This window comes from Ostrea edulis, chromosome 3 (assembly GCF_947568905.1).
Source record: "Ostrea edulis chromosome 3, xbOstEdul1.1, whole genome shotgun sequence".
In the NCBI taxonomy this organism is placed as follows: domain Eukaryota; kingdom Metazoa; phylum Mollusca; class Bivalvia; order Ostreida; family Ostreidae; genus Ostrea; species Ostrea edulis.
This window is the reverse complement of record NC_079166.1, coordinates 62,430,843-62,502,931: the sequence shown is the minus strand read 5'-3', so window position 1 is coordinate 62,502,931 and position 72,089 is coordinate 62,430,843. Positions and strand designations below refer to the sequence as shown.

General features: G+C 36.0%; 5 protein-coding genes and 1 long non-coding RNA gene across 10 annotated transcripts in view; all 6 read right to left on the bottom strand.

The window, feature by feature from the left end:
* LOC125677421 (proline-rich protein 5-like) overlaps positions 1-13,271 on the bottom strand; it is a 13,460-nt gene extending 189 nt beyond the window's left edge. The window contains exons 1-12 of one of the 5 annotated variants that reach the window (XM_048915476.2): positions 13,214-13,271; positions 10,954-12,416; positions 10,301-10,409; positions 6,710-6,844; positions 5,875-5,955; positions 4,092-4,140; positions 3,410-3,467; positions 2,749-2,840; positions 2,502-2,577; positions 2,329-2,396; positions 660-822; positions 1-554 (exon numbers count right to left, since the gene is read on the bottom strand). The exon at positions 1-554 is cut by the window's left edge and continues 189 nt beyond it. In XM_048915476.2, coding sequence (XP_048771433.1) covers positions 355-554; positions 660-822; positions 2,329-2,396; positions 2,502-2,577; positions 2,749-2,840; positions 3,410-3,467; positions 4,092-4,140; positions 5,875-5,955; positions 6,710-6,844; positions 10,301-10,409; positions 10,954-11,017 — 1,095 coding nt within the window. In that variant the 5' untranslated portion in view covers positions 11,018-12,416; positions 13,214-13,271 and the 3' untranslated portion in view covers positions 1-354. Of the gene's footprint in view, positions 555-659; positions 823-2,328; positions 2,397-2,501; positions 2,578-2,748; positions 2,841-3,409; positions 3,468-4,091; positions 4,141-5,874; positions 5,956-6,709; positions 6,845-7,074; positions 7,230-10,300; positions 10,435-10,495; positions 10,644-10,953; positions 12,423-13,213 lie in introns of those variants that run through there. The other 4 variants (XM_048915478.2, XM_048915479.2, XM_048915477.2 and 1 more) reach the window with 4 other exon arrangements.
* Positions 13,272-16,697: 3,426 nt separating this feature from the next.
* LOC125676341 (neuropeptide FF receptor 2-like) lies at positions 16,698-18,568 on the bottom strand. Its single transcript, XM_048914223.2, has one exon. It carries the CDS (start codon positions 18,019-18,021, stop codon positions 16,801-16,803), a length of 1,221 nt encoding a protein of 406 aa, XP_048770180.1. The 5' UTR covers positions 18,022-18,568; the 3' UTR covers positions 16,698-16,800.
* Positions 18,569-28,058: 9,490 nt separating this feature from the next.
* On the bottom strand, positions 28,059-41,033 carry LOC125677422 (uncharacterized). The gene is made up of 4 exons (XM_048915481.2): positions 40,757-41,033; positions 38,039-38,185; positions 30,766-30,870; positions 28,059-28,246 (listed from the first exon to the last, which is right to left on the bottom strand). The coding sequence occupies exons 1-4, from the start codon at positions 40,799-40,801 to the stop codon at positions 28,124-28,126; spliced, it is 420 nt and encodes a 139-aa protein (XP_048771438.2). The 5' UTR covers positions 40,802-41,033; the 3' UTR covers positions 28,059-28,123.
* On the bottom strand, positions 32,031-35,521 carry LOC125674658 (uncharacterized). The gene is made up of 2 exons (XR_008801085.1): positions 35,136-35,521; positions 32,031-33,528 (listed from the first exon to the last, which is right to left on the bottom strand). It is a non-coding gene; the product is annotated as an uncharacterized LOC125674658 (long non-coding RNA).
* Positions 41,034-50,396: 9,363 nt separating the features above from the next.
* Positions 50,397-51,861, bottom strand: LOC125676342 (acetylcholine receptor subunit alpha-like). Its single transcript, XM_048914224.2, has one exon. It carries the CDS (start codon positions 51,859-51,861, stop codon positions 50,671-50,673), a length of 1,191 nt encoding a protein of 396 aa, XP_048770181.2. The 3' UTR covers positions 50,397-50,670.
* Positions 51,862-64,258: 12,397 nt separating this feature from the next.
* Positions 64,259-65,425, bottom strand: LOC125676343 (acetylcholine receptor subunit alpha-type acr-16-like; the record flags this gene model as incomplete). The annotated part of the gene is made up of 1 exon (XM_048914225.2): positions 64,259-65,425. A coding segment is annotated over exon 1 (1,167 nt), but the record flags the coding sequence as incomplete, so codon positions are not given.
* Positions 65,426-72,089: the final 6,664 nt, after the last annotated feature.

Below are 72,089 nucleotides of genomic sequence, written 5' to 3'. Positions count from 1 at the left end.
TTATAACATCATTAGTAACAAACATGCATGGATACATGTACATCAAAATACAATATCAATCTGTTCTCAGGAGAATCAATACGGGGTCACGTGTCCATGGCAATACGAACAACCATCATTATCCAGGTCGTCTATCCTTCTTTGTAGAAATGTCTTTTCGTTGTTTTCTATTTCCGTATTTATAATGAACACGTTTCAGCGATATCTGTCAGTTTTTCCTGTATGGTATAAACACTAGACACTCAGTCTTCATATCTCTGGACTGAATTACATCCTTCACAGTGTTGTGAGACATTTATTCACTGAACACTCATTCAACACGGGGTTCCATTGATACCTAAGACACATTCTGTATCAGGAATGGACACTGGACAGTCTTGGAGATGTGTCTATACTGTGTCTCCGGACAGTGTCTTGTTCTACCACTGGTTCAAGAATGTGACTGAATATATGTCCATTTCCATGACGATGATGATGCAACGATTTTATGAAAAGAGGATTTGTAGATTTGGGACGGGTTGTCTTTATATCGCCTTCATAGGCCTCTGTTTTCTCTACAAATTGACTTTAGATATCAGTATTTTTTAAATTACGTGTAGTATTACTAATAAAAGTAATTACTTTCAAATGACATTGCGTGAATAAATGTAAAACAGTACCTGAGTGTTTGATTTTTGTAGTTGGTTTAAGGGACGATTCTATCGTAGGTTTAGACGAACCTTCATAGAAACCGAAGAACCCCAAGTACGGGTTAATTACTTTCGCAGCAAGTCGTTCCAATCGAGCGTAGTTCTCACTTGGCGGGAATCCATCATGTATGCCCTGAAAATATAATGTAGCTTGATAACTAAATCATGAAATAATGATACTGGCTGTGGTTAATTATAATGTAGCTTGATAACTAAGTCCTGAAATAATGACACTGGCAGTGGTTAATTATAATGTAGCTTGATAAGTTGATAACTTAGTCCTGAAATAATGACACTGACAGTGGTTAATTATAATGTAGCTTGATAACTTAAGTCCTGAAATAATGACACTGGCAGTGGTTAATTATAATGTAGCTTGATAACTAAGTCCTGAAATAATGACACTGGCAGTGGTTCATTAGATGGTGTTATACTAGTCTGTTTCGTGTTTATTCAATTAAAAGGCGTACCGTAACTGTTTAGTGCCTCTGTTCTATTTGCCAATTTTAGTGGTTATTATCAATATACACTGTATCAGGAAGAGCAATCAAAAAGTACCCATGCAATTTCAAATGCTGTGAACATCAGCTCCTCTCATACGTATTGAATAATCTGAATAACGTAGTCTTTTTCTGTTTTATTTTTGACAGATTTCAAATTACTGATGATATCTGCATTAAAGCCGCACGCCGAGTTTTTCAAATCCGAATTATAAAAACGTACATGACTTTTCTGCAGACGATATTTGTTATGGGCATTTAACACTATGACGCAATGACACTTCATTTCCATACGACAGGCGTTAATCCTGGAGTACCCATCAAATATAAGCGATACATGGAAACAGACACGAAATCGATGGCTCGTTCATTTCTCTCATTTCCTTTCCCTAAATTAGACTATTATCAAAACTTTTCTTTCCCAAAGTAGACGAACATTCTTCAGACAAGATTGCAGATTAATCAGATAAGTACACAGTTTGGAGCAATCGGGCTTTTTTTCTCATGTCGATGCTTAGTAACAAAATCATCCTTCAACGAAACAAATCACTATAATTATATTTCTTTCAGAGCTGGAACGATTTCGACGAAGAACTGAAATACTTGGTAACCATTGGTTTCACAATACTCTTTATTGAACGCTTGTTTACGTAATGTGATATCAAACATTTAGATTTGTAGAAAAACAAGTTTTATGCCAAGTAAATGTCTTTCTCAATTCGGGACCAAAAAAAAAAGCAAAAAAAAAAAAAAAAAAAAAGCAAAGAATGAGTCTTTTCCTGCTAAACTGGTTCCCAGTAGATCCTCTGTAAAGTACATGTACTCCGCAGTACATCTAGTGTACGTTCGTCCCGTGTCCATTTGAACTCTAGCTGTTTCTCTGATTAATTGTATATTGTTTAACGTCCCACTCAAGAATTTTTCACTCATGTGGAGACATCATTACTGCAGGTGAAGGGGTGCATAATTCAGGCCTATGCTCGGCGCATACGGCCCTTGAGCATGGAGTGATTTTTTTTTTATCGTGCCACACCTGCTGTGTGACACGGGACCTCAGTTTTTATGGTCTCAAATTGATTGATAAAGAGGTATATTATGTATGAAATTTTACATATGAATAACACTACAGCTTTGATTACCTGAAGAACTAGAAACATTTGGATGATCTGCGTGGGGACATCGTCCCTAGATACCGAGTTGAGGGTGTCTGAAACCAGAAAAAACCACAAAATTCACCATACCATAGAAATTCACGTACTAGTACTTCATCTGTACTTGTGAAATCAAACATAGAAATAAAACATTGTCTAACCTTCGATCCCTACTTTTAAAACTACCACGTCCCTGAATTCCAGCATTGTGATCTTTCGTATTGAGACATCTTTATTCTACGAATTAACAAGACGCATATTTTTTTTTAATGACAAGGAATTAGTGTTGGGGAAAGCGCAGATAGAGAGCATATTGAATTTCATGTCTAGAAAACAAACTTCTTAACAAAGTCAGCAGACTGAATCAATACACTGACAATGGATGAGGCCGTTATCTTTAAGACTTACTGGCAGTGGGTACAACATTGCCTGCAGCGTAGGAAGGATTTGTGTATAAAAGTAGTTCCACTGGTCGCTCATTTTCTTCAGGAGCACCAAACCTGTACAGAGATAGAGTTAGAGAGGTTAATCCAATATTTTGATAAAAATCTAATTTTCATCCACAAAGTCATGTACAACCATTAAAAGATTTATAATGTAAGTTAATCATATATAAACCAATGCAGTACAGGTTTACCACATAAATTCCACAGAAATTTACTGCACACATTAATCATAATAAGATTAGTTCCGAGGAACATCCTAATTTACAATACAAGACAACAATACTAAGATCAGTTCCGAAATACGGAAATTTACAGTACAAGTTAATTACACATAAATCGATACCACAATAATTTACAGTACAAGTTAACCATACTTTAATTAGTTCAGAAGCAACAACGCCAAAATCATTTCAGAAATTCAAAATACAGGTTAACAACATAAATCAATACATAGAGAATACAAGTTAATACAAAACTCAGTTAAGATGAACAGAAATTTACAGTACAAGTTAACGATGTGTACTTGTGAAAGGTGACGATAATGAACAGTGATCAATCTCATAACTCCTACAAGTAATACAAAACTAGGGAGTTATCTATCTACAACGTAAAGTTAATCATACCTAGGTCATTCTTCATAAACTCACGGAGTATCACCATCCCTTTCTTCAATAATTTATCCTACAAACAAAAATCATTTACATCATATTAGGATCAAATATAAGTACTTTGCCTAAAGCTTCAAAATCCGCGTGCCGACATCGTCCGTGATCTAGTAGAGACGGTATATTTGAAAAAGACCCACACGAGACAGTTAAGATTATGATTTTTTTGGGAGTGTTCATAATTTGAATTATTCTGATGGGATTTTGCATAATTTGATACTAGAAAGCAAGTTCCTTGGGATATTCGTCCTTCATAAGCAATCATTAAAAAATATCCACCATTTACATGTACATGTAAACCATTACAAGATCGTTTTGAACTTCAGGACAGGGCGATAATCTAGAGTACAAAAAAAAAAAAAAACCCAACCGACTGCAGTCTAGAATCTGATAACAGTACACCATCCATTTCCTTAATTCACATCTTCAACTTGGCTACATTTCTTTTTGCCTACATGCACATACAGTTTGTAGTAATCAACAATCGGCTTCAAATACAAACACTGGATCAATATATCCCTCAAATGCAAGCCATATCAGGAAACAATTTCTGCAGAACACTTCAAAAACGTGAGTTTTTGGAACTTGACAAGCAAAACGTGAAATGATAATTAAAAATGCATGAGTCTGTCTGGTTTACCTTGAAGAAATCATATATAAGAGGGCCTGCCTCGGAATCCACCAAATTCCTAAAATAGATAAAGTAATGAAAACAGTCATCCATGAAAATCTCCGAGGTTGGTAGGTTATATATACATGTATACTTGCGTCCCGGTTAAGAATTTTTCACTCATAGCTTACAGCATTTGAGAGGGTGGGGGGTGGGGGTTATTATGCCACACCTGCTGTGACACGGGGCCTCAGTTTTTACGTTCTCGTCCAAATGACCGCCACATTTAGTCGCCTCTTAGGACAAGCAAGGGATACTGAGGACTTTTTCTAACCGCCGAGAAAATTATATTACAATAAAAAAATATTTGTATCGTTATACTTTTGGATGAGTGGAAAAATACGATGATTCATACATTTCATGAGTAATAGTAATTGATCATTTACTGCCAGTCAGTATCTGTGTTACTCTGGTAATGTGAGTACAATTTCTAGAGGGTCGTTTTAATGACCATTCAAAACAAGTTCCACGTTTGACGCTGATCGTGGATTTTTTTTTCTTAACTTATGTAATCTGTGTTTTAAAATATTATAAATACATGATGGTGGACTGTTAGTCCCCGAAGGTCTCTACAGCCCAGTAGCTAAGTACTTCGTTACTAGCTTGAAAATACGGGAGTATATTTAATTGCTGTGATAAAATTTAGAAATTCATTTCAAAATTAAGGATTATGTCCCTCATGCATAGCTTTAATCCTTAGACGAATTTGACTCCAGTCTTTGGCACTCTGTTTCTTTTAGTTCTTACAAGTTTATTGTTATTTCCGATTTCCAACTATTTCAGCTTGAGCATCACTGATGACACATTATTTGTCAAAATTGGTACCGTTTAAGTTTTACATGTCTAATTAGATAAATGATATTTTCATTACTGACGTTAATCCGTAGCTCATCCATAGGAAAGGTATATCGTCATACACTGACTGCAATATTGTGGACACAGATTATAAATCTCCGTTCAAAATCGCCTTATATTGCTAACATGTATGTAATATATTAAAATAAATACGCAGACGAAGTTGTTTGTTTAGTATCATTTAATAAACGACTCTGCCTGACACAGTGGTTTTTACTTAAATAAATCATTTTAAATGAGGTCAGTGAGCGGTTTTTGTGTGTGGTTTTCCATTTTAAGATACTAAAGGTATGTAAATTGTTAGATTGCACAAACTCCTTTATGAACAGATTGTACAATGACAGCGGCTGTCTATCAAATTTTATAACAAATCATTATGCACCTGATCGAATGTCTGGCAGCAGCCATTAGATGTGTTATGAATTAAATATAGCGTATATATGTTTCAAAAATCGAATGTTTAATGTTTGAAGATGAAACATAAAAGGAATTATTTACAACGATTCTATTATATTTATCGAATTGTCATACACTGGTTTTTATAAAACGAGGTTCCTGTGAAGTGGTATTTCATTCTAAAATTATTCTTTTAGTGCGATTTTGAAATATAAATCATCACCAACTTTATAATTATCGAACTTAGAGAGTTAGCTGCCTATTTGACTTTTAAATAGACATTAAGAAGTCTGCTGACACAGTTCTTAGTAACAGTATTTCTACTACACAGTATACACACACACACACACACACTATCTGGTCAGTATTTATCTGAATCAGTATTTCTAATACAAAGTACACACACATTATCCGGTCGGTACGCACACACTATTTGGTCAGTATTCATCTGAATCAGTAGTTCTACTACACAGTACATATACACTTCCTGGTCAGTGCTTACCGGACATTGTCTTGAATCTGTACTAATTCACACTCCTGCAGGGCTTTCTTCTGAAACAGCTGAATGATTGCTACCTGGATGCTGAAAATTACACCAGAAATTTCAGCACTGGATTTATATTTACAATAAGTATGCAGAGTTAATTAGTGGCATTTCATCCAGAATCAAGTTTCACTAGAGAGCAACAACGTCCAATATTGCTATATATATTATATGTAACGGGAAACAGCGGTATTCACAGTGGTTGAGAAAGTCAGAGACAGGTCATTTCACATCACAGATACAACATGTAGGCTTCTTTCATGTAACAACTCCCCTACCAAGGTCACATGTAACCATCCCGATACTTACATTGTAATGATTAACAATCTACACACTGGTCATTGTAGTTGATTTGTTGACAAGATTACTCATATCAAAACCCACTGACACATGTTTAAAGCCTGCTTACAAGAGTATATATAGTGTATGATAGGCACTATGTATGTGCTCTATATTCGTAAATATACACACACAGATAGATATATATAATCAAGAAATAATTTCATTTTGAAAATACATGAGAGCATGAATTGCTACGTTTTGCCCGTTAACGCTTCATGAAAAGTGAAGCATTGCTAGGTTTACAAGGATCACTCATGAAGGGTTCCTGTCCATACCCTCATTTATTTTCAATTTTATTTCCTAATATTTACATTCTAATATCTGTCTGAATATTCTCAGTCGATAAAATAGTTGTACTATATTTATCAAGATTCATACTCACATCGTTCACATTCATGAGGAAATGGCTATCATATATATATATATAAACACTGAAAGTAAATACATTTACCTTTCCAGAAATTCATGCCGCGCTGCGCAGTCCAGTGCGTTGCCAACCGACATCCGGCATGACGTCATCGAACCCCTTCTTGTGCCGGTCAGTGGTAGACCTTTCCAAGCATCGGCGATGTCCGCAAGACTATGTCTACAATTCAAATGAAAATGTACAACTAGCGCTGACAAATGCCTAGATTCTTAGTTCAATTTTTCTTTCGTCCTCATTATTTTCCTATTAATTACATGTACCTAAATCTGAGACTATATATATCTCATTGAATTCAACGGAATAAAAACAAATATTAAGCGAAAATTGTGATTTTATAAAAAAAAATAATGTGTGACAAACTGTTGAACGGTCAGACTACAAGTACTTACATTTTTGTCAATAGTCACACATCTACTTACTGCTATGCATTAAATGAGAGATATTGTATTGTGATTCATATCTTATATACGAGGACAAAGATCATGTTTACAAACATTGACTGGTGGGTCCGAGATAAACCCTACAGGATGTGCTACCTAAGTGCAACTCGTGTCGGGAACGGAAGTGAACGTTCGTAAGTCTTCGTAACAGGAAGTCACAGATTACATTAGAGGAGTTATATATATTCCTATCATTATATTATAATATCACAATTTTCTGAGGGTTGTTCAAAGAGGACTTGGTAAATATTATCATAAACAAATCGCTCTGTTATCTTTTGATGTCAACGTCCCACATGCACTGAGTGATTTATCGGGTTTTGTTTTAAATATATACAGTTGAACTTCCTTGATTTGAAAAACACCCACGTGGAGAAATCCTCGAATCGGCAAGTTAGAGTAGTTTGCGTCAATCTTATTTTTCTTGTGGTTTTGGATACTTGTAAGAGAATCATTGTTATTAAATATCTAAAATTTCATCTTTCAATTTCAATGTCCGTCTCGATTTTTTTTTATATCTGGTGTGAATAGTCTTCAAAGATCAACAAACTTTCAGAATAATATAGAAGTAATATGATAAGGGGATTTTTAGCTGAATCAGTAATATTTACTCACTTATACGCGCCTACTGATACAATGTACAGTAACTAAGAAGGAAACTACCCGATCACGCATGCTCAGAGATCTCGCACACCTTCTAGTTTGTAACTACCAGGCCAAGCACAATATCCAATGCATTACTGGTCATGACAAGAAAACTCACAAGTCAGAAAGGACCCCGCCATATATTTAAACATCGAAAGGGGCCTTCCCTTTCCTAATCCAAGTATCATGCGTAAAATTTATGAAAATAATCCAAAGGAAACATAAGTCAGCGCGTGTCATAGAAAGTGTTAACGGATGGACGGACAGACAGAGTGGTTACTTTAAGAAACCGTGAATTACCTAGCTATAAATATTCTACGAAAATCTTCTCGAGTAATCCGAAGTGAAAGCGTGCCATAGAAAATACTATTATGGTACTGGTATTTAAAGAAAAAAATTCTAAGTCCCATAACTCTGCAAAGACAAAGCCGATAAAGGGTACGTCTTCTTCTGTCTATGTATATATAAGAGGAAAATGTTAAATCAATCCAAAGAAACTTCAGTTATCGGGGTCATAAAATGAGCTGACGGACAGATTACTATAGGGAGGGGGCCTAAACTTTGGTGTGAAGTCCATCACACAGGCACCTGCAGTGTGGATAGTATGTATACCCCCCCCCCCCCTCTAGGCAACGAAAACAAAATAATATAGAACCAATAATTCATCCCAAAATGTGATTTTCCTCGCCAATCACCATCATAAGTCGTTTTAAATAGTTAGTTTCTACTTTCTGTAAGCTTTTGAGATGACCACTTGTGAGACACTAGTGCATATATTAGTATATCATAAGTGGTCCTCTGTATTTTTTCATTGGATAAGGGGGGGGGGGGGGGGGGGGGGCATGTGCATAAGATCTATACACGATATATACACTTCAGGTGCCTGTACCCGATCGTGCACAACATGAGACTGAAAGTGATACTTTCAACAGATTAGAATATTCACATTAGTATACAATTAACGATGGCGTGTGTAAGATGTTACATGTATGTTAATATTACACTTGGGAAATGCAAATACCGGAAGGTAATATGATAAAAAAGTCCATTTTTTCCTCCGTGTTTGAGTGTTACGCGTAAATGATTTAGTTTAGTTTGGGATCAGTAAAACAAATTATTAACATGACACGTTGTACATATAATGGAGAAAATAGGAAAGGATAAATTAATGATTTAGTTTAGGTTGGGGTCAGTAAAACAAAATATTACCATGACACGTTGTAATGGAGAAAATAGAAAAGGATAAATAAATGATTTAGTTTAGGTTGGGATCAATAAAACAAAATATTAGCATAGAGGACTATGATAATGGAGAAAATAGAAAAGGGTAAATAAATGAAGTATATATTGAAATATGTAATGAATCTAAACGCTTGTAGTGACAGAGTTTTAGGATTTTAGATAGTACTAACGAGTGCAATCATATTGTGTACTATTTATGTACTCATGGGTTCAGTATTCTGTGTAAACAGATCTCGAACTCTTTCTGCCATTTATATAAAACTGTTTATTTTTAGCAAAATACATAACGACATGTGATATGACTGTACACTGTGTGTAATGAGTGAGTAACAGGTGTTAATATCGAACGTAGCCATCAGAAAGCGTTCAATTTCTCCCTCGTCTTCTATAATTAAACACTGGACACGATATAACAGCAGACATCGACCATTGCCATATATGCTTTATTAATAATGAAATGAAATCAATATTGATAAATGTTGAATATCTATCAAATGCCTCACGCTAAGTGGTTTCATACGCGACGGAAATCGCACCTCCACATGACTGTGCGTTCGTAAAACCGTTGAAACAATGTCGAGTTTAAGTCGGCGCACAATCCATTATATGTACCTTTATAGATTTGCACTCCGTTATATCAGGTTTGCCGTGTTTTCTTACTGTTTTCAAAGTGGAATAAAGTGACTAAACCCTTAATTAAATACACGACTGTACATCCTCCGCAATCATTTTACTAGTGCTTTCACCTGTGTAAATTTTTTGTCGAATTTGCTGGATCAAAGAAATTTTTCTTAACACGAATGAACTGTCATTTACCCAAAGCCACAATTAATGTCCACACCAAACAGGTATGTGGCTTCATTGGAGCCGATTTGTGAAGTTAAAATGAGATCGGGACATGACAGCGGTTTCGTACCTTGCCCCCCGAGGGTTTTAAAACAACAAATGGGTCAAAAAGCTGCCTACCAATAAAAGAAAACACGCGTCCTGTGCGTCTGATTCTAAATGTTTGTATTATCAAGATAATACTAGAGCAGTAAAACAGAAAGTGTCTTTCTATGTTGTTAAGAGGTCGTTAAGAACTTCACTAGCTACTTGTTAGAAATACGCATGCACTGTTTTAACGGAGGTTTCAGAGTCACGCGAGGGAAATTTTAGTAAAATGCAGACGGCAAATGTTTAGCAAGCTTAATTTAAGTTACGTAATTTTTGCTATATGATATCTATTTATGGCATACTTAAATATATATATTTATAGAAGGTGAGAGTAAATAACAGCTGAACCTACCGTTTCATGGCGCCTCTCGTCCCCCCTACCCCGTTGGTCTGCAACATTGACATCTTGGTACCGTCAACAATGGTGTCCTTCATCTTCCAGTCACCCAGACAACTACATCCTAAAACAGTAGAACACGAATACATTCCATTCTCTGAAAAAAGTTAAAGCTTTGTCATTCTTCCGTTATCTGCTGACCATGATCACCTGAACTCGTCCGTGAAGTCAAATGACCGACGGAGAGGCATGGCTAGAGGTCGCTGACCCGCGTGAAGTGAAAATTACAGGTGATGTGAATGAGGTCTGAAGCGTTATGTAATGCAACACGACATTTACAGGCTAACTAAAGACTCCCCCTAACAGCTGATAGCTTCAGTAGGTGTACACATGACAGCAGGATTTATTTTTTGCTCGGTTTTTGACAATCACGCAACACATTTAAATACAGGTGCAAGGAAATTTGAATTACAGCGGATTACAGTATACCAATTAACAACTTAGAAAAATTTAATTATATTTCCATTATTTTTACAAATATTGATCAAAAATATGAAATCTAATGAGCCCGCTACCCAATTTCCAATTGAATTAACGGACAATCTTTTCTGCCTGTGAAAGTCTCCAGATGCATGTATCGGCCTGTCAAATAATAAATAAAATCTCACCAACCAAGCTCGTCAAAGAAAATTCAATATATCCGTCACGACACGCCGACAAAACTTCAGGCATCAACCCTCTCCTTCTGCTCGGAGATGATGAAGTAAATTGTTACGAAAGATTTCCATTTCACGAATAAATACTGTCGTCATGCTTGTCTTGTTTTTGTGGTTATGTCGTACAATGTAGATTTATTTTCATCTCAAAATAAAAAAAAAATCCTTGACAGTTTCATGTTTATACGCTTATTATAGTCATATTTTGTAAATTCTTATTATTGAGATTTCATGAATAAGAAAGAAAAAAACAAAAACAAAAAAAAACCGCCGAGACTAATTGATTTATTGAATGCCAATTGATTAATTAACTTTCTCCATTACACTACCTAGAGAGGTTTAAAAAAAAATGACCCGTTTGTTTTAATCACCGCGAATAAATTGACTTGTAAACATACTGAGCTCGACAAGTACGTGTTATATACACATTATGTATATATAATTACCCCCCGGGACGTCAAACATTATATTACACGTACATGTAGGTATATCATGTATATATAAAGGCTACCTCCGGGGACGAATAACTCGATACTATGTGTACATGTAGGTACATAAACCCCGTCCCCCGGGAACTACCCAGTCAGATATATATTTTGAGTTTTTACACTCATTTAAATCCGAAACATGTTTATTTCAGGTTGCCGAATGTCATACATTTATAATTTCACTTTCCCGTGACGTGTTGGACTTTCGTTATCTTGTCGTCTATTCCAAGAAAAATATTTTTTTTCAAAAACAACCCTAAAAATAGAGTATGTATGAATTGGTGATGCACGTGCGGTGAGTAGAAGTTTATTAGCAATTTATGATAAACAAATCTTATAAAAATATACCGAAACGGATTTCAATTTTGAAACTCAAGGTGGAAAAGAAAGTTGCTCATGGAATCTACATATGAAATGTACACATATTTCTACAACGCATTTATACAGGAATTCGCCAACATAAATTCTGAATGAAATATACATCCATGTATACATGGATCCATGTTACCGGTATGTTGACAATACTGACAAATAAATGTTTCCTAAAGTAATTTTATATACGTTTTATCAAATTCGGGACAGCATATAAAATTTACTGTGATCTTCTGAGAACAAAGAGCACAGTTTTATATCGGGCCTGCAGTCAACATTGAACGGTAAACTACTGCATCAGAACTGTGCTTGATTGATCATACAATGTATCTAAAACGCCATGAGATACGATTATGATACATAACTATAAAAAATAAAGTAACATGCAAGCAACAACAACAAAATTCACACAAACTTACTTTTTCATACGCCATGTAATTTGTCGCATGTGCATGCACGGCCTTATGCAGACTACAATTTTAGATCCCTCTTGTGACAATTTTTCCTTCCTTCTTCCTCGAAAAATTTCCCCAATCAAACTCCGTCACTAACAGACTACAAATTAGATGAGAATACACGCCGAATGCATGAATATTTAAGTAGTCATGAATCAATATATACTAAGTCTAATATCGCGCAATATCATTGATATTTAACGCTTGGTTTACAACTTTGCAGTGCAGGGGATAAAAAAGTTCGTTCTCATCGTTAAGAATGGGATTTGCTTGGTGTCTATAGTAATGTGCCTAATACCAGACATCGCCACATCCATCTAAAACGAGGATGCGATGGTACAATAATATTGTTGTACGTGTTCATAATTGTCAACAATAACAAGCAGATGTATAGCGGGCGTGAAATCCATTTATCAAATGTTATAAGCCAACAACAGTGGATTCTGTGATGGAATATAGCTGTACTCCATTGTCTGCATCCTGGTCATTATATAAAACCAAGGATCATGAGAATAGAAATGTCACGTGATCATCGACATATACGTTTGTCACTTATCGTCCATTCATTTACATCTTTTTTAAATAATAACATTTTGTAATAACAGAGATTTAGAATTTGAACTACATTGTATTTTTCCAAATATATTGATTAATAATAATTCATTTAAAAAAATATTTTGCTTCATTAGGGGGAAGAACACCGATTACAGACTCCCGTTACTGTAACCCAATATCCCGTAGTTCCTGTTCACATGAAAAACTGTCTTATATTTTCTTTCAGACTTTTGTATTAAAACACACTTCAAACTAATGTAGTATTTCAACGCATTTGAAATGATGATTTTCCCCCTGCTATTTCTAAAAGCATTCATGAAATTTGATACTTCTTATAATTACCTGAAATCGACGTTTACTTGTGTAAACAAAGGTGTTGCCACTTGTAAGTTTCCTCTTTAATATGAAATACAGTTGTTTTCTCTCTTTGGCAAGCTTGCTACAAGTTAAACATGTTATCGGAGCCGGAGACGACCTATGCCTCTTTGTGGTACAAATTCCACGGTTGTTTGAAATCATCACTTAACATTTCTTCTAATATGAAAAGGTCATCTTATCGGCTCTCATTGATTTCTGTAATTAATCCGTGCATACCGTATATTGAAAAAGTTCGACTTAAACATGCTTACCTGAGTTTTGTTGATAAGAACTCTAAATATCAGCGAGAGGTGAATATATTTTTGTCAACCGCTCAAAGTGTTCATTTCATGTTGCGAGCTGAACATTTCACGTCACAAGAACTGCCAAATTCACTCCAAACTAATTAATTAAGAGTAATTGCATACTGTTCAAACAGCGTCACTTCCACGTGATAGAAAACTTCACCAAACATCTTTTTATTAATTTTAAAATTTTGAGTCACTTAATCAAAACATCTTCTACTCTATACAAATTAATGGAAAATTCAATTTCAATGCAATATCAACATATCTCGAGATGTCAATCTATGCACGCATTTTTTTTTTATCCCATCTATTTCATCTGATCATGATTTGCTGCCGTATTTTGTCTAAATCTAATTTACATGGGCATATCACATAAACTGATCAGATGTGGAGCAAAATTCAGAATTCTCATTATAATCATATGAAAAGAAATGCACATACATAATACGTACCTATACGTGTATACAAGTGCGCAGGAATTGGAAGAAACAAAAAAGACAAGAAAATAAGTGTGATAGCTTAAATGATTTAAATGTAAAAATAAAGATATGATATGCAGGTTTTAATCGGATAGGTCTAAGTCCTGATTTACACATGTGTCCTAATATTTAAAAATAACCAATGTTTTCACAATTATCCAGTTTGAAAAAAAAATGTCTTAAAAATAAACATGGTTCAAAAACAGAAATAAACCGTCAACAGAAAAACAAGGACAGAAAAATACAAAGGAATCTAAATCTGGTATATCATACTCCAATGGCCCCGATTATCCTTAAATTTGTTTACATATTTTGCTTACACTACAATTCCTTTCACTAGAATTTCAGAATTTCAGAAGACAACATGATCGAGATTTGAAAAGAAACATTCAAATGTATATTTTGTGTAAAGTTAAGTTAGCTTTCATAAATGCTGAAAATTAGCCAAGGGTTTTCGGTCCACTCCGCTCCCCATAAACCCTTGCCCGATCGAGCTATTTAAAAGCTGCCCACATTTAGTGAAACACGGCTCGATCGGCCAAGGGTTTATGGGGAGCGGAGTGGACCGAAAACACTTGGTTAGCGAAGATGAAAATTCACCAGCTATTAGAGTTTCCATAGGGTCTTCGTCCTGGACCCATTGGGGACCTCAAGACAGCCCCAAACCCCTGCCTTGATTTGCGTGCACATCAAATATATATTTATAAACTAGCATCGCCTCTATCATATTGTGAAAACAAATGAGCTATTCTAAAGTGACAAATATGTTTGGTTTATAAACAACATGAATTTGTCAACGTTGACCACGAAAAACGGTGCATTTACGATAATAATTAATATTAAACTGTCATTCAAATTAATGGATTCTGATTGGATGAGGAACATTTGAAGAAAAGTACAATTCATACTACCCACAGTTCTCTGCGTCTTCGCACACAAACAAGCTCTGGTGGAAGTTTGGTTGTGTGCAAACGAATTCTGGCGGAAGTTTGAAATACAATTATCATCTGAATGTTAAAACCCAATCTCTACCCAGAGTTGTCGTTCCTTGCTCTCACTTATAAGAGATTGGATACCCCCCCCCCCCCCCCCCCCACACACACACACACCACCACCACCACCACCACCACCACCACCCCCGAGTCATAGAACGGTGCAATAGTCAGCATTACTTGACAACGGGTGGTATTACTAAATAAAACTGACTGCGCGAAATTTATGCGCGTAAAAAAAAATACGACACTTCGTTTAAAGTTTGCTAAATGTAATATAATCTTCAACATTCAGTAAAATATAACGACTATTGAATGCACGCGAGGGTAACGTTGGAGATTTCATCCCTCGAAAAACTATTGTCAACCTCGGCTTCGCCACGGTCGAATATATGATTTTCTGGGGTTGACAATATCCAGTATTACCCTCACTTGCATGCAATATTTATAAAATGTTCAGTCATGATTTTGCCCTTCGTGCACTGGGAACATTCAATCCAATTGGGGTTAACTGAGCAGTTTTATCCCATTAAACACACAAACCTTACTAAAGTACAATATTAGATGGAAGAATGATCCACGCGGTGCGAGTACGAAGTAACTATACTATATCGAGGATATTTTTGAAAGTGATGATATAAGAAAGAAAATTAAAACAAATGCAAGTAAATTCGGTGAATTTATCATAAATTCACCGAATTTACATAAATTATGTCCCTCAATTAAAGTGAATTTCAATTGTGCTTTTGAAAAAGAAAACCACCTTATGAAGTCTCTTTTTGCTAAATTTTCATTGCTAAATTACAAAATTGTTAGATTTCATCAGAATACCACTTTGTTCCCTTATTTGCGTCGACGACATAGGCCTTTGACCTTTTGAACTAGAAAAAGAAAACATTATAAGGGATTATCCATTTATGGTAGAGACTTCATGTAAACTTTCATAGCTAAGTCTCAAAGATACAATTTGCCCTGTGTGATTCTATGACCTTGACCTTAGACTTAAAACCTAATAGGGTCATCAATAAGTTACAGAGATTTTTCATGTGAAGTTTTACTGCTTAAGTTCAAACAGTATTTGAGATATCATCGCTGACCTTGACCTCTCACCTAAAACATTAGGGGGTCATCGCTAACTTCAAAGATTCATTGCTAACAATCAAATAATGCACCATTTGGATTAGAATAAATCTGCGAATCGTTTCTGACAAAATGTGACCTGGCTTGGATTTCTCGAAAAAATCGCAAAACTTAAGTTTGAGTTTTCTTTTATTTGAACAGTCAAAATTTGAGTATAATGTCAGACTTAAGTCCAAGTTTCGACTTTTAAGATTGTTTCGAGAAATCCAGGCCTGGTGATCTTGACCTTGGACGTTTTGGCTTTAAAAAAAATAACCACAACAAATGAGGTCTTCTTTTAAACACAAATATTCCTCAAGTGAAGTTATTTCTATAAATCGAATGATGATCAAGAGTTCTAGGTGCTACAGACGGACAGATAGACCCAAATTATTCCCTCCCTGCAGTTTCGTTGAATGGAGTACAATATTATGATGGTATTATATCATGGACACCACACACAAAACGCACATCATTCTTCTATATTCAGTAAAACTAGTAATCTTCTAGAAGTGACATGAAGACGAAAATAAAATAATTACTAGTTTAATATTACATTACAAATTAGCCACACACAAGCATATATAACTTTGAACAACACAAATGCCACATGCATACCACTTGTGTGTATGTATGTATGTATGTATGTATGTATGTATATGCCTCTAATTCACCTAGCATCTTGTAGAATCACTAATGGGGATGTTCCTATCAAGTGCATTTCGCCTCCGACACAAGTTACGAAAAGTTTCTATCACATTTTTCCTGAATGTGAGGTCAAAGTACCCGTATATAAAAGGGTTCAACACGTGGTTAGTCACATATAGTCTGTGCAACGACAGATGGACATTGACAAGAGCGGTGTCGTGCGAGAAGAAAAACTCAATGTCATTTTCATGTAGGAGAAGGTACACCATGGACGGAACGAAGGACACCGTGTTACAGATAAAAATAGTAAAAAACATTATGTAAAAGTTCAGTCTGTATTTTCTATAGGTTCTGGGATTAGAGCGATGTCCCCCGGGATTTTGGGTAGAAGACTCTTCGGAATTTTTGCTGGGTTCAGTTTCTCTGCTGGTTTCTTTTATGGTTGTGTCTGTGAGGGTGATTACTAATTTGGGACTCGCTGGAATTGAACTCTTCCTGGTCTTCTGAAGTCTTTCGAACACGACTTTACCTATAGATACGTAAAGGATACCAGTAGCAATGATAATGAGGGAAATCATACCAAACATAATCCCGAAATAAATTCTTTCTTCTAAGCTTTGTTCTGGATTGTGGGGAGCACACGTGATACCCTCGACATGATAGTTGTCATGCTCAAATTTAAGGTGCTGCAGATCCACAAAGAAGATCATTGGTGTCAAAGTCACAGCAACTGTGATAAACATAATCGCCATGAACATACGTTTGTGGTGCACCGTCATTTGTTTTTTATGTGGACAGCAGAGCTTCCGGTGGCGATGCGCGGCGATGATGAATAAAAGAGAAACTGATATTCCACTGGTAAGACTGGTAACATACCACAGCGTCTTACAGAGCACGGCCGAAGGAAAAGTGACAGAGTAAACGTTCTCCATCAGAGCAAAACTGGGTCCTATCAAACAAGCTACTAAATCCACAATCGCCAGAAATGGAATGAAGTAGCGCTCCATGTTCACGTGAGATAATTTTGTAAAATAGACATACAATACGACGGAGTTACCAATGATGCCAAAAAACATCATTAACGCCATGATGACCGTGTTCGGCAGACGGTGCTGGAACATTTCAGCACTGAATTCTGATATATGGTCGTCATCATGTGTCTCGTTCGAATGGTGTTCCGGTATGACGGTGGTAGAATTTAAGTTATCCCCATTCTGGTTGTTGTTCAAGAAGATGATTGATTCCATTGCTACAACACGGAGACTTGCAATCTTTAAGAACAGGCGAAATAAGCGAAGTTTTGTGGTTCTCTCGTGAGTATAGCATATAAACTCGGGTATGAAATTACGAAATGTTGAGATGTTCCCTTAATAACATAGTAATGTCTCCCATGGTTATCATATTTTGTATCATTGTAGAAAACTGGTGGTTTGTTAACTCCTCACGTTTTCCCCCGTTGTACACCTTTTGACATCTTTATCATTCATCGACAAATGTATCTACAAACATAATTCAATGCACATAATTTCATCTCGTATAATTTATCGTCACAAATATCTCGCATAAAACTCACAAGTTGATGACGATAGAAGAAAATCTGACACCGAAAGATCACTATAATTTGCACAAATCAACCGTTGAACAAGCGTTATGTTTTTGAACTTGTTATCGCTGTATCCATCATATCGTCAAACTTAGATAGAGTTAGAAAACTTCATTGCTAAAGCGAAACCACCGGAGGAAGGCGATGGACGACCTGGCCGTATGTTGTTTGTTGTTGCCAGACTCCGATTGAGTGAACATAAACAGATGGACAAGCATATTACGACATGCTGTGTTCCTTAACTTGTTATTGTATATCCGTGTTCAATAAACATTTGTCCATGGATTACAACACAGAGTCATGCTACCGGTATCGTACTCGTAATACAGACATACAATCTCACTATGGCCAATACACAGTGGATTTTGAAAGAACTTTCTGTATTTCGCTGCTAGTAGCGGTGTGTTCTTGTTTGTTTTCGATGTGCTTCGCGCTCTTCGGTTTAAACTGTAAAGGCGTTTTGTTTCCTCTATGGCATTTGGTGCTAGGGAGGAATACTTTGATTTACTATACACATGTATACACCCTCGTGTGTACAGGTGGCTTTTCATACTAATATCATATAACACTCAGCTAACACACTATACACAAGGGCGGATCAAGGAATTGCGGTTACGGGGGGGGGGGGGGGGGCACTTTATGAGGCAGGGGGTATGGGGTCTGCCTTGAGGTCCCCAGTGGCTCCAGGATTTTACAAATTTTATAGGGCTTGAAATGTGTTTCTTATTCAGTCATTTGTACTATTTTCTATCATTTTTAGTAAGGTGAAATTAATAAAATGACGCAAATTTTAAGGGTTTTGGGAAAAAAAATAAGTTCTCCCAATAAAGTAATTCAAGAAATCAAAAGATTTTGTCGTAAGAAATTAATGCTTATTTTATCGTTTAGTACATTTTTCTGATTTACCTTAAATTTGAAAATTTAATGGCTGCGCCCCCCCCCCCTTAAATCCACCACTGATACAATTATTTTGTGAAATAATTAATATATTAGTTAAATATCAAATTTTATTATACAGCCAATAACTTTTAGGCTAGTATTGATATGAAATGTAGAGAATTCTAACACGTGATACCTGGCTCCGGGATTATAAAACTGTCTTAAAGTTTAAGATTGTCTTCAATCGCATTGACCACTATTGAACGCCAACTTTTCATAAAGTAATAGGATCCGCACGTTCCGGGTACATTTTAACGTCTATCTACAACAATAAACAAAGATGGCGGACCAGATATCGTATAGCTGGTTTCAATATTTTATCTATAAGGTATTGATCAATAACTTCTTGGAATAATTTGACCCTGATTTATAAGTAAGGGACAGCGTATTTGTTATTCCCAATTTCAAACAAATCCATGTATTTCTTCAAATTCTTGTGAAGATTTTATTCAAAAGTATATTCCTTTTTTTTTTCAATGATAAATTCTTAACTTTTATAAGGACCCTCTTGGATTTCAATTACGAAGCTCTGAAAAAAAAGTAGGAAATACGTTTCGGTTTGTACGTATTGTTTAGAAATGAATATGATAAATCAGTGAATGCTTTAAAAGCCTTTTCTATGAACTTTCAATATGAGATATTAGATATTACGTTTCTTCTTACACTATTAAATCTGGAATGTATTTGAATATATATAGAAAACACGGGAACAAATAGTCCAAAATAAAATCATAAAAAAGCCAGGAAAACGTAAGATATTTCGGACTAGGGAACAAAGTGACTAGATATGTCTGCATTAGTCGCTACGTCAAAATAGATATTTCATACGATATTAAATTTGGAGCAAGAGTAGTTTGATATGAATTTTTTACTGGATCGATTGTTCAGAAATATACTGTCCACTGCGGTAAAATTTGATGTTGTCTTACCTGAATTTGCGATAGAGCACATTATAGATGTAGCAATAGGTTCATTTCTTCCCAGACAGTAAGAAAGATCCCCGACGAAGAAAATATAGGTTGATCACGTCACAATTACTTATATGACGTTATTTCAAAGTACTGATTTTCGCGGATTTTTACCGTCATTGCGCGTAGAAGAGACATCTACTGTACGAGCTGTTGTTAATCACCGTTATCATAATTTGGTGATGCAAGGCAAGTATATATATATATATATATATATATATATATATATATATATATATATATATATTCTTCTTGGTAATAGTTTGAACTTTCTGCAGGAATATTTAATTTAAATAACATTTCATTCACGAATAAGTGAATGGGGTCGACAGCAGGCATAGCCGCAAATTTTAGCCCTCTCCCTGCAGCAATATAAATATTTATGGAATCCGCACTAAAAAAAAACAACTTATTAAGCATTGTACATAATTGTTAAAAAGCCCAACATTTTAGCCTTAAAATATTTTTTAACTAGCACAGCTGCGAACTCTAATGACTAGAGAACACGAAAAAGCTGTACATTCAAGTACGTGTAGATTCTTTTTCAAGTCCCTCATAAAAAATGGCGGATATCTTGCAAAGTCATATAGATCTCCTTGATCTAAGATTAAGAACTTACGACAATTATCGCAATTTCATCTTAGCCTTGTGGCCCCCTCCATCGGTGATAGACAGGACAAGACAGATACATATGTGACTTGTGACGTCAAAATACAACTGAAACAATGGTGCGTCTAAATTAGGAATTTGTTTTGAGTAACTTTGGCTGTTTGGTTGTTTTTTTGTTGGTTTTTTTTGGTGGTTTTTTTGTTGTTGTTGTTTTTTTGTTTTTTTTTTTGGTGGTTTTTTTGCATCAGAAAATAGCATCCGCGGAACGAATTTACTTTGCCGGTCCAACAAAGTAAATTCTACTCGCATCCACTCACATAAAGAAACTAATTTCAACTCCTCGGCGTGCCTGGTTATACACCCCCCCCCCCCTTGCAGTTTCTACTTTTAACTATGAAAACAAGGGTCAAAAGTATTTCTGCACAGCTAAGTTTCACTATAATATAATTCATTGAATAATACAATTTTAAATTATTGATAAAACTATTTCTACTGCAGCCATCACCATAAAATTTTCACAAATCGTGCATAACGAATCAGCTAGATTTATATCTGTTGTTAATCTTATTTCTATATGTATTAATTTTGAGCACTCACTAGGACAATCATGTTGTAAGAACTTATTTGTAATTAATCTTACACATATTCTATTAATTAGCATTTTAAAAAGTGCACCTCGTAATTCATAAATTCACACACAAAAAACATATATAGAATAACAATAAAAGTAAGATTTGTCATGAATCTTGAGTGAATTCTGCATATATTCTGAAAAATTCCCTAATGATAACATTAATTATCAAATTTTGGTGAAGTTTTTTAAATATGAAAGTTGTAATGAATATATAGCGAAAATTAGCAGTGCAAATATACTTTTGACCCTTGAGTGTAGCTTAAACATCCAAATTCTAGGCGTGCGAATCAACTTCAATGTATGATAACAACAACAACAAGGGGGTCAAACAAGCAATTTATTTAATATATGTATGTATGTATGTATGTATGTGTGTGTGTGTGTGTGTGTGTGTGTGTGTGTGTGTATGTGTGTATGTATGTATGCCGATGCTGAAATAGCTAATCAGTGTGTTAATGATTAGGATTCTGTACATTATAACATTGTTCTAAATTCTTCTTTTAGAACATGTCATTTCTACATAGGGATTATTTTATGAATATTTAGGATAATCGTCGTCTTATCGCTTTTAGATATATATCAAATATTGAATGTGGTTGAGCCCCCACCCACCCCCACCCACCCCCAACCCCCATTGTAGAAATTGAATATAAATTCCTGTTTTTTTAGCCCCTGGTGTCGATAGTTCTCAAAATAAATTGCATGGAGTGTAACACACATATACACGTTGTGCTGGATTTTAATTTATTTAATTTCAAGTAGATTTATACATGAATACACATTGTGCTGGATTTTTGATTTATCTAATTTCAAGTAGACTTATACATGAATACATATTGTGTTGGATTTTTAATTTATCTAATTTCAAACTAGACTTATACATGAATACACGTTGTGCTGAATTTTTAATTTATTTAATTTCAAATAGACTTATACATGAATACACATTGTGCTGGATTTTTAATTTATTTAATTTCAAGTAGACTTATACATGAATACACGTTGTGCTGGATTTTTGATTTATCTAATTTCAAGTAGACTTATACATGAATACACGTTGTGCTGAATTTTTAATTTATTTAATTTCAAATAGACTTATACATGAATACACATTGTGCTGGATTTTTAATTTATTTAATTTCAAGTAGACTTATACATGAATACACGTTGTGCTGGATTTTTGATTTATCTAATTTCAAGTAGACTTATACATGAATACACGTTGTGCTGGATTTTTAATTTATTTAATTTCAAGTAGACTTATACGTGAATGTATATACAATATTTCACTTTGAAAAGCATTTGAATTACCATAATACATGTATTAGAATGTGTTTTAAGCCCACAGCATTGCGTTCATAGATTTACGAAGATTTGCGATAATACTTTGAAGGACATTTCTGAGCATTCACATCACACAATTAGTGACTTTGATAGATCGAGAATAGAACTAACGATGATGTACAGCGTTTCATCCCTTCCACTTGTTCTGATCGACAGTATCGAAGGTGTCCCGGAGGACGCCGAATGTCATCAAGACCGACATCACCAGATTCGCCGACCACGTGACCGAGCAGTTTAGGTGGCAGGGGACAGTTTCTTTGGTTTTGAAACATGTGGATAGGGGGTATACACCAAAGTCAGATTTAAAATGACAGACTAATGAAAAATCATATTTCCCTTTTATGTCAATACTTGTATTTCATATTAGTGTAGTTAATAAATTATGACCCTAAATTACATGTCATCTATAAATACTGGTGCTGGTGCACAAAACATGCTCTGAACAGGTTCCCCTTTTTGCTTTGCTTTTCACTCAATTGGGCTAATCCGCACCACCCCCACACCATCACAGTACCAAACATGGAGATTTAAACACTGTGCACAATCAAGAACCCTATCTGCCCTTCTCAAAAATCTACCTCTCATATGGGGCCATCCACCTTCCCTCACAGCTACAGACCTTTTGCTGGACCCTGCATGTTTTCACGGGAATTTCTTCAGCAACTGACCACGTGTCTTAGTTTCGTATTTGCACCATCTATATATGCTAGGAATCATGGTGACACCAACATGTTGTATATCAACATTTTTATTAAGCACTCAGCTACATTTGACATGCATCCTAAAATTATTGTATACATTTTTACACATGTAATATCACTTCAAATATGGGGTATTTCCATTTTTTGAAAAAGTCGGGCCTTTAGTGCGAAACTGTCCCCTGCTACCTTTAAAATAGTGTCGCGGTCGGACGGACCGATCGCCGATGGCCTGGTTAGTATGGAGGGTAATCGTTTTCAAAAACTTGTTAATCGAAACATGCAACCGTGTTAATTTCTCAGTTACAGCTATGTATGTTTGTAACTCAGGGGGTGTAAGAAATGTACATGTATACCTCAGTGTTGTACTCTTCATTTGTGTAATCGTTTGATTTCTTATCTTACATTTCTCGTTATAAAAATGTATCATTGTTTCCTAAGTTATACGAGGTCATCCCTACAGTATTTCCGTTTGTAGACTTAGAATTTACATAGCTGTACCTTACAACATCGCATCTTACACATTACAAGTCAACAAATGTCAAGTTTACATGTTTGTCGAATTTCGATATGACCATATATGGAAAGACAACGGAAATCCACGATTACTACCGGGAACCGAAAGAATTCCCCATCTTTAGGGCTAGGCTATTGCGCATGCGCCAAAATTGACACCTTGTGCATCTCGAATTTGTATAGTTTTTATATAAAAAGACTAATCGATGTGTGTCACAGTATCAACGGCACGCATTACACACAGAAAATGATCAGATTTACACATATCACGTACAACACTCGGTAGGCTACGAAGAATGAATTTACATGTAACCTCTGTAAATAAATTATCATTAATCATTTATTTCTCATTGTTGCATAAGTGTAAATGTGTTTTTATTTCTGCACTCAAGTGTGACAGACCACGTGTGTGTGTTTATAACTGACCACTGGACTTCCCTATACTTGTTTAACCGGTTTCTAATACTCACTCACTTTCCCTCTTTTACTAACCCAGGGGCCGCACTCTCGGCGCTACCCTTGATGGGAACAGACGTTAATAGCTACTTAGCATTGAGTTTTCATATTTCTTATTGAGGAAATATATGTACCGGTGTTTGGTAATTATTCATGGTACATAACGTTAACAATATGTAATTGTGATATTCATTGTCATATTTTTAAAAACGTATTTCTAATTATTCATTTTATTTCAGGTTTTCACTTAATAGTTTTAATAAAACATATCCCTCAGACTGATGATATTTGTCTCTCTGGTTGCATACACCAACGTCTAGTAATAAGCATATAATTTCCTGATGTGCATGTGCACAGACATGTAACGTTTATGTATGGATAAAACCATTCAAAATGCTAGTACAGATATTTTGCACCGGTTAAGGTAGGTCATTACACTAAAATTTTATTTAATGGCTCGTTAAAACACCTCTTATGAAGTATGATTTCACCATCGAAAGAGTGAAACAAGCTCTCAATTATTTTATATGATTTCTTGTGATTTTTCCCTGAATGATAACAAAAAAATATTTGCTTGCAAATAAAGGATTCTAGAGCCCAAATTTCGCTGAGATTTGGTGAATGATATGAATATCTAATAAAACATGCCTAAAAGATTCATATATAAACGTTCTAATTTTTTAGAAAAAATTATTTATGAAAATTGAAAACATTATTTGTTAATATACAATTATGGATTGTTTAGCAGGGAGACATAAGAAAATATTAGGTCTTAGTAGAGTTATTACCCGAGGGCGCCTATGTGTATATGTGTATGTCATATTAAAAGTGCAGAGGTCATATGGTACTGCACTTCACAGGGTCAACCTACAAGGGCAGAAACAAGTTGTTTTACCCATAATCAATGAGGGGTATCCCATCTCTGTTAAAGTGTTCCTCTTTATAAATTTTGTGGGAGATGAAGTCTCAAACAAGTTGTTTGACTGGATAATCACATTTCATCCATTTTATACTCAGGCGCGTTAAACCAGAAAGGGGAAATTTTTAACTTTTATACGATTGATTTTCCGTTATTTTTACGTGCAAAGTTATTTTCACATATAAACTAAGGTATATTGGATGACACCCCCCCCCCCCCCCCACTACATGTACATTTTAGTAAATAATGAATTGAAGGACTAAGCCCCCCTCCCCTCCCCCTTAGTCTGTTAGTTTGGAATAGACAACATCTGTTATGGGTTGGGTTTTTTTTTTTGGGGGGGGGGGGGGTCCCCTTTTTTGTGCTAGATTGTAAAGAATTTTAGATGACTTCTCCTCCGCCCCATCCCCTCCCTTTTTTTTCCAGAAAAGCCACACTATGTGCCTGATACTCTTTGTGCAACAAAAATTAAGTTCAGTTAGATTTCTGACAACTTCCTTACACATTGTTACATTTAATGAAAAAAATTATACATATTTTGATTTATTTTAATTAGCCCTAGATATGATTGAAGAAGAAAAAATGGCCTACCAAACTAACGTGTAATTTCAAGTCCAGTTGTGCCTCGTAAAATTCGTAATGTAATTAGATATGTAAGGTATTTTAGATCTAATAGATATGACTTTATTATGATTAATTTAAATACGTTAACAATTATTCCGGAAATATATTGTTTATTGGTGACGTTTCACCTAAGTACGTACCATATTGATTTTCTTTCGGTTCTTGACATGTAGTAATCGTGGATTTCCGTTGTCTTTCCATATATGGTCATACCGAAATTCGACAAACATGTAAACTTGACATTTGTTGACTTGTAACGTGTAAGGGTTCAGCTATGTAAATACTAAGTCTACAAACGGAAATACTGTAGGGATGACCGCGTATAACTTAAAACTGTAAAATCAGAAATCAAACGATTACAGAAATGAAGAGTACAACACTGAGGTATACATTTCTGAGAAACATAACTTACACCCCCTGAGTTACAAACATACATAGCTGAAAATGGGAAATTAACACGGTTGCATGTTTCGATTAACATTTACATGCTTGGATTTTTGAACACGATTACCCTCCATAGGTTAGCTCAGACTCTGTTGGTATATCATCTGACTAAAGATTCAGTGGGCCCGGGTTTGAATCCCGGTCTGGTCCGTTGCATTTTCTCCCTTCCTGTTACAGTTGGTGCCGCAGACCAGTCCCTGGAACTGACAGGTGAAAATTCCTGTCAGGGGATTAGGATCCTCGCTTGGAATTTCGGGGGGGGGGGGGGGGGTCTCAAACTTAAGTTTGAGTTTTCTTTTATTTGAGCAGTCAAAATCTGAGTAAAATCTCAGCCAGGATCTTAATTCCCTGACAGATATTTTCACCAGTCAGTTCCAGGGACTGGTCTAAGAACAGTGATCAAGCTCATGAATAAAAGAGCGATAACTCTAACTACAGCAGAACTTCCGGAAACCTAAAATATTTTTACCAAATGGCTAAAATTAGAAGAAAGTTATTTTATGATGTCCGCCATTTTTCGGGGAGAGGAAACATTCAACCCTTGAGTGTATTTAGTGTTTCTAACTTCGCCGATTTTCCCTTCCTGTGTACTAATTGCTGATGAAATAGTTTTACTGATGTTAGTAGAAATAGTAACATTTCATGAAAATATAAATATGCTGTTCAGGGTGAATATATTGCCCTAATTCTATTTTCCTATAAAGGATTCAAAAACAACATTGTATAACCTTGACCTTCACTTTCAAGGTTAAATAAACTAAGTGCATTTATTTACTTATAATGAAACTGAACTAAACGATTATTGAACAGAATTTTAAATATGCCTATTGAAAATTATTACTTTCTTGGGTTACAACAATTGACAATTTTTTTTCATGCTACATTATTTGTTTGTATCGGCTGTTAAGCGTCATAAAATTTCTACAAACTTTAGAAAATTGTCGAATATGATAAGAAGATGCCAGTCCATTTTCAGTCTGATAAAATCAAACCTCTCACCTCGCTGCGTTGCATCGACTGTCAGTATATATATCCACATTGGGCCCAAACTCTGTGATACCATAAATGTATTATCTATATCTATGGTATCGCAGAGTTCGGGCCCAAAACGGGCTTAGCCCCTGCAAATTGAAGGTACCTTGTATGTTTGGAAAAAAGTATAGTGGAGAAATATGTTAGGAATTTTGTTTTATATCAAATTGTTGAGACGGCGATGCAGGAATACATAGTCTGATTAAAATCAAACCTCTCACTTCGCTCGACATACGCAGCGATTGTCCGTATATCTTCCGCGCCGTAAATCGTAGGTTTTCATATCAAGAGGTGGATCTGTAGCTCTCTGGTCTGTCCGAATATCCCCACCCCCACCCCCCTCTGAGAGCTACAGATCTGCAGCTAGTTATAATGCGGGGAAAATCACGCAATTCACCGAACAAAATTAGCTGAATATGTTGTACAATGGTACAGCAGAGAAATATATAACATATAATATGTCTCTGGGTACAGAAAAAAGAAACCAACAAGATAAAGTAGCATAGTATATGACGTGTTGTATATTGCTTTATTACATATAATCATATAACACGTGGTTCTGCTCAGTTGAGACTGATGAGAGTAAAGGACCGCGGGCAGAGTAGGGATAGCTTTTTACTCCTCACTTCTAGGTCATCATGTAGATAGGGTTCAGAGGCGTTCAGAGCTAATTTCATAACCTCTACCTAAATTACAGGGAAAAAATTAAATGTCAAGTATTAGTAGCGGTTTTCGTAAGACTTGAAATATTTCAATATGATGTTACATCAACCAAACGGGCGTGCATGTACAGTAAAATACGATTATATCGAATTCACGCTAATATTGTGAAGTGATATTTATTCCCATGGAGAGGAAAATAACGAAAATGTTATTAGATATAATGATTGATTGATTGTATCTCGCTCGAGAATTTTTCACTCATATGGAGACGTCACCAAGACCGGTGAAGGGCTTCAAATTTAGGCCTATGCTCAGCGCTTACGGTCATTGAGCAGTGATGATTCTTTAGCGTGCCACACCTACTGTGACACGGGGCATCCGCTTTAAGGTCATCTCCGAGGACCCGAGACATTCACACCTGATGATGAGCGTTTGACGATGGAACTGTCACTACCTGTTTTAACGACTTAAGTCTGTCGCGGCCGGGATTCGAACCCCGGCCTTCCGCATGCGGGGCTAACGCTCTAACCTCTCGGCCACCACAGTAGATATAATGAAGTTTGGTAATAACGAACTGTTTTTACTGACCCTGGAGGTTCGATATAACCATGTGTTACTGTATAATGAAGTTTGGTTATAACGAACTGTTTTTACTGGCCCTGGGGTTCGCTATGTCCGTCTTTTACTGTATAATGAAGTTCGGATAAGGAACTGCTTTTGCTGTCCCTGGAGGTTCGATATAACCATGTGTTACTGTATAATGAAGTTTGGTTATAACGAACTGCTTTTTCTGTCCCTGGAGATTCGCTATAACCTTGTGTTACTGTACATCTATATAAACCAAAGACAGTTTGAGTTGAATGCATCTATCTACATGTATATGCTTAACTGCAATAATGTATCCCTATCCGATTTTTTTATTCTGACATTTTCGGGATAGGGCTACAATTCCATAGGATCTCCATAATGGTGCAAAATAATTCTATGAATAACCGATGAAAAGCTCCGTGTATTAGTCCCAAATGTTGTTTACACCAAAAGGAGTACCGGCACCAACTTTGTGCTTGGGCATGTGTAATAAAGGTGTTTTTCATTAAACATCATGTACAGTATGCAAACTTCTTCGTCTAGCTGCTCCGCCATGCTTGTGAACTGAGAAACCTAAACATTGACAATCTGCGCGAATATGTAGTTACACGAGCCACTCCGACAAAGAAAGGAAAATCATATGGTTGCATAAAGAATTTACATTCTGCTGTTCGTTTTTTAACTTGATATTAAATCTAAACCTTTTTAATACCAACGAAATAGCTTTATCCTCCGTACTTGTCTATTGATGTAAATACTACCTTATATGGTATATGCAAATAACTTGACAATCGAAAGTTGAAACTTCAGTACATCAAACATGGCGCACAAATATGAATCGAGAAATTGGAATATATCGAAATTGTTGAAAACGGTAGAACAGAGGCTCACAAATCGGAAGATGCAGGTTATAAATTCATATATTGACTAAGAAACATAGAATATCATCACTCCAGCATTTGCACCATTACGGAGATCCCAAGGAGTTGTACCCCCCCCCCCCCCCCCCCCCCCCCCCCCCCCAATTAGAGAGGGCTACATTATTGCAGCTAGTTATGCTTTATGCTATGACTGGTTTCTGTAACTGGTTTTTATCATTTGTCGTCAAGATGATGGAAATCAGATTTAAAATTCTATCCATTTCTCTTGTTTTCGATTTGCTTTAATTATAACAGTTGAGACCCATTAAGCTTCACACGCATGAGAATCTTTGAGGCATCTTAAGGGAATTTAAAATTTGTTTGATATCTCAGCGATCTTCGGAAAACCTCGAAAATTCCGTTTCTGAATAAATGTTAAGGGATGATCGTTATGTGATGCTGTCACGTTTCATGGCGATCTGCCCACCTCGCTGAGCGATATAGGCTCTTAATTAAAGAGCGCACTCTGTAAGGTCCTTCGACAATTGGTGTACACATATAGCTTTTTGTAGCGACCTCAATGGCCTGCTGAGCAGCTGCTTTGCGATCAAGGGAGATCACTGAGAACGCTATACTGGCGATTGGTAAGATATTAGGTGCAACCAAGAGATACCACTAAGGTGTTCAGAAAAAATTATGCTTTTTGAAAGACTTTTAAAAGATTAGTGGGAGATCTTAGAGATCGTTGGGTGTGTTTTGAGAGATCGTTGGGAAATTTTCGACCGATCCTTGGGCGTTGTTTGAAAGATCGTTGGGCGATCCTTGGGCGTTGTTTGAGAGATCGTTGGGCGTTCTTTGAGAGATCTTTGGACAATCCTTAGACGTTCTTTGAGAGACAACTGACCATTGCCACAAACTTATCCTTAACATCGGCAAAACTGTTGGGATATTGATACATGTAATGAGTAAAACTTAGATTGCCGGGATGGGCAAGGGAAGGGGTGAGGGTGGTTAGTAGTCTATTGTTAATACACATCTACAAATCACTAATTCTACTCAAGCTGACATTATTTCAAAAAATGAGATCGAAATACCTCAAGAGAAAATAGTCCACTTTCTGTATGCACGAGATGTCGATCGTCGGGGTGAACCGCATAAACGTAACAGGTCGCACGTTCATCCTTGTAAACCATAATGTGCTGCAATAACAAAAATTAAATTACATCTCCGTTATTTTTCCGCCAGTTTTGCTAACATCAACAGATATTGCTCAAATTTCATATCAAGCACTCAAAGGACCAAGATCTGAAACAGATGGGAATTTAACAATGGTGTTTAATTATATTTTATGCAAAGGACTAAGACCATGTTTAGCTATATCGGCCCTGTGGTGTGTTAAAAAATAAAGCAGAATGAATTGAAATAAAATTGTTATCATTTGATAATATAATCTTTATACCATCGCGACGTGCCAAGATTTCCCCGCCAAAACGTCAGCTTGTGGAATTCTATACAAGACAAAACCGGTATCGGTCTGGTTTTCTGCAGAAATATCCACTTTTTTCAAATTTAGTCATATAATTCATATAAAACACGACCTTCGATCCAGAAACTGACTGTAGTCTATCAAAATATATCAATACAAATAAATTTTGCACGAACGATTTTTTGGATCGAAAGGTGTGCTGTTGATGAATATCAACTTTGAATTAAATCGAGAGCAATCCGGAATTATTTATTTTTGTGAGAGTTGTGGGTATTTTATTAATTATGTTGCTTTGAAAAATTAAAACAACATACTTATGTGGAGTCTACATCATTTCCATGCAGAATACACCCCTATGTGGTGTTTTTATCATAAGTTTGTGCAGGAATTCTAAAAGCTAGAGAATTTTGATGCGTAAACAAATCGGACCTTCAATGCTATAGAAAGTTTTTATTTAGACGACACCAACAGAATTACTAAGATCAAAATGAAAAGAATTTATAGAACATGCATTGATATAACTAAAACTATTGCCGATATATCGAAAGTATAACGTTAACTAGGACAAGTAAACATATGAAGGATTTTTAAGCGTGTGACGTCAGAAATGTCATAGCTTAGTGGTAGAGAGCCCGTCCTTCGATCGGGAGATCCGGGTTCAATTCCTACACGTGTCAATAATTTTTTTTTTTAAATAATACTGTTAACTACATTTTTCTTGGCGTTATTGAAAAATTAATTTCTTTCAAGATACTGAAGATGAAATTATACCTGAATACAAATAAAAATAGCAATCACAGAACACCAACAAAATATGCAAGGATTACAGATTACATTTTTTAAAATTCATTAAAAAAACCCAAACCAAAATACTTTATTTTCGGACTTGATTTTATTTCAAAGAATGAACCAGCAAAAGATAATGGAAAGGAAAGTTTTTCCAATGCATCTAATGTACAGAAGAAAAGTCAGAAAAAATGTGAATCCATTAGCTATTCCTCATTTCCTGCAGAGTAAGAACTTTCTTGTTGAAACCACCACATGCTATATTGTGTAGCAAGTGTAGACATGTGTGTCAGTAAATTCACATCCAACAAAATTGTCACCACCAATCTCGGCCACTTCCTGAGACAAAGTCTCTACAGAGAATTTCAATAACTCTCAACAGAACCAGGCCTGGGGTAATGGTAATTAAATGACAACCAGTTTCAATGTAATGGGGGTGTAATGGACCATTTTTGCATTACAAGTAATGGTAATGTAATGCATACTGTACTAAAAATTATTTTTCATTACATTTACACTACTTCAAATATTTGATGATATTTCGAAGATTTAGAATAATTCATTTTATTAGTGATTGACTGAAGCATTTGAAACATTGATGACAATCAAATGCAATGAATAACTTAATAGATATGTTTCCTAACATTGCTGAATATTTTGTGTACTTATGTTAATGTATAATTAAAAATCATAATACAGAAATAATTTTTCTGCCATTTCTTTAATATCTGACAGTATGTTATGTAAATGTGTAATGTAAATTCACTCTCAAGTAATGTAATACATTATATTTCAAAATAGGAGTAATGGTAATGTGAAATTTTCTAGGTAATGTAAGGCGTTACATTGCTATGTAATTGACCTCAAGCCTGGATAGAACACCTTCTCATGCATATATGCAAGTGCCTTGGACCCCAACTTGTCATTTCCTCTTTTGCAAGATTTTCAGCATTTCTTCATAGAGATCATAATTCCAAATGCAAGGTGTCCAAGATGATGAATTCAGACCTGACCAGTGTTTTTGACAATTTGATAACTTTTGACTCTACACTTTTCATCATTCAAAAAGTACATTATGACATTCATAATTCAACATGCAGATTTTCATTTAAATCATCAAATATGAATTCTTTCAAATAATAACCCCCCCCCCAAAAAAAACCACTTTAAAAACCTCCACAGGTATATTTCAAATGACATAGAAGTGCCATGGGTTAATAAGGGTTAAACTTCAGAGTCGACATGTTTCTTCCAAGCAATATAGTCTTGTTTGGATCCAGTTTTTCCAGTTCTGATATAACTGCCTGATACTGTACAATGTAGGTGTCAATCTGGTCCCCCTATTGTGGGAATCTGTTTCCACATAACTGCTGTATAATCTGGTACCTTGCTATTGGCAGGCACAACAAGGAAGCTATTCCTTCAGTGATGTCCAACACTTATCCGCATGTGTCACTGATGCCACTATCATTGATGAATCTGATGGCAGTGATGATAGCATTATTGAGGAGTAGGAATATGGATTCTTGTCAATCTGATTCATGTCACCCTTGCCATCAATTTTTGCTGTACATATTATATCATCCTGAAATTCAAATTACTCCAGTATTATATCATTATCAAAACTATATCATAAATGAAAGGTGAAGATAACAAACAGTGATCAATCTCATAACTCCTACAAGCAATACAAAATAGATAGTTGGGCAAACACGAACCCCTGTATTATAATATTCATATAAAAGTTGTACTTGCATGCCCTCGTGTATTTTCATTGATACAGAATTCAGAAAAATTACATTTATGTATTCGGTGGGAGATTGACATGTCTCCAACTAAACAATAGAGGACAGTTTAGCTACATGTACATTTCTGCATAAATAATTATATACACAAACATTTCATTTGAATTTGATTCCCCATCTAATAATTTTTGTTGTAGCTAATGTTGATATATTACATGTATCTTACTTCACAATTATCAGCAATTTCACAAAATATTTTTTATCTTTCATGCTCTTTCTTGTGGTAGATGTATGGAAAAATTTAATATTCAATAATATAAAGGAGATAAGCTAACAAAAAAATATATGCTTAAATCATGGTAGTACCCATGAAATTCAACATTCTCTGAGTGATTCTATATCTAATCCCAATGCAGGCATGTAAGTTGTAAGTGTAATTGTTGAAATTAAGTTTGACATGTTTACAATTTATCTTGAAATAAGGCATATTTAAATTATAAAACCAAACTGTTCTTATGATTTTCCTGGCTTAATGGTGCTTTTAAGTATTTAAAAATTATTGAATGTAAAAATCATTCCGACTTTTCTAATCCATGTTTCCGCGTAAGGCCAAAAAATATATATATGTTAATTGGTTTCCACTTTCCCGACCTACCCTAATTAAAAATTTCTGTTGACCCTAACACATTTTTTTCTATTCTCACAGATTTTGCAAATGTCATCACTACAACAAGAATATATTTATTGACTTATGAAGTTATTTATTATGCACTAATACCAGACAGATTCCAAACCACAGAAACAGTTTTTGTTTACAGTAAATTGAAGAAATGTATCGATTCATCATATAACTTTTATTTGATTACTAAATAATCACTAAGTTAAGTTTAAACATAGTAGAATACTAGAATACCAAATCATTCGAAAATTATTCAACCTATAACCCCCACAGGCCTACATGTTACCCCAGAGACATATACCATTATGGAAATATACATCTATATACAATTATATGTCTCTTTAACCTATACAAATACTTTTTAGACCATACAATGATACATGGAAAGTTCAAAGTGTGAAGTGAGTCAAACATCATGTAAGAAAATTCAAATAGACCCGAGAAGGTCATGCACTTGGAATTGAAAATGACATGATCGTGAAACAGCTGATTTTTCTGATCAGCTGATATACATACAATTTTAAATCTTAACAATATATAATTATAATAGATAAACAATAAATATATGTTGACAACAGTTAACAGATTTGTTGTGGGATTTCCAACAGCCCAATGCGTGAATATTACGTGTTTGTCAACACACCACAGGCGCACCATACTATTCGTTCCATGCGACTTGTTTATTATTTTTAAGAGCAATTGGTACACCTATTTGGTTATACAGTTTAACGAGTAGAGGTGAAGTATATTCATATTTCTAAAACTTACGTTGAAATGCGATGAGTACATCCTCTGCAACTTCCACGAACAGCACAAACAGGCTAACGGCGCGGCGTGTGAAAATGGCCGAATGAAGGATTGAAAAATATGGTGTGCCATTCGGGCTATAAGTAAAATAACCTTATTGCGTATTTTGAAAGAAAATTTCTTTTTCAAGATCTTATTATATATTAAACCGCTCATTGCATAATTATGTTTTACAATACGTTACCACTTCTAATAATATATAGCGTCGTTGTATGACGCAATCTTAAAAAGTAGAGCAAATTATAGGATTTATACTAGTAATGTAAACCTAAAAATAGTGTTCTTTCACGAACTCTACATATAAAAACCAGTACATTATAGGACAAGAACATGTTAGAGAATATTTCTAACAAAAAATTATTCACTTTGGACGTTAGGCCGAATTTTGATAAACATGGTCTTAGTCCTTTGTATTTTTCCGCTTTCATTATGGGTGTCTGTTGCTTCTATGTGTCACAGTGCTTCTCTATACACCCTTCCTGAAATATCTTAATACCAACTTATGCCAATTACATATCTTTCATCCACTGTATTCTTGAAATTAGAAGTAGCGACGATATCAGCTCTACTTGCTTTCGAATAGACGAATGTGACGAGATATATAAATAAGCAATTGATGAATGTGATGGGATGTAGAAATCATTAATTGATGAATGTGATGAGATATATAAATAATTAATTGATGAATGTGATGAGATATATAAATAATTAATTGATGAATGTAATGAGATATTTAAATAATTAATTGATGAATGTGATGAGATGTATAAATCATTAATTGATGAATGTGATGAGATGTATAAATCATTAATTGATGAATGTAATGAGATGTAGAAATCATTAATTGATGAATGTGATGAGATATATAAATCATTAATTGATGAATGTGATGAGATATATAAATCATTAATTGATGAATGTAATGAGATATATAAATCATTAATTGATGAATGTAATGAGATATATAAATCATTAATTGATGAATGTGATGGGATGTAGAAATCATTAATTGATGAATGTAATGAGATGTAGAAATCATTAATTGATGAATGTAATGAGATATATAAATAATTAATTGATGAATGTGATGAGATATATAAATCATTAATTGATGAATGTGATGAGATATATAAATAATTAATTGATGAATATGATGAGATATATAAATAATTAATTGATGAATGTGATGAGATATATAAATCATTAATTGATGAATGTAATGAGATATATAAATCATTAATTGATGAATGTGATGAGATATATAAATCATTAATTGATGAATGTAATGAGATATATAAATCATTAATTGATGAATGTAATGAGATATATAAATCATTAATTGATGAATGTAATGAGATATATAAATCATTAATTGATGAATGTGATTAGATATATAAATCATTAATTGATGAATGTGATGAGATATATAAATAATTAATTGATGAATATGATGAGATATATAAATAATTAATTGATGAATGTAATGAGATATATAAATCATTAATTGATGAATGTGATGAGATATATAAATAATTAATTGATGAATATGATGAGATATATAAGTAATTAATTGATGAATGTAATGAGATATATAAATAATTAATTGATGAATGTAATGAGATATATAAATCATTAATTGATGAATGTGATGAGATGTAGAAATCATTAATTGATGAATGTGATGAGATGTAGAAATCATTAATTGATGAATGTGATGAGATGTAGAAATTATTAATTGATGAATGTGTTGAGATGTAGAAATCATTAATTGATGAATGTGATGAGATGTAGAAATCATTAATTGATGTATAAGTTTTTGATGTTTCCGCGACATTGACATATTTACGAATTTCTCGGCGGAGAAGAAAAACATTGAACGATACTAATGGAGAGGGACTCGTCATCCACGAAATCAAGTCCCCACAAACACACCGATTCCCCGAAATCAAGTCCCCACAAACACACCGATTCCACGAAATCAAGTCCCCACGAACACACCGATTCCACAATTTTTTTTTTACCAGGATTTCATTAATTATAAGGCCTGAATATAATATCTGTTGGTCTGGGAAAAAAAAGATGAATAGCTATTTTTCTCAAGAATTTTTAAAAAATATATATACAGAACTTATCTTTGCTGAAGCCATATGGCAACTTTTTTAAAAAGTTTGCCAAAAATGTGTTTTATTTGAAAAAGAAAATTCCTTACTCATTCCACTTTTTTCAAAACATTTGTTTTCTTTTTCTACCATTCATAGGTCAAAATGGTGCGCTGTAATGGGGAGGGGGTGGACAAATGATATTTCATTTAAACATAACTGATGACACTTCGCCCGGATTCAGGCAGGGATCGCTCACGTGACTTCCAGCTGTTCGCCCCCAGTAGTCACGATCGAGTTGTTGTGATGTAAATGACTAATGTTTTTGCTAGTGGCAATGTGTGTCTGATATGGGACAGCATGGACGAATATGTAACTTAAAGTGAAAATATTGATAACATTTGGTTAAAATAAATAAATAAATATGCCAAATGTGAAACAATTATGTCCCGCCGTTTCCATTATATGACAATTATTTCCTTTCTTAGAAAACCTCCAAACAAATTTACAAAGTCGGGGTCGAACTTAAATGATCCGAGACAGATAAAGTCGTTTTGCAAATACATCCTCGAATTATAATTTCAATTTTAATGGGAAAAACGACAATTCTATGATCTGTGATGCTGCACGTTTAAAATGACCACGCACGTTCACAGATATTGACGTCAGGCGTATTCATCCTATCCTTCCAAAGTAATTTAAGTGGTTTTACTTACGCGTTGTATGAAGTTTGCCCCCTAAGTATGAACGATCTAATGTACTTACGCTATAGTGGTCATACTGGAAAACGGCCTGGGCTTTTTCAAAGGGCTCCCTTGTGGTGTGTGGGTGGCGGGTATGGTGGTGGTTGTGTCGTCGTGTCGTGGTGGTGGTGGCAGGAGAAGTAGGAGAAGTCGTAAAGATTCCTAAACACTTCATAAATAACAAATCTAAATTTAGTTACTTATTTCGCTTTTACTATTCTAGTGCAGAAATAATGTTAATGAAATAAGAGAACACCTTGTCTTGAATTCTCTTTATGGTCAACACACTTTAATGACAGGCAGAAATATGAATGATGAGAATGGAGAGATTAAAGTAAAACGAGGGTGAAAATATTTCTGAATACGGTACACCATCATTATCAAGACTTCTATACAATCATTTTACTTCGATGGTTACCTATGAGCGGCATGAACTTTTATGCTTGAAATCTGATAACAACACCAAAAAAGGCATTTCATTACAAAAAGTTAACAGCAAACCAGAGAAAGAATTACACAGTTTTTGGGGATAGTCCATCATTACACTTAGTCGACGAAGTGTCAATACCGGGTATGGCCTCCCCATGCATCAATGACGGCTTGACAACGTCGAGCCATGCTGTCAATAAGCACCCGGATGTTTCCAATGGGAAGGTTGTTCCTCTTCCACGAGGGCGTTTCCGAGCTTTGCCAAAGTCGTGGGTTGTGCTCTACGGCGTGAAAGGGCAACCTACAGCATGTTCCATACATGTTCAATCGGGTTCAAGTCCGGCGAGCGCGCTGGCCAGTCCATACGGACAATTGTCTCCTGCTGAAGGTAATGCTCCACCACCCTGGCGCGATGAGGACGGGCGTTATCATCCATCAGTATGAACTCAGGACCAACAGCACCAGCGTAGGGTCTGACGTAAACATCGAGGATCTCATCCCGGTACCGCACCCCCGTCATTGTTCCTCTCTCTAGGACATGAAGATCTGTTCTTCCATCCCTGCTGATTCCACCCCAGACCATGATGGAACCACCACCATAACGGCCATGTTCACTGATATTGGCATCATAGAAACGTTCACGTTGTCGTCGCCACACTCGGTGCCTCCTGTCTGTAAAGTCCAAACAATACCTGGACTCATCGGTGAACAGAACTTGAACCCAATCGTTCTGAGTCCAAGTGACATGATCTTCAGCCCAGTCCAATCGCTCCCGCCGGTGTCGAACAGTCAGAGGGACTCGAACACATGCCCTTCTCGAGTTGAGACCTGCATTGTGAAGCCGATTCCGTGTCGTCTGAGTGGACACATTCACCCCCGAGGCGTTCAGGAGGTTGTTACGTAGGCTGGTTGCTGTCCAGAAGGGATGGCGTCGTGCCTGAAGAGCCACAAAATGGTCTTGGCGTTGGGTTGTCGACCTCTGACGACCACCCCCATGTCGGTGTGCTGGTGTACCAAAAGTTTGCTGTCGGTTCCAGGCCCTGTTTACAACGCTCTGGCTGACGTTTAGTGCATTTGCAACGTCACGTTGTGAAGAGCCAGCGTCAAGCATTCCAATACATCTGCCCAGTTGTTCTGTCGTCAGGCGACACCTTACACGTTGAGGGGGCATTGTGTTGATAAACGTAGTGTAAACACTCAAGTGAGTTTGAAATTTTAGAAAGAATCAGACACCGATGCCTGAGTGAAAATCGTGCAATGGTAGCAAAAGCATAAATTGTGATGAGATACGCATTTCCCATGGCATGAAATGCACGTGCAAGTTTGTTGAAGACGTTTTTGATTTCACTTGGACACAATATTTCCAGTTATGCAGTTATTAATTTTTTAAACAGAAAAATATCTATGATCCTTATCTTTTGAGTAGTAGTAGTAGTAGTAGTAGTAGTAGTAGTATATATATATAGATAGATAGATAGATAGATAGATAGATAGATAGATAGATAGATAGATAGATAGATAGATAGATAGATATATATATATATATATATATATATATATATATATATATATATATATATATATATATATTGATACCATTAAGTTTCGTAATTCATGGACCAATTATTTCAAAATGATCAGTTGAGAAACAAGCACATGTACATAAATACTAGCAGTTTATATGAAGGTTTAAAGGGTTTAAATAATTTGCACATTAAAGGCATAGGGTCTAAGATATTGATGGAATTTTGCATGCTCCAAAAAGGTGGCGAAATTAAAGATCATAACTAGAAAATCACAATACGTTTTTCAGATGTTTACAAACACATTGGATACGATAGTAATTATGAAATAATTCCCTGTTCTCATTTGCTTAAACTGGTACCCTGTTGACTTCGCATCTCTTATGTTTGTGTGTAGCCACCAATCGGCGGGGTACCAATTTAATATATTGTCCTTCAGACAAACATTTTATTAAGGGCTAAAACGTCAAAATGACTTCAATTTCAAAGCGTTGCAGCTATAGATAACTCAAAATTATTTCTACAAATTTTTTTTTTTTTTTTTTTTTTTTTTTTAGTTCTTCTTGCAAAATATTGTGATGTCATTTTTGAGATAAAAATGGACCTTTAACAAATTCTCGTACATTAACGAAGTACATGTACAAGTGATATCATGAGAACTGTGCCATACGTTGTGTGGTTTAACTTGACACATTAAACAGACAACGAAACAGCCACCAAATCTAGATTCATCATTGTGTAAACCAGGAATACTGCTTCTGTGGTCAGTGTCGTGTGCAGGTACTTACCTGAAGAAGGCAAAGAAACGCGAGAGAAGACACACACCTAAACATTCTTTTCTTTGTCGCGAGTAGTCAGTCACTTGACAGGAGATAAGAAATCTCGATATGCTCTATGGCGGATTAGAACTTATCATTAGTGCTTCTGATTCAATATTCTGTGTTCGGCCGGTGTTGTCTGTTGATGGGTTTTATATTGTTTAACGTCCCTCTCGTGAATCTTTCACTCGTATGTGAAGAGCTGCAAAATTTAGGCCTGTGCTCGGCGCTTATGGCCATTGAGCAGGAAGGGATCTTTATCGTGCCACACCTAAGTACTGTGACACGGGGCCTCGGTTGTTTACGGTCTCATCCGAAGGACCGCCCCATATAGTCGCCTCTTACGACAAGCACGGAGTACCGAGGACCTATTCTAATCCGGATTCCCACGGAAGTGGTCTGTGGTGTGTTCGAATCGGAATGAAGTATATCATTCCTACAAAACACTTCGTGGAATGAAATGCACCAATTCTGGTTTCCCCTTTGTACTTGTGGAGTTGCATTCTGACAGGTTTGATTACGACATGGACCTATGACATGTCTGTAAATGTAAATCTGTTCAGTTCTCGTGAGATGACTATTGGATTTCGCAAGAGGACTGAAGTAATCTATCCATTCAGTTGAGAATATGGGATAAATTTTGATTAAATATGGTAGATTTCAAATTTGCTCATGCATTTGTCACAAATGTCGATAATTTTAACCACACTGCAGTGGTATTTGTTGAATGGTATTCTAAAACTGAACAATCTTTAGCGTGAGACAGATATTCATCTTGCGATTTTAAAGTAAAGTATTTTTCAGCATATCACAGCGCTTAGAAATATTATTGAATTTCTTTCTTCTTTTATCATTAACCATCCTAATCCTTAAAATTTTCCCAGACATGTACGTGCTACAGGATGCACTAAATATAGAAATACATATATTTCATATCCAACTGTGTGGCTGTTATAGTTATGAAAACCAATAAACAGAATATACCACGTGCACCTCATAACCTGGCAATGTGTCTAAGGCATGCTTTGGAAGTAAATTACAAAATTTCCTATTAGAATTTATGTTTTTCAGTAGATATATCTACATAAAAGATATTCACATCCAGTGTTTTATTCCAATTCATATTTCTATTACAACAAAGCAACCCACCAGTCCTAGTTTACGTGTAGATTAGTAATTTGTTGGTAAAATCGATCAACATGAGTATATAAGAACTGCATCTATAGATATCGTATAACACAGTGTCCTGCACTTAGAATGATTCAGTTCCGCTTTTTTATCAGTTCAGTTTGATAAGAGAGAAACCATCCGGACAGAAATTGGACAACAAGGAACTGCGCACGCTCAGATCATCACGTGCATAGGTCTCGGTGGCGTTTGCTGCTATGGTAACTATCTGAGTCTGTTTAAAGAAAAAAATACAGCATTAAATTCATGTAGAATTTCTAATGGTAACATATCGTAATACTTGTGTTATATCCAAATACAAAACGTGTATTTTCTTTACATAAAATATAAAATAACTCTGTTACATGCACGGGAGGGTGATTATTAGATATTTTAGAGGCACGTGAAATCAAGGGGAGGGGGTGGCTGCCCATATACAAATAAACATATATTGGGCTAAGTTTTATAGCAGTGGTGAATGAAGAATATAAATTTGAAAACTTAAGAACTGAACTCGAACCCGAACAACCCCGTCCCTGATTTTAAACAATCGAAGCTTTGGAAAGAAATTTTGTGACAGTTATAGCTGATGATGAGCCTAAATTCCCTCCTTCACCTTCCCTTTGCAGATTGGGCAAAAACTCTTTTATTTGCTATTCTACCTCTAGTTGGAAGAAACCGGTATCCGTGTGCACTAGCTGGCGCTCGTCATATGACACGGAATAAATGTAACAAGTCTGCGAGTCGTCTTTGAAGGCAATCAGGTGCTGTGTATAGGATAAATAGTATTGGACACAATTAGTACAAACAGACAGCTTCCCGGTCCAATCTTATTAATTCTACAGAACGCATTGGATAGTTATACCATTTGAGGTTTTCGTTAATATCTAAAATTTAAAAAATCCTCAAATTTAATTTGAGGACTCTCCAGCATCCTTAGTGAATGGATTATATATTAATTTCACTATCGCATACATTCGCATATCTTCTCATCATTTCTAGAATAAACACCTAACACACAGAAACATCGAGTCAAGGGTCATACCTTTCAAGCTAATTTTGGAGTTCTTTGTCTCACAAAAACACAATTTCAATCTTAACTGAATTTTGAACTCGATTGTGCGATCGTGGCGAATCATGTCTCTTTAAGGAAATACCCCAAAGCGATAAGAGCAAAATTGAAAATATCTTCATATTTTCGTATCGAACATTTTGTTTCATGAATGACATGAAGAATGGAACTAAAATCAAATATTTCCCCCGATCGATTAAAATTGTAATCAGAAAATGGCTAACGAGACAACAATTACAAAAAAGATTCATTGCACACTATAGACAAGAGAATTTTTCTGCTGATTTTAAAGATCCAATTGTACTTTCTTCAAATTTTGCCTGTAGTGTCATAAAAGTATACAATGGAATCATTCAATTTAGCGGGGGCTCAATTTTCGTGTTTTTTGTATCCCACGAATTTGATTACACAATTTACATGATGTTTCAATGTATAGAAACCATACCCACGAAATTACATGCCAAAATTGCCCTCCACGAATTTAAATCTTTCCACGGTTTTACATATGTATGTGTTGATCATGCAGGTTGTATGAGACGTGTACACGTATTAGGAAAAATTAAAACCATCGGTCAACATTGCAACGTGTCTCAAATAATCACATATTTGTTGACCGTCTGTTCACTGTCTCAAGCCTGAATGAAAAATAAAAAAAGAACAGTGATCCATTGCATGAATGCCATAAAGAATACAAAATTAAGAGCAGGACAAACCCGGATCCCTGGAGATACCAGAGGTGGGATCAGGTGCATAGAAGGAGTAAGCAACCCTTGTCAACCGGTCACACTGGCCGTAAACCCTATATCTTATTCAGGTAAACGGAGTAATCCGTAGTCACTATCAATATGTAAAGAACGATCCAACAACTGATATGACACACGTCAGACAGTATTCGACCTGATGACGGGAAGTATTTGCAAATTGAATCGTTATAACGACCATAGAGTTTGCAAAATCCTGAATCTAAACGAAATCGTTGAATCTCCTGTACAATCAACTTATTTTGACTGTATCCCCCTGCCTCGATTAAAAACTTTCATTAATGTATCTTTGATACCTCTTTTATAATGTCTAAACATGGAAGGATTTAAATCACAGTCAACAAACGGCTTTGAAAAACAAGTTGATCAGCTCAAGATACTCGTTCACTTATATTACAACAGTGTATAAGTGTATAAACAACAGTGTATAAAGCAAGATATTTTGTGAAACATTGATGTCCCCGTATGACGGAAAAGTAATTATGGTATCCAAAGAAAGATCTTGTCATAAGAATTATGCATATGTGAAGTATGAAAGCCCTATCACCAACCATTAAAATGTTATGGCCTAGGATAAAGTTTGTCAAAGTAGATCAAATTCCCAGGTCAAATATTTTAGTACTAAAAGAAAGGTTTTGTCAAAATCAAAAGGGGTACCCATCTGAATTATGGAAGCCTTATCACATACTACTCAAAAGTTAGTATGACCTACGTTAAATTTTTCCAAAAGTAGATAAAAATCCAAGGTCATCATGTCAAAAAATTATATGTGGTAACAAAAACAAGGCATGTCAAAAGGATATACATGTACATGTGAAATATGAAAGCCTTATTACTAGCCATTCAAAAGTTATGGGCAAGGGTAAAGTTTTTTTTAAAAAGTAAGTCAAGCTCCAAGGTGAAGGTCACAAGGTGAAAACTTGTGGTACCAAAAGACATGTTTTGTCACAAGAAATACACATGGGAAATATAAAAGTTCTATCACTAACCATTAAAACGTTATGGCCTAGGTTAAAATTTGTCAAAAGTAGGTCAAATTCCCAGTCATGAGGTCAATCATTTAGAAAGGTCTTGTCACAAGAAATACACATGTGAAATATGAAAGCCATATCACCATCAATTTAGAAAACTTTATGGACAAGGTAAGCGTCTTTGGGATAAACAGATAAACAAACAGACGAACAGACAGACCAACAATTTATATACCCCAATCTCCGATTTCGGGGGCATATAAAACAAGATTTGAGCAAGTCTACGAATGATGCCGACTAACGCTTCGCGCGTTCTCGGAAATATATGGCAATAGTTAATCAAGGATACCAACACAATAGTGATCAGAGGAAGAACTCATACCTACACAGTAGTGATCAGAGGAAGAACTCATACCTACACAGTAGTGATCAGAGGAAGAACTCATACCAACACAATAGTGATCAGAGGAAGAACTCATACCTACATGTACACAGTAGTGGTCAGAGGGAGAACTCATACCTACATGTACACAGTAGTGGTCAGAGGAAGAACTCATACCTACATGTACACAGTAGTGATCAGAGGAAGAACTCATACCTACATGTACACAGTAGTGGTCAGAGGAAGAACTCATACCTACATGTACACAGTAGTGGTCAGAGGAAGAACTCATACCTACATGTACACAGTAGTGATCAGAGGAAGAACTCATACCTACATGTACACAGTAGTGGTCAGAGGAAGAACTCATACCTACATGTACACAGTAGTGGTCAGAGGAAGAACTCATAGAACTCATACCTACACAGTAGTGATCAGAGGAAGAACTCATACCTACATGTACACAGTAGTGGTCAGAGGAAGAACTCATACCTACACAGTAGTGGTCAGAGGAAGAACTCATACCTACACAGTAGTGATCAGAGGAAGAACTCATACCTACATGTACACAGTAGTGGTCAGAGGAAGAACTCATACCTACACAGTAGTGGTCAGAGGAAGAACTCATACCTACATGTATACAGTAGTGGTCAGAGGAAGAACTCATACCTACATGTACACAGTAGTGGTCAGAGGAAGAACTCATACCTACATGTACACAGTAGTGGTCAGAGGAAGAACTCCTACCTACATGTACACAGTAGTGGTCAGAGGAAGAACTCATACCTACATGTATACAGTAGTGGTCAGAGGAAGAACTCATACCTACATGTACACAGTAGTGGTCAGAGGAAGAACTCATACCTACACAGTAGTGGTCAGAGGAAGAACTCATACCTACATGTACACAGTAGTGGTCAGAGGAAGAACTCCTACCTACATGTACACAGTAGTGGTCAGAGGAAGAACTCATACCTACATGTACACAGTAGTGGTCAGAGGAAGAACTCCTACCTACATGTACACAGTAGTGGTCAGAGGAAGAACTCATACCTACATGTACACAGTAGTGGTCAGAGGAAGAACTCCTACCTACATGTACACAGTAGTGGTCAGAGGAAGAACTCATACCTACATGTACACAGTAGTGGTCAGAGGAATACATGTACACAGTAGTGGTCAGAGGAATACATGTACACAGTAGTGGTCAGAGGAAGAACTCATACCTACACAGTAGTGGTCAGAGGAAGAACTCATACCTACATGTACACAGTAGTGGTCAGAGGAAGAACTCATACCTACATGTACACAGTAGTGGTCAGAGGAATACATGTACACAGTAGTGGTCAGAGGAATACATGTACACAGTAGTGGTCAGAGGAAGAACTCATATCTACAGAATAGTGGTCAAAGGAAGAACTCATACCTACACAATAGTGGTCAGAGGAAGAACTCATACCTACATGTACACAGTAGTGGTCAGAGGAAGAACTCATACCTACACAATAGTGGTCAGAGGAAGAACTCATACCTACATGTACACAGTAGTGGTCAAAGGAATACATGTACACAGTAGTGGTCAAAGGAAGAAGTCATACCTACTGAATAGTGATCAAAGGAAGAACTCCTACCTACACAATAGTGGTCAAAGGAAGAACTCATACCTACATGTATACAGTAGTGGTCAGAGGAAGAACTCATACCTACACAGTAGTGGTCAAAGGAAGAACTCCTACCTACATGTACACAGTAGTGGTCAAAGGAAGAACTCATATCTACAGAATAGTGGTCAAAGGAAGAACTCATACCTACACAATAGTGGTCATATTGGAACGACATAACTCCACTCTCCGCCGGCTCCTTCGTGGGTCTAGTGTGGTGGTGGTGTGTGTTGCGTGGAGTGGTGGTCACTGCCGCGTCATTTATAACAACATGCAGACACTAAGTGGAAAATGACCAGAATAACTTAATGAATTTTATATTTCAAAATATATCTTTCTTTTTATACAGTCACGATATATTTGCCTTCCTTTATTTTCTCATTGGGTCAATTATGAAAATTTAAAAAGAATTTTGTGCCATTATGTACTTGATATTCAGGGATGTTCATGCGACGTGTTTTATGTAAAAACAAAACGAGGCCGCCACTTTCCTTGTTGTCTTATTCGTCTTAATCCTAATATTTGTAATTAGTGCTTTTGTAGAAATCATATGTTTAAGATGGTTTTAAACACATTCTACTGATAGGGTTGAAAACAATTCTGTTAGTACATTGATACAAATATAACAATGTTTGATTAATGATTCTTCGCCAGTAAATCCAGTCTCATTTTGTATTTAAAATCACTAGACAGTTTCTCAACTCTTTAAAAAAAGATCATTATTCTGGTAGCATAAACATTTCCGAATGCTATATCTACGCGTAAGACCCTTACGCACATACACGAATATTGAAGCTATAAGATTTATTTTTATCTGAAAAATAAGATGAATGTCTTGTAACTTACAAACAGAAGGCTGAGGGCAGAAACTGGTGCGATGGTCATCGTGAATATACCTCGAGTTCCAACATTAAATAGACCGGACCAGTTGAGATAAGACACCAGAGTATCGTACTGTTAGAGTGCGGTCATAACCTAGCTTAATCCCAAGGGTCCCTCCTTACCTTATCAACTGAACTTCCAGAAATTTTCTTTTCATTAGGCCTCCTGAAAAACAAAAGGTATTGCCGTCCAAAATACTGAATCTGAAATCCATTTTTAGCTTATTCAGTACAACTCAAAAGTTCACATATATTTTAAGAAAATAAAATACAAAGATATGCTGAGATTTCAGCTTCTCCATCGTCAACTTCCCACATTTATGTAGCATATTCCATTAACACCTGCATATGGTGTTTATATATCTCAACTGATTCGATATGCAAGAGCTTGTTCTGGGTATAGTCAGTTTTTAAATCGAGGTAAGCTACTGACAAACAAGTTGATGGTACAGGGATTTCAACAGTCTCGATTGAAGTCAGCATTTCGCAAATTCTATGGTCGTTATAAATATCTAGTTCGTCAATACAACCTCGCATTGGGTCAAATGCTGTCTGACGTGTTTCATACCGATTGTTAAGCCGTTCTTGGCACACTGATTTTGACTGCGGATAACTCCGTTTACCTGATCAGGATATGGGGCTCACGGCGGGTGTGACCGGTCAACAGGGGATGCTTACTCCTCCTAGGCACCTGATCCCACCTCTGGTGTGTCCAGGGGTCCGTGTTTGCCCAACTATCTATTTTGTATTGCTTGTAGGAGTTATGAGATTGATCACTGTTCGTTATCTTCACCTTGCATTTGCTTATAAAAATTATTTCAAAAGTTGGATTTGAAATTTAGACTTACATGTAAGCCTATTCTCAGCTTATGGTTTTTATTTAAACTTGCTATGAAACAAAGATATCAGATTTGGTCTTACGTTTGCTATGAAACAAATATATCAGATTTGTTGTTAAGTTTGCTATAAAACAAGGATATCAGATTTGTTCTTAATATGAAACAAATATAGCAAATCTGTTCTTAAGTTTCCTATAAAAAACATATCAGATTTGTTCTTAAGTTTGCTATGAGACAAAACATCAGACCGGTCAACAGGGGATGCTTACTCCTCCTAGGCACCTGATCCCACCTCTGGTGTGTCCAGGGGTCCGTGTTTACCCAACTCTCTATTTTGTATTGCTTATAGGAGTTATGTGATTGATCACTGTTCGTTATCTTCACCTTGCATTTGGTCTTAAGTTTGCTATGAGGTAAAAACATCAGATTTGGTCTTAAGTTTGCTATGAACAGGAGATGTAGGGGAACGGACATCTGTACCCTGTACATTAGTATTGCTATACGGAATCTGCTTTGTACATTGTGTGATATGCCAAAAGGAAGGCTTTGTGAAGAAAATAAATATTTCCCTTCAACACTTGACATTCATGTCTGGTTCTGCAATTAAGTTTGAACATATAAAACTAGTTTATTTCCCAGTTCTATACTGTAAGAAATCTTCGTAGACATTGATCCAGGCTGTCTATTTACCCCTGTTATATAGCGATATCAATACCTTAATATACATATACAATGCTCACAGAGTATAACATAGCCGCACATACGTAGCATTCAGTCCTTGTAATGTTGGATCAGCCTGCCTATTTTTTCTGTATCCGTTAGTACCGTATTTCGCAAAGAACAAAGTGTATTAAGGGCCGAAATTTGTCCTATGAAAGGTGAAGATAACGGACAGTGATCAATCTCACATCTCCTGTAAGGAATACAAAATAGAGAGTTGGGCAAACACGGACCCCTGGATATACCAGAGGTGGGATCAGGTTCCTAGGAGGAGTAAGTATCCCGTCGACCGGTCACACCCGCCGTGAGCCCTATATTTTGATCATGTAAAGGGAGTAATCCGTAGTCAAATTCAGTGTGCCAAGTACGCCTAACAATGGGCGTAAACACATCAGACAGCATTTGACCAAAGATAGTTTGTATTGGCCAATAAATCATCACAACGACTATAGAATTTGCAAAATGCTGACTGTTGAAACCATCTGTAACATCAACTTGTTTGTCAGTAGCCTGTTTCGACTTAAAAACTGATCATTCACATAACATCTCTTGGGTATCGAATCAACTGAGAGAAGATGAAATCATCCCGTTTGTCATAAAGTAATGAGTTGTTAGTATTCCGTTAATATCTATTTTCAATAAAATATCTAAGTATGAAGCAGATGTGGATGACTCTGTGGTGTCTTATATTTCCAATCCACTGAGATATATTTCATCGACATATGAATGAAAATAATTATTGTTATTAGATAAAATGTCGATATATCTAAATGTCGAGTCGAAGGCCATATTAAGATATTTTTTCTTCTCATGTTTTAAATAAACTCTGCTTCATACGAATATCAAAAACATTTAAGCTAACAAAGGTGCACAATTTGTGCCCATGGCAATTCCAACAAACTGTTGGAAGACTTGATCACCAAAGATTACAAAGACATTGTCAATGAGGAACTCCAGCATATTTTTTATTTCAGCTTCAGAGTACTTGTGTGTAGAATCAGAGTGGTATTCAACAATGTAGGTTTTCCAAATGACCAATTTCATAACTCATATAAGGAATACAAAATAAAGCGTTGGGCAATCACGGACCCCTGGACACACCAAAGGTGGGATCAAGTCACAATAGACAATATTTATATGTCCATCCTTTCTTGTCTTTAATGTCTTTACACATTTTAATGATAGCCATTTCCTCATGCAGCTTTGAACAATGCTTGTATAAATCATGATAAATATAATATTTCTATTTCCCCACAGAAATGAAAGTAGAATGTGAAACTAAACTATAATACAATAGACAGCATCCAGTACGATGATGTCAGGTATGTAATTGTATTATTGTCTAACGGATCAACTTCTTGATTTGAAGTCAAACTCCTTTACACAGAATTAGCCTATAATTGTATTTTTTCACGCATTTCGTTTTTCTCTCACAACAATATTGTTATGAAATAAATTGAATTATTCAGTACCAATGACAGAAAGAACACTGTTAAACACACCCTGTCAAATGCCTTCCCCACGTCATACCACGTGACAGTCATCGCTTTCGGCTCTACGTCCTCTTTCTCTGGTCTTAATTCCACGACTTTATTGGAATTGTTTGGTGTACAACACAAATAAAAGCATTTCGCAAACCCCTGTAAACAACCGGGAATTTCTCTGTCGTCGGTCTTGTGGTAAAATCTCATTCCGATCACAACGGCGAGTATCATCCCACAACCAATGATCATATCAACCAATAATTTGTATGTGAGAAGAGATACGTTTGGTTCAGACGCCTCTGGAAGTTTGTCCTGAATAATGGTGAGGAAAACCGTAACCGCTAACAACACCGTGATACAGTATCCCAAGCGCTCTCCGGACTCAACCGGAAGTAGGAACACGAGGAGTTGTATGAAATTCATGAGAACGATGGGTAAAAGAAGGCCTGCTATGTAATAGGTGGTCCGCCTCTTCAAGTGAAGTGTAAGACCGAGAACTTGAAAGTTGTTACTTGTTGTTTCGACTTGAATAAAAGTTTCCCTGAGGTCCCACAATCCGTGTTCTGTGTACAAGTCCAAATTAAACTCCGATGATGTAGCCGTAATGTTTATATCATTTATATAGTACCCAGGAATGTAATATTTCAGAGAACAAATTTGTTTATCGAATGGATAGTTCGTCACATCAGCATCGCATGTGGCTTGGTACAAATCTGGCGGGAGGAAATACACCTGCCCACTAAAGTTTATTATACAAGACAATTCATCTAGGCCAATGAAGTTTAGTGAATTGTACGGATTCCAGTTGACGAGCTGCGGGGTCCATATGTCTTTGACAAATAATGTAGTTTTGTCGAGATCGTTTCCATAAGACGTCGGGTTCCATGACAACCTCTGGTCTATCCACGTCAGGCGGAAAGCGCCCACAATGGCGATTCTACCCTCACTCTCGGAAAATGCGTTCAGGGTGGTTAAGTAGAAACTTGCCTCGATTTGAAGGGGTTTGCTTCTATCAATTCCAGGACGGATGCGTCTGTCGTATCCGTTTAACACATCTTTATGTAGCTGGGTTTGCTGATCAATGGTGTAACTTTCTGATCCCAATATTAGCAAAAATGATATGAATGTTATCAACATTTTCTCAACATAACTGAATAATGGATTTTCGAACCTTTGATCCCAGTAATGCATAATCCTCACACGTGATTACGATGTGCCTAATATATTAAATCTAATAATGCACGGATTAAGGGGGATTATTTTTGTTCGTTAATCTAACACACACCAGAATTATTGAAGGAAGTTTATCAATCACTGACATTATGTAAGAAAGGCTCGTGGTTTTACATAAATGTAAACATATCAAAACAACTATATATATACATGTACAGTGTATCTCAAAAGTACACATTCTTGTGTACGGGTACGGTGACGTCATAGAATCTTGCATTCTCAAATTTGTTTTTGAAGTCTGGTATTTTGTTGCAAGTTAAACTAGACAGTATAAGTGTAGAATATTTTGACTCTTTACCAAAATATGATTACATGTATATACATCATATCAAAATAATAACGTTGTAAATTCTCTCATGTATACACCAAAATATTTTCATTATATCAGTTGCATTTCAAAAGGTGTTTACAATGAAATAAAGTGTTCGTAAATTTATGTTTCATACACCCAAACTACAGGCACTCAACGATTTAAATGCCGATAATAAAAACAATTGTCATCCTATAAACAAACAATTCACAGGTTGAACAGTGAATTGAAAAAAAAGTGACCCACCAGTGGTAAATAATATATATATGGACTGTTTTACGTCCTCATTTATGAATGTTTCACTGGTTGATTGATACTTGTCAACCATACATCCATATAAACAGAAAACATTCATTGACTGTTATTATCAATTCTGTCATGGTTATTGCAAAAATAAAAGGAATGCAGCGGTCATTATTCTACGATATACCTTCATACGAATTAACAAATTATGAGAAAATTGACATACATCTCGCTTGCACTTCGAAATTTGCTAATGCAACAAAACAGTCTATGACCGATAATTCAATTTTAAAACAATAAAAACTCAATCAATATATGTAGTAAAACAAAGTGATATAAAATGAGTGAAGAACATTTGTTAGTCAGTATAAACCAATCCTAAGCACTCCGAGAGCGATACACATGTAAACATGGCGATGCACAGACAAGTTTTTCTTGAACTGTATATAACGATCTAGTTTGCCAATACAACCTATCATTGGGTCATACGCTGTCTGACATCTTTCATACCGATTGTTAAGCACTGATTTTGACTGCGGATAACTCCGTTTACCTGATCAGGATATAGGGCTCACGGCGGGTGTGACCGCTCAACAGGGGATGATTACTCCTCCTAGGCACCTGATCCCACCTCTGGTGTGTCCAGGGGTCCGTGTTTACCCAACTATCTATTTTGTATTGCTTATAGGAGTTATGATATTGATCACTGTTCGTTATCTTCACCTTTTATTCAAAGCAATTGATAAAATCCGTACACATCAAACTAAATACTTGAAATACTATTTCAAAATAGATGAGAATATCCCTACCATCTCGCCTTTTTCGTCAGCAAATAACAATGTAGGCCGTTTCGGAAATTGTCATGACGTCATATTGACTTAATTCGTAGCTATATAGGAAAACGATCAGCTGTATATTTCTGAGCCGTAGTAAAAGAGAAGTAAAGTTCTAGTTTTCGTGTATTTTGCAGTATAAACTCCTCGGTGTCGAAATGTTATATTTCAAAACAACATTTCTCGATCTAAGAGGTTATCCTGCAACATACACGAAAACTCGATCATTTTAATCATCGATGGAAACACATATATAATCTTATCTGAAATACGCCGCACCTGTTTCAAGAATTGCGAAAAGTAGGCAAGTTTAGTTGGCAAAGCGGTTATGAAATCTCTCAATTAAGGACATACACAAAGTTTTTGACATTTTTTTCTACAATTCTTTTTCATCTCGATATGAAGAGTTGTTGTGTGATTTCCTAAGTAGGTTTACATTTTATATTGTAGTAATATTATATTGGAATGGGTAGCATAGTCGTCAGATCATCTATCTAGGTATGCAAGGGTTCCGGGTTCAATGCCCGATCTTTTCAAAAAATTCTCTCTTCTTCTTTGCTACAGTAATGTACATCACATAGTTTCCGTAATCAACTTCTTTTTATGAGGTCGGGTGATTAGCCCTACGCTCAACTTCGTTGAGGTGGTTTTTTCTGTTGGGGTTTTCCTTCCCTTAGATGACGGTCCTTTTTAAGACTATTGGATGCCATCCTCCAGGTTTTACATCGGAGTGTCCTTCTCCTAGGTAAGCTGCCATCCCTGGTTGCGAATCTCACCTATCCGGGTTTTACATCGGAGGTTTCCTTCTCCTAGACAGATAATCATCCCTGATTATCGACATCATGTCTTGCCGGCTATATTCCCATAGCTGGGGCAAGGTTGATGAGTGCTAGAGCGTGTCCACACGCCGGTGGGCCTACACACTGCATCTATGGGGCCCTTGCTGCTCCCAGATCCCCATTAGTTCGGCCTTGTCCCGATACCTTCCAGCACAAATGTCTTATGAAAATCTTAAAGATCTACTGGCCAATGAAAATATCAAATGTAGCAGTTAGAGAGATAGCAGGAGTAGCAAAGATCAGCACTATGATAAAAACACGCAGATGGCAGTGGATTGGACATGTGCTACGGATGGATAAAAGAACACACCCATATGTAGCCCTTAGTTGGACACCAGAAGGAAAAAGAAAGAGAGGAAGACCGAAGGAAACGTGGAGAAGAACAATAGAAAGAGAGAGGAAAGAACTAGGTTTTGGGTCATGGACAGAGGCAGCAAGATCAGCCCAGGATAGAAGTAAATGGAGAGGACTTGTTCATGGCCCTATTCTCCACGAGGAGAGAAGGAATTAAGTCAAGTAAGTCAAGTACATCACATATTTTCTTCGATCGATTACAATAGTATTTAGAAAATGGCTAACAAAAAGATTAAACGATATAATGTTCCTGCTGTTTTCAAAATCAAATTGTACTTTCTTTAAATTTCCTTATATTGATAGAAGTTGTATAATATGTGTTTCATGAGGATCCGGATTAGAATAGGTCCTCAGTACCCCTTGATTGTCGTAAGAGGAGACTAAATGGGGCATACTGTATTTCGGATGAGACCGCAAAAAAACGAGGGGCCGTGTCACAGTAGGTGTGGCACGATAAAGACCCCCTCCCTACTCAATAGCCATAAGCGCCGAGTATAGGTCTAAATTTTGCAGTCCATCACCGGCAATGTTGACGTCTCCATATGGAAAATTCTCGAGCGGGACTTTATACAATATACAACCAAGCACATTACGCTGTGTCTTTAAAAACGTAGCAACCGGATTTCTATCTGTGTCTGTCTGACTTAACTATGCTACGCTTGGTTGAGAAGGAATGACTTTAAAAACTGATATTTTTCTTCTTCTTCCGTAGTAGTTACGGAGTTGAACTCATGTTTAAGTGTTGGGTAAACTTCACCTAGGTTAAAAACAGAAGGCTTTAGAACTGAACATATTCACACACACAGAGAGAGAGAGAGAGAGAGAGAGAGAGAGAGAGAGAGAGAGAGAGAGAGAGAGAGAGACGACAAGCTCTAGGTTAGTGGTGCATAAGTTGGGAGCAGGGCACTCTGGCTAAACTGGCCCTGAATGCTTTCAATGTTGGTGCTGCTGTCAATGTCGCCGGTAAATGGTTGCACTCTCTGATCGATCGAGGGAAGAAGAAGCTGTTATAAACTTTCTTGATGCTTCTAGGTTGTCTATATCTGTGTCCCCGTTCGTTCTGTTATCTCCTGGGATAGGATAAGAATTTGGGTTGATGTCCATCCAGATTGTGTCGGATCATCTAACACATTATGAGTCGATGCTGAGTTCTTCTGTCCAGTAGTGAGTCCCAATCTAGTTAATCAACGAAAGAGTAAACGCATCCTGATGTGGTATCTGTGTAATGGTTGTATTGGTTGAAGACAAATCGGGCTGCTCTTCGCTGTAATTGTTTAATTTCTTTAACCAGAGTAGATTGATGTGGATCCCATATATTTTATGCATACACAATTGATAGTCTGACCAGAGTGCAGTAGGTTGTTGCTTTGACTGATGGTTTCCAACGTCCTAAGTTCCTTCGAAGAAAGCACAGTGTTCTTGTTGCTTTTCCGATGGTGTTGAGAATATGCTTTGTCCATTGTAGGTCTTTGCTTCTAGCTGATGTCCATGGAGACGGTACTGTGTTTGCAGGGGCTTACGTTTATTGATTACTCTAATGACGGTGCAATTCTCTGGGTGGAAGCACATTTACCCTTTTTTGTTCCCAGGCTTCAAGGGATGTATTGCCATCTTGGAGTTTAGCTGTGTGAGTTATTATTATTTTTTATCTCTCTGTACACAAGGCAATCGTTTGCAAACAATCTAGCATTTGATGTTCTGCAATCAAGTAGGTCGTTTATGTAGACCACGAACAGTAGACGGTCTAATACAGTTCCCTGGGATACTCCAGATAGTACATCCAATGGTTTTGATGTCTGTCCTTCGAGTACGACTAACTGGGTTCTGTTACTAAGAAGGTCCTTGATCCACTTTAGGATTCTACCTCGGGAACCATAGTGTGCTAGTTTCAGGAGGAGATGCTGGTGGAATATCTTGTCAAATGTCTTTGAGAAATCAAAAAGGACAATGTCAGTTTGGGTCCCCTGTTCCATATTTCTGGCTATCTTGTCCAAGGTCACAATTAGTTGTGTCTCGCAGGAATGTCTAGATCTAAAGCCATGTTCTTCGCAGAAGACGTTGTGATCGTCGAAGTGGTCCATGACTCTGCTGTGTATTACATGTTTCAAGAGTTTACAGGCTATTAATATTAGAGAAACAGGACGGTAATATGCTAATTGTTGCTTCCCTCCTTTTTGTATATCTGCACTATTTTGCTATTCGTCATTCATCTGGTATTGTTCCTTTGTCTAGTGATAGCTGGTCAAATATGATACTTTGGTGTTTGCTGCACTTTTTAGAATGAAAGATGGTACTTCATCTGGTCCTGTGGCCTTAAATGGTCTGAGTCCTTTAAGTAGTTTAAATATTCTTCTTTCATTTACAGTAATGTTGTCCATGCGTGGAAACGGAATAGCTCCCAGGTGAGGTAGGTTTCGTAGATCTTCTTTTGTGCATAACGAATGGAATCGCTGATTCAATAATGAGGCTTTCTTAGTGGTTTCAGTATGGAGTAAACCTTCTTTAGATTTAAGCGTGACTATCTGTTTTAAGTCTGGTTTCCTGCTTTTCACATAAGACTAGAATTTATTTAGGTTTTTCTGTAGGTCCTCGCTAACAATGTCTTCCATGTAACGGTTATCTGCTCGTCTGCATTCGTTCTGAGGTTTGATGGATTTGTAGCGTCTCGTGTCTCGTGGTTTCTTGCTTTGTTAGGATTTGGTATATGCTCTATGTTTGTTGTTCGTAAGTTTGCGGAGGCTAGTATTCATCCAAGGGTGAATATGTTTGGCTAAGGTTTGTCTTAATGGTACATGCTGGTTAACTGCTTCAAGGATGATCTCTTTTACTGCTTTCCACATGTTATTGATGTTTTCATAGGTGTTGAGTTAAACTTTAACAGTTGTTCTTGTAAGAAATCGTTTATGCCATGAACATCAGCTTTTTCCATCATTTTATTTTCCTCGTTATAATTTTAGCTCATAATATGTTTGTGGCCAAGTCTGCAAGTACTATATCGTGATCACTGTTTCCCAAAAGTGGTAAGTTTTGCATCTGTTAAGTTGTCCAGGATGTGAAGTAAAAAGTAGGTCAAGCGTCTTCGTCCCTCTTGGTTTGTCAAAAATTTGCTGTATATGTGTAGATTTGTAGCCATTGTTGATAAGAATCGTTAGAATCTCTATGAATTGTGTTCCATTAATGGAATTGTTCTCCCATTCAACGTCGGGTATACGCAGGTTGAAGTCTCCATCGAGTATGAATGCGTCCTCTTTATTAGGTTGGCGCAATGTAGTGATGTGATGAATGTTTTTCTCTGTTTATTGTTGCTCTGCTTTGTCAGGTGGTCTATACAGACATGATATAATTGCTATTTTCTTGGGACTGATGGCGATGGTTCCAGCGATGAGTTCTGTGTCTGCACTAGTCAGTATATGGTTTAAGTTTTAGGTCTGTTTTGCGGCTATTGATACTCCTCTTTGGGGATCTCCTTTATGATCCCTTCTAATTACGTCATAACCGAGGTCTGTTGGAAAAATCTCGCTGTATTGATCTTGTCGCTTAACCAAATTTCTTTCCCGATGATGACATCAGGGTTGGAAGAGTCTAGCATAATCTGCAGTTTATTTCTTTTATTTTGAACGGTTTGGGTCGAACTTTTAGCTTGAAGTTGGACCCCGTCTTATTTCTCGAATTTTCAGAGTGTAAACTTTTGGAACGGTTTGAGAGGCAATGTTTTTGTTTGGAATTGTGTGATTAGATGACCACTTCTCCCACAATAATAGCATTTAGATGATCTGCTTTGATAGGCTTTTACTACTTTGCAAAGACTCTGAGAGTTTCTGAAAACCCTCCGAAATATGCGTGTTGATTATTTCTAGTACACTGTTTGGTTCGCAGTCATGATCGGGTTTTTCCCCTTTGTGTATTGCATTAACATATAATGGTTTGTTAAGGGTACTTTCAGACCCTTCAAATGACTCAAACTTTACGGCAAGTGATATGGCTTGGTCAAGAGTTTGAGGGTGTTTAGATTTCACATGAGCTTTGATTTCCTGGCTTCCCAAACGATATATGAATTGGTCGTAAATTTCTTTTGCATCATATGGAATACCAGGAAAAACCAAACACCCTAACCTGCGCAGAAATATTCATAATCCGTGACGGACTCATTTTTGTCCTTCCGACGATTTCTAAATTCCGACCAGAAGGACGATTCTTGACCAGGGGGTGGAATCTCTGTTCTAACACAAACATTATTTCATTATAATTAGAGACTTGTATTTCGTTTAAATCGCTGAAGAGTTTTTGTGCATTTCCTTTTAAAGACATACACAATTGTTGTGCCGTTTCTGATTTATCCCACGCATTTCAAAATGAACTATGCAATCTTTAAAAGCCGTAGTTCAGGTTCTTTTGCTTTTCTGTGAACTCTGTTTACATGAGATATGTCCGATCTCAGAATCTCTGTAGGCAGGGTAGGCCTACTACATATACCTATGTCTGAATGACGGCAAGGGGTTGAATGAAAATCACTATGTGGGGTTTCAGTAATATTGTAATCCTGAAGATGATCCACTGACAAGTGTTCCATTTGCTCAGTAACATGCACATGTTTTTTTGGTGTACTGGTGCGCAAACTTTCATTTTCATTGCCACAGTAACTGCGTGTTCACCTAGGCAAGGATTTGAATGGATACGTACAGTAGAGCGTCGACGTGAATAGTCTGGATCATCCCGGTGTTTGTGTATACGACGATTCCAGACTACGAAGTTAATTTAATTCAGTGAATCATCGTGTTCAGTGTGTAAACGTTCACGATAAATTCTAAGTGTTTCAATCGTGTGATAACCTGAACTAACATTTTGATTGCTTATTTTCCGTCATAAATTTTCTCTCTGTTTAGAACTTCCGATTGAAGGAAATTAATAGAAATTTGACTTTCATTTTGAAATTTCATTGACAATCGGATCCGGTTGCTGCAACAAAAAATGTAGCATATACGTGACAGAGTCCTACTACATATCAACTCAAGTTCGTGTTTGCTCTCAGTTTGTCAATGAAAATTCAAAATCACAACAAGAATAAAGAAGCTTTATAATTTCACAGGTGCTTGTGGACAGGACTTCCGGTACCCCCCTTCTTGTATTTTTAAATGTTCAATTCCTTGGGTATTTCGGACGTATTTTTGATAAAATACGTAACTTCAGAGTTTATATATTTCAATGGAATACACAAATCTCGCATAGAAACCGTTTTTAAAAATGTCATACCACCGATCATAATATTACTTCACATCGTTCAATTTCATCGTTTTAACCTCGCCACTTCTCATTTCTGACTATAACGAACGGAAGTTGTGATGCTGGAGTATTTCTGTCGCAGCCAACTATTTTTAGAACGAGAAAACCCAAGACGAGGTCTTCCGAATACCATTAGCTACACGAAAAGGGAAGAGAATACCGATCATAGTATTTCAAATCGGTTGTGGAAAGACTTTATTTAAAGACATGCACACTTACACATTATTGGAACCATACTACTTTTAATATATCCAAATATATTATCATTGTAAACTCTTAACCCTATACGATATGATTTGGATCATAATGGTGTTGACACAATGTATATTTAGACAGCCCCCCCCCCCCCCGAATAACCTACATGAGTTGACTTTATTGTGTTTGCAAGACATTGCTGATATGCAGTAGAGAGATTTCAATCCTGAACCCCTGTGATTAGGTCATACTGAACAGATCGATGTTTGATTATAATTATCTAAAATGATATTGGGAGTGGGGTAGGGGTAGAAGCGGGTAGTTTTTTTTTTGTTTTTTTTTTTTTTATCATGATGTGAACTATACACAAAATATGTGTGCGATGCATGCGCAAGTGCTGGTTGTTGATATTTGTTTAATCTTATATTTAAGTTCTAACATAAAGTTTTGACATTTCTTTATCAATTAATTTGTTAACCAACCCCCCCCCCCCTACTTTTTATGTTTTTAATCGAATTTGGATCTGATCATATGTAAGGGGCTTGATAAGCTATTTTGTTTCTTTATAAAAAACGAATGTTAGCCAATGCTATATAGTTGGCCTTAATTATAACTGAAATGTGGAACATTGTCAATATATTGTGCTTTCATGGTTCTTTCTGATTTCCATGATAAATTACCTACCCAACACTATGAGGTTTTTAATTATATTTGTGGGTGTGCTAGTCTTTCCACAACCGACTTGACCAGTTAAATGAAATTACATGTATGACCGACTTGATTACTATGATCGGTATTCTCTTCCCTTTTCGTGTAGCTAATGGTATTCGGAAGACCTCGTCTCGGGTTTTCTCGTTTTAAAAATAGTTGGCTGCGACAGAAATACTCCAGCATCACAACTTCCGTTCGTTATAGGCCTAGTCAGAAATGAAAAGTGGCGAGGTTAAAACGATGAAATTGAGCGATGTGAAGTAATTATTGCGCACCAAATAGCGATACATTTAATCCACGAATCACCAGTAGATTTAGAATGACCGTTCTTTTCAGTTGGTATGTGCATTATAGGTGTTTTTTTCGATATGATTTCTCAGCGAGGTGTAGATTTTTTCAACATATCGCTGGCTGAGTTCCACACCTTGTTCATATATTATGATCGGTGATATGACATTTTTAAAAATGGTTTCTATGCGAGATTTGTGTATTCCATTGAAATATATAAACTCTGAAGTTACGTATTTTATCAAAAATACGTCCGAAATACCCAAGGAATTGAACATTTAAAAATACAAGAAGGGGGGTACCGGAAGTCCTGTCCACAAGCACCTGTGTTTATTATTAGATAGAAAATATCCGTAGTCTAAATTATATGTTTGATTCCGAATAAGAAATACTTTCTAAAATTAGGAGTTTACCTTGAAATGACCAAAAGGGGGAGCAGAGGAAAGTTTCGTCCGCTGACCAACAAGTGAGAGATATCCTGAATGACTGCCGACAGTCGAATTTAAACGGTTTTAGACAATAGAATTTAAATTTCAAAAGGATACTGTATTTTTGAAGTAATAAACGCGGACTGCAAATATCCGGAATGAAACGTACAAATAAACAAATTTATTACAAAAGTATCATAGCCATAAAAGATATGTTGTATATGCAACAACTACAATGAACGTCATTCAAGTCTAAACAACATCAAAATTGACACAAAACTATATTTTCTGAGGTTTGGATCTTATATTACGCATAAGAGTGTAAATATAAGTATTTCATCGAGTTGTGAAATCCAGTCGGTGCGTTATCACATTACATGTAAATAGGTTATTGACTGCATATCGGAAAATATGTAACCTTGCAAAATCCGTTTCCGTCCAAAGACCGAGGGCTAGCATATTCCGTCATTGACACTTTTTATTACATAATATATATAACTGTGTGACAGCTGGACCGTGCGAAGCATGAAAACGTCCTTGGTGTGTACCAAGTCAATATCATAATTCAGTAAAGTACGGTAAATTGGAAAAAGATTCTCTCACCCTGTTATAAAACCAACACTATAAACAAATATATAACAAAACCATTATAGGAATGAACAAAATCGATGTGTAAATTCTCTACATTTTAAACATAAATGAATAAAAGTGAGAGAAAAGAAATGCGAAGGCGTTTAGAAAAGCTGTATATATAACTATGATATATATCATGAACTCGTTCATAAATATAGTCGTATTACTGGGGTTTTTTTTTCCTTTCCGATAATGATTTTCTATAAACGATTAAAATGATAATTATACATTTTCATTTGAACAAATTGAATGCTTAGATTACAACTTCCACGTCAGTCTTCTATTTCTTGCCAATCAAATTTAATACTCGGATAACTGTTGAAGCATTACTCGGAACTCCTTGAATGACTTCGTACGAATTAATCGGAGACAGCCGATGATACGGATAATTGAACAAAATGGCAGTGCCATTTTTTACTTACAGAAATTACAATGATAGTATATAGAGATTATCTCTTTTCTTTTACCTACTTTTCTATTTTCTTTCACATACTTGTTACCTTTCGAGCCTTGCTTCGCGGACGGGCGGGCTTTGTTCGATACCATGAGAAATTGCAGAATTTTGATCACGTGATCGAATCCTTCTTAACTCCTGCCATATAATGCTGGACGTGAACACTGTCGGGTATCGAAAATGCATGTAAACGAATGTACACCTCTAGGCTTAGAAATGAAATACAAGTGACCTGCAAAAAATATAATATTAAAACGAATCCTTAAGCTTGGTTCGCAAATGTGCCATGTGGCAACATACGTCTACATTATATCCATGGAAGTTTCATCTGGTTAATTTCACTCTATAGATTATCTCATTATATAATAAAGCAAATGAATTCATATGTGTGTGGGTGTCCGATCAAAAATTGATTCTAATGTTACTTGCATCGGTGTGGGTTGATTGTGTAATGCACAAATAATCCTATCGTCCTACATGTAAGTAGGCAAAATACCTAAAGGATCTGAAGGTGGTTAAAGGAAACTGCACCCAGTCCGTCTTTGGTTAACCTTTTTATAAACAAAAATCAGTATATGCACCCAGGGGTGCATGAGCCGAGTTGCATGGGATACATTGTAAAGTCAGGAATAATGTGGCATATTTATAATTGTGAAGAACTAATTTCAGTTTTAAACTTTTCGAGTTACTGTCCAGAAACCATATTTGTCTGAAGTTTTCAATCTATATTCGGTCACTGTGACTTTGACCTTTGTTCTCCAAAATCAATAGGGGCCTTGCTTTGTTGGTATCCAACAATATATCCAAGTATCATTTGATTCGGATTTAAACTTTCTGAGTTATCATCCAGAAACCAAATATTTCTGAACTTTCATTCTATATTCGGTCACTGTGACCTTGACCTTTGATCTATTTTCTCCAAAATCAATAGGGGTCTTCAGGGGTCTTCCTTACCTAGTACATAACAATATCTGTAAGTATCATTTGATTCGGATTTAAACTTTCTCAGTTATCATCCGGAAACCAAATATTTCTGAAATTTTCATTCTAAATTCGGTCACTGTGACCTTGACCTTTGACCTATTTTCTCCAAAATCAATAGGGGTCTTCCTTACCTGGTACCCAACAATATATCAAAGTTTCATTTCATTCGGATTTAAACTTTCTGAGTTATCATCCGGAAACCAAATATTTCTGAAATTTTCATTCTAAATTCGGTCACTGTGACCTTGACCTTTGACCTTTTTTCTCCAAAATCAATAGGGGTCTTCCTTACGTGGTACCCAACAATATTTCAAAGTTTCATTTGATTAGATTGTAAACTTTTCGAGTTATCACCCGGAAACCAATTGTTGACGCCCGCCCGTATCACCAAACCAATAGCCAAGTTCAACTTCGTTGCAACTCGGCTAAAAATATTTATTTTATCGTTTTTGTCTTACGACAATAGAAAATATTTCCATTTCCGCCGCTTTGGGGGGTATGAATCATGATAAATATGGTAAGGGTATTATAACTCCTGTGAATTTCCACAGAAATGAAAGTAGAATGTGACACTAAAATATGGTACAATATAGAGCATCCAGTACAATGACGTCAGATATGTAATCGAATTATTGTCTACAGGTTCATCTTCTTGATTTGAAGTCAAACTGCTTTACACAGGATTAGCCTACAACTGTATTTTTCTTCATGTATTTCATTTTTTTTCACAACAATATTGTTATGAAATAAATTGAATTATTCAGTACCAACGACAGAAAGAACACCGTTAAACACACCCTGTCAAATGCCTTTCCCACGTCATACCATGTGGCAGTCATTGCTCTCGGCTCTAAGTCAACTTTCTCCGGTGCAAATTCGTCGATTTTATTGGAATTTTTTTGTGTACAACACAAATAAAAGCAATTCGCAAACCCTTGTAAACAACCGGGAATTTCTTTGTCGTCGGTCTTGTGGTAAAATCTCATTCCGATCACAACGGCGAGTATCATCCCGCAACCAATGACCATATCAGCCAATAATTTGTATGTGAGAAGAGATACGTTTGGTTCAGACGCCTCTGGAAGTTTGTCCTGAATAATGGTGAGGAAAACCGTAACCGCTAACAACACCGTGATACAGTATCCCAAGCGCTCTCCGGACTCAACCGGAAGTAGGAACACGAGGACTTGTATGAAATTCATTAGAACGATGGGTAGAAGAAGTCCTGCTATGTAATAGGTGGTCCGCCTCTTCATGTGAAGTGTAAGGCTGATAACTTGAAAGTTGGTACTTGCTGTTTCGACTTGAATAAAAGTTTCCCTGAGGTCCCACAATCCGTGTTCTGTGTATAAGTCCAAATTAAACGCCGATGACGTAGCCGTGATGTTGATGTCATAAATATAGTAACCAGGAATGTAATATTTCAGAGAACAAATTTGTTTATCGAATGGATAGTTCGTCACATCAGCATCGCATGTGGCTTGGTACAAATCGGGCGGGAGGAAATACACCTGCCCGCTGTAGTATATTTCACAAGACAGTTCATTTAGACCAATGAAGTTCAGTAAATTATACGGATTCCAGTTGACGAGCTGCGGGGTCCATATGTCTTTGACAAATAATGTAGTTTTGCCGAGATCGTTTCCATAAGACGTCGGATCCCATGACAATCTGTGGTCTATCCACGTCAGGTGGAAAGCGCCCACAATGGCGATTCTACCCTCACTCTCGGAAAATGTGTTCAGGGTGGTTAAGTAGAAACTTGCATCGATTTGAAGGGGCTCGCTTCTGTCAATTCCAGGACGAATGCGTCTGTCGTATCCGTTTAAAACATCTTTATGTAGCTGGGTTTGCTGATCAATCGTGTAACTTTCTGATCCCGATATCAGCGAAAAAACTATGAATGTCACCAACATTGTCTTAACTTTTTATTTTATAAATTATTGAATAATGAACATTTTTCGCGTTTCAAAAGCTCGACGAACCTGCCTTTGATCTCAGTAATGTATGGCCCTCGTGATCATGACGTCCCTAATATATCAAATACTAAGAATGCAAGAATTAAGAGGGATTATTTTTGTTTGTTAATGTAAAATACACCGAAATTGTTGAAGGACATTTATCAATCACTGACATTATGTAAGAAATTTAAATGTAAACAAATCAAAACAAAAACACATTCTTGGTTACGAGTATGGTGACGCCATAGAATATAATCCTGTAGAAATTGTGTTTTGTTACTAGTTTGATTAAATATGTTTTTGAAGTCTAGTACATTGTATTTTGTTGCGAGTTAAACTAGACAGAACGAGTGTTGGCCATTTTGACTCTTCACTACAATGGAAAAATTTTCAATTATATACATCCTATCAAAATAATAGTGTCGTAAAATTCTCTCATGTATATACCAAAACAGACGCGGTACAGCGAATTCAAAACAAACGATGACCACAAGTGGTACTTTATGTTGTAACAGTAGGAGAGAAAATGCAACAAACTAGACCGGGATTCAAACCCGGGCCCTCTGAATCTCTAGTCAGGTGTTCTACTAATTGAGCTACATGCATCTGGCCACCGGCGATCAAATCCGACCGAGCACTATATTCCCCCCTTAAATGTCTTCACACCTTGAAAACATCAACTCATAATCTTTATCCCCTGGCAGGACTTTTACTTGCAAGTCCTGGAGTGGTCAACTGCGCCAAATGTAATAGGAAGGTAAAAAATGCAACGGACCATACCGGAATTCGAACCTGGGCCCCTGAATCTCAAGTTAGTTGTTCTACATGTATCAACTGAGCTATCTGGCCACCCGTGTTCCAACCCGGCTGACCGCTAGTATGCAATGTATAGTTTTGCGTCCCGTTCGATAATTTTTCATTGGTTGGTACTTGTGAACCATGTATGCATGTAAACAAAACACGTTCGTTGCTTTTTAAAAGCTCTACTGAGCTGAAAGTTCAAGTGAACTTTTCTGATAATTTTTTGTCTGTCGTCTGTCCGTAAACTTTTCACATTTTCATCTTCATCTATTCAATATATGCTGAACTATTTAATGTAAATCCTTCGTATCTAGTATATATATTTCTTCATCGTCGGAAACCCACGGTCGGTCGCACTTCTTTTACCTCCCGGTGGACACAACGCCGATATTTTCGCTGGAAACCTTTACCATTCCTTATTGCGATATCCAACCAATGAGAAAAATATGGCTTTCGAAGGGAAGATTTTGACAAGTTACAAAGCTTTCAGCAAGATGCTTTACGACTTCTTTGTTAGTTTGTTTTGAAATTAATTTTATTCATATATAAACACACCTAATTACTGATCTCTTTCTTCCTTCATCTGGTCCACATTCATGACCACTGAGTCGTTGAATTTGCATACCCGATTTAATCTATTCGTACAAAGGTTGCACGCAAATGATGCGTCTGTTGGGTGAAAGCTGAGACACTCTAGGGCATAGCTGTACTGTTCAAGTGAAGTTTTTGACAACAGTAACCCCCATCTTTGATAGTGGCACAACAAAACACGCACAATTTCATGGACGCCGCCATTACTGCTGACGCTTAGAGTTTCGGGAATAATTACGGCGATTCCCATTGGTCCTCGATATGTCACGTAAGGTCATGCATTTTAACGAGTTATGCGAAAATATCAGCGTTGTGTCCCACATGAGGTAGAAGAAGTGCGAACGACCGTGGGTTTCCTACGATATTTCTTATGGCAAGACCTTTCATTTCATACCATGACCTTTTGATCTTAAACTCAAAGTTTAACCTACTTGTAAAAAAACATAATCTATTAGATATATCTGCAACTATTTTATGTAGGGATTTCATATTTTGTATATAGATTCTTTATGACAATACCTTGTGATACAATATTGTTTGATTTTTTTTTTTTTTTGCCTTGGAATTTGACCTACTTTTTAAAAGAAATATGACCTATTCAATATTTCCTAAACTATCCAAGTTAGGACTTTCATATTTTGTATATACGTTTGACATTGTGACCTTGACCTTTAAGTTGAACCTACTTTTTAAATATCTGACATATTCAATATCCCCTTATCTATTTAAGCTAGGTCTATCATATTTTTCATATAAATTCTTTACGGAAACATCTTTCATGTGGTCCCGTGGGGATCCGGGTTAGATTAGGTCCTCAGTACCCCTTACTTGTCGTCAGAGGCGACTAAATGAGGCGGTCCTTCAGATGAGACCGCAAAAACCGAAGCCCCGTGTCACAGCAGGTCTGCCACTGTGGCACGATAAAGACCCTTCCCTGCTCAAGGACCGTAAGCGCCGAGCATATGCCTCAAATTTGCTGCCCTTCACCGGTAATGGTGACGTCTCCATATGAGTGAAAAATACTCGAGCGGGATGTTAAACAAAATATTACAACCAACCTTTCATGTTATTTTGTGACCTTGACCTGGAAGTATGACCTACTTTTGATAAAAATCTCAGCTATTTAATACGTTCTGAACTATTTAAGGTAGATCTTTCATATTTGGCATATAGATTTCTTACTATGTCCTTGTGATCCTGAAATTTGACCTACCTTTAAGAAAACGGACTCCGAAGCTGTTAAATATCCTCGGAACTATTCAAGGTATGGCTTTCATATTTTGCATTATAGATTCTTTATGACAGGACCTTGTGATACAATCGTGTTCAATTAACCTTATCTTCATGACCTACATTTTAAGAAACCTTATCTAATTAATATCCCCTAAACTATCTAAGGTAGAGTTTTCATATTTTTATATAATTTTTTTATGGCAAAGCCTTGTTAGCCATTGGTATTTAACCTTGTGACCTTGACCTGGAAGTTTGACCTACATCTAATGAAAATCTAACCTTTTCAATATCTCCTGAACTATTTAAGATATTGTTTTTATATTTTGTATACCATGATCAATGACCTTGTGATTGGTCTTATTCAGAATGGCAAGATCATGTTAGTCATATTCGTGTTGATGCATCTCTGTTATGTGAATTCATTTTCAGTTATGTTGTAATCCTTTGGGACTAGGTTGGGCCACAATATGGAATGAATTTTTTTTTAATGGGAATAAAGATTGATGAAAAAAAAAGGTCATTCAAAAATCACAAATAGTCAATAGCTGAACAACGGCAGGGCCAAGGTGACTCAGGTGAGCGATGTTGCCAATGAGCCTCTTGTTTTTATCAATTAATCGTCGATGGAAATGTATTAAAATTTGAAATATCTGTTGAAAATTGCGAAAAGTCGACAAGATTACATACATATTGACGAAACCGTTACTAAATCTCTCAATGAAGATGTTTGTCTCGCCTTGACGTATTTAAATGTCTCCTTGAAATCTGTACAATGTATATATCGTGGAATTCTAATTTGGAAGCACAAAACACGTATGTCGAGTGCACGTCAGCATGAAGGAACGTATAAAGAGATAATAAATTGATGAGATATATTTAAAGTTAAAAATTGTAAATTAAGAAGGGCAACTCTTGATGTAAGACGTAGAGATTTCTTGCTCCGGTAGGCGTTTCCTGGACGTTTCTTAAATAGATACTGATTATCAACCGATCTGTAGGTCAGAGACCCGGGTCATAATGACACCCTAGGCCCCTCCAACCCCAACCCACCCCCAAATAAATATGATGGTATGTCTAGTGAACTGTCGTATATGTAACAAAAGAAGGGCAATTTATTTATTTCTCTATTTTAGAAAATATATATTTGTTTAATAACATGCGTTTAAGGTTGATCGATCCTCATGTGATGTCATATGTTTTTGCAAAATCTTTATTAAATTAAATTTTGCACATGATAGAAATATATCTTTCAGAGGAATTTCATTTACTGAATAAAATAAAAAATTGGTAAACTTTTGATACTGAAAAAGTTTTTATTTTCCATAGATAATCAATTATTTATAATTTTTAAAATGTTGTCAAGGGCAATAACTCCTATGCTGGAATTTCCTCTACTGCATGTCTATGACACAATGATTTCCCTAATATCCACAATTGATTTTCATATATCTATGAATTAGCAGTTTTCTTAAACTGTTGACATTTGAAATTTGTCATTTCAGCAAGTTTTTTTTAAATATCAATTTTCATTATTCTGTTTAACGAAAATGTGTGATTTTTTATGTTGATATATACTTCTGTTTTTCTATGTCTGACATCTTTAAAAAGGTGGCAACATACACATTTTCTTTGGTTATTGATTAAATTAAACTATATTGAGTGGAAATTAATAAAGTTTTCCCACTTTTAACCATTAATATTGATAAGTCATATGAGGATCGATCCACCTTAAAGTATGTAAAAATTGCGCTTTCAACAATACCGCAATTTAAACCTGGGTTCATAAAACGGAGGAGGATTTGTTTGCAACTATCACAGTCTTGAAAACATATTACAATGTACCTCGTATTACAATGTACCTAGCCTTTTCCATCTTCTGTAATAATTCATCGTCGATCACCAAACACGGTTTTGAGTCCACACACGCTCCCTCAATCGATTAGAAGCACCCATGGGTAACCGACGATGGTTGTAATTATACTCTGGTCCCCCTTCCCAACAATTCCGTTCGTGCACTCTCAGTGTAGAGTGTGTGCGAACGGAATTCTGGGAAAGGGGGGGGGGGCAGACTTCGATCATTCTTGGTATCTATATATTTTAAAGCTGAGTTCTCGTGTCCTTGTAATTGTAGTGTTTGATTTAATACAGCGTTTTCTATTGATATAAACTGTACACATAAAAATAAAATTGTGTTCATTGGGATATTGTAACATATAACCAAGATTAAATGAAGTACAAATCATTGTTTTCACAGTGGTTTTTGAAGGAGAACAATTGGTCCTTTGCGTTAGGACATGTCCACACGATATGTAATATAGTTTCTTCCTCCATAGTGCAGAAGGAGCATAATTTAGAGCCCCTTTTCCCATATTTGTAGAGAGTTATGTTAGTTGCGAGAATAAACAGATTTTTTTTATACTGTATACTATAATAGTTTTGACTGACTGCATTTACTAGGAAGTTCATCTATTTTCCCCATTGATCTTCTGTAATCAGAAAAGACTTTCCCATTTTAACTATCCAAATGGAATTATAAGTTCTGAACATAGAATATTATAGAATGGATTTGTTCCCCCTTTTTTAGAAACAAAAAATGGTCTTTGTATAATGAGTATGTGAGAGATTTTTTTTTCCAGAAATCATTTTTATCTTAGTCATTACTTTCTGTATACTACATATAGCTTGTAAACCTGTATACCCAAGAAAATTTATTTTTATTTTATATTTAGATTGAAATCATGCAGCGAGACTATTAACTGCTCCGTCTTCATCCAGAATATCTGATATACAATTTATGTTCTTAAACCAATGTTCATAAGAGACCGTTTTATTGCCAGTCTTGATTCAGACCAAACTGGCTGGTTGATAAATTTATTCCGTGTTTTTAGTTTAATTTTATCTTGTAAAGTTTGGGAAGCGGTTCAAGTGTCTTTCTAAAAATGTTTTCTAATATCTCTTATAGTACATGTAATATATATACTTATATATATTCTGATCCATGGAATAAAATCTTATCAATATTAATCTGGTGTTCTAGTAACTGTTTCCATTTGGGTTTGTTGCATTCATTAGTCGTTTGATCCATGATGATTTAAGACCTTTAAGATAATTATCTATATTAATCATTTTTAATCCGCCCTTTTCATAATCTTGTATTATTTGTTTTTGTTTTATTATTTCATCGACCTTTTGGATTCCATAAAAAGATTAAGAAGGATTTGTTTAAGATTTTTTGAGTAGTTTACAGAAGGTATTGTTAATGAAATAAAGTCGGGAAATTAACAATGACTTTTTAGAGTAATTAAAACTCTACCCATTGGTGTGATCTGTCTTTGGTAGTTGATAATATTTTTTTATCTTGACTAATTTTATCATAGTTGAGTTTGAGAATACATGTATTTGTTTTAAGTCCACGTCAATGAAGATGCCTAAAAGTTTAAAGCTTGTTGTCCATTTGAAATTTATGTTCTCATACAGTGTTCTGTTGAGTATTTTATACTTCAAATCTATATGATTTATGTTTTTGAGAGATTGGTTTTTGATCCAGATGATCTATAGAATAAGTGTAACTCATCTAAAGCGCCTTCATCTATATCTTTGTTATTCTTTATCCTAATAGTTAGATTTTCTGCACAGATGCGAACAAGGTATGTTGATATAGGGTCACCTTGACGGAGCATTCTCTCACCAGAGGGATATGGAGCGCCAAATTAACATAAACTCAAATAATTGAAGATATCTTCAATTATTTGAAGATATCATCAATTCAATTATTGCTCTCTTTAATTGAATTAATGCGCGCATTAAATCAATTATTGCTCTCATCAAATGAATTAATGCGCGCTTCAATTCAATTATTGCTATCATCAATTGAATTAATGAGCAGTAATTGATTTAATGCGCGCATTCATTCTATTATTGCTCTCTTCAATTCAATTGATGAGAGCATCAATTGAATTAATGAGATGCTGTTGTTGGTTTTTTGGTTTTTTTT

What these genes read in the sequence shown, in the direction of transcription:
- LOC125676341 (XM_048914223.2), bottom strand. Translation starts at nt 18,021, where the DNA reads ATGGAATCAATCATCTTCTTGAACAACAACCAGAATGGGGATAACTTA.
- LOC125676342 (XM_048914224.2), bottom strand. Translation starts at nt 51,861, where the DNA reads ATGTTGATAACATTCATATCATTTTTGCTAATATTGGGATCAGAAAGT.
- LOC125677422 (XM_048915481.2), bottom strand. Translation starts at nt 40,801, where the DNA reads ATGTTTAGGTGTGTGTCTTCTCTCGCGTTTCTTTGCCTTCTTCAG. An exon ending in CGTTTCTTTGCCTTCTTCAG is followed by an intron (nt 38,186 to 40,756) that starts GTAAGTACCTGC and finishes TTATTTATGAAG; the next exon opens with TGTTTAGGAATCTTTACGAC. An exon ending in GTGGACTATTTTCTCTTGAG is followed by an intron (nt 28,247 to 30,765) that starts GTATTTCGATCT and finishes CCTGTAATTTAG; the next exon opens with GTAGAGGTTATGAAATTAGC.